This window comes from Dipteris shenzhenensis, chromosome 9 (genome assembly GCF_047967505.1).
Source record: "Dipteris shenzhenensis isolate YYH24624 ecotype China chromosome 9, Dip_SZ_1.0, whole genome shotgun sequence".
Taxonomy (NCBI): Eukaryota; Viridiplantae; Streptophyta; class Polypodiopsida; order Gleicheniales; family Dipteridaceae; genus Dipteris; species Dipteris shenzhenensis.
Window position 1 is genome coordinate 49,133,221 of NC_141604.1, and position 72,089 is coordinate 49,205,309.

The 72,089-nt window shown below is 45.1% G+C and overlaps 1 protein-coding gene across 1 annotated transcript; it reads left to right on the plus strand.

The window, feature by feature from the left end:
• The first annotated feature begins 15,099 nt into the window (after positions 1 to 15,099).
• On the plus strand, positions 15,100 to 43,393 carry LOC147898773 (uncharacterized). The gene is made up of 4 exons (XM_087379926.1): positions 15,100 to 15,185; positions 15,291 to 16,090; positions 16,191 to 16,313; positions 42,780 to 43,393. Exons 2-4 carry the CDS (start codon positions 15,332 to 15,334, stop codon positions 43,008 to 43,010), a joined length of 1,113 nt encoding a protein of 370 aa, XP_087236052.1. The 5' UTR covers positions 15,100 to 15,185; positions 15,291 to 15,331; the 3' UTR covers positions 43,011 to 43,393.
• Positions 43,394 to 72,089: the final 28,696 nt, after the last annotated feature.

Sequence of the window (72,089 nt, forward strand, 5' to 3'; positions counted from 1 at the left end):
GGATGTCTCACGCACAGAAGTGTGTTGCTTTGTCTACCACAGAGGCTGAGTATGTTGCAGCCACAGAGGGTTGCAAGGAGGCTATATGGCTTGATCGGCTAGTGGGAGATTTGGGGATTCATACAGGTGTACCGACATTGCATAGTGATTCCATGAGTGCTATTCAGCTAGCACGAAATCCGGTCTTTCATGCAAAGACCAAACACATTGAGGTCAGGTACCATTTTATCAGGGAGGTACTTGAGGACAAGCGCATAGAGCTTGTCAAGGTTCATACAGATGATTACCCTACAGATATGCTGACGAAGAGTCTACCTAGTCAGCGGTTTGAGTATTGTCATGTATTGATGGGCATTGGATAGTATGCTCACTGGTTGTTCTCCCTTAAAGGCACATTGTCCTTTAAGTGGGAGGTTGTGGGGGTTAAAGGTCATTGTGCCTTTACCCCAGTTATGTACAATACTCAAACACATATATAAATGAATGAAAAAGAAGATTAGGGTGGTTCTGCACCCACCAAAACTTGTGGCTCTCTGTCTCTCTCTCTCTCCTTCTTCCGTTCTTGCTTCTATTGAGAGCACTCTCAAACTCTCCACCTCTATCTGATCTCAACTTCTTCACCTTCCTCCCCGTTTCTTTCTCGACCATTACATGTCATTCCTTGAACCTACTAAAAGCCTCTTTAGTCTTCAGGAAGTATATCCATATCCTTCTACTATAGTCGTCGATCAGCGTCATGAAGTAGTAGGAACCACCCAAAGCTTTCGTCTCCATCTTTCCGCAGAGGTCCGTGTGAACGAGCTCTAGAGGAGCCTTTGCCCTGCTGGCCTCTTTAGGAAAGGGTTGCCGATGCTGCTTGCCCATCATGCAAGCTTCACATACATCGGGCAGATCTGAAATTTCTGGTAGGTCTGCAATCATTTCACTTTTATACATCTCCTTCAAAGAACTAAGGTTTAGATGACCAAACCTCTCATGCCACAGCTTAGTGTTCTTCACATCTGCTCGAGCACTGAAAGCTGAGAGTTCGTAAATGTTGTTGCGCCGTGTACCTTTACCAACGACCTTCCCTAGAAGATCCAGAATCTGTGCACCATTCTTATCGAATTGGACTTTGAGGTCCCAATCCGTGATCGCGGAAATGGACAACAAGTTCCTCTTGATATCTGGCACATAAAGAACATCGGACAACTGTTTTACAACTCCCTCTAACTTGAGAGCAATCGTACCTTTTCCTTTTGCTGGACATTTTGCATCATTGCCGACTGCTACCAGAATGTCATTCCCTACCGGCTGTAGAGAGGTATACCAATCCTTTCGACTGGTCATGTGGCGTGATGCACCACTGTCAATGATCCACGGTTCATCCGCAAGTACATGAACTGCCTCCGTGCAAATCTCCTCAATTGCGACGAACAGCTCTACTGGTACTGCCTGCGCGCTGTTGCTGGAGTCTTTCTTTACTCTGTTCTTCTCATCTGCAATCTTCTTTCGGCACTCATTCTGCTTGTGCCGTGCCTTGTTGCAATAGAAGCACTTGATCTTCTTCTTTCTCTTTTTATCATCAGAAGAAGATGGGTTACCAGAGTCCTTACCCTTACCTTTCTTTAATCCGGTCCAGAAAGCCGAATCTTCTCTAGTCCTCATCTTTTGACGCATCTCCTCCTCCAGAAGCATCGCGCTGAAATCCTCAAAGTTGAGGGGCGTATTCAGCGTCGTAACAAGACCGTCGTACTTTGGTGGGAGAATCCGTATGCACCTTCGTGCTAGATTCTCGCTGGTGATGGTGATGCCAATCGCAGTCATCTGATCGCGCAGATTCTTCACCCTGGTGATGAGCTTCTTTGCCGCTTCAGACTCAGACAACTTCTCGTTTGCGAGTTGAGTCTCCAGATTTTGAATCTGCATCTGATTCGTGGTCTCGTACTGATTTTTCAAGACCGTCCATCTCCTTCGCTGTGGTGACATGTTGAATTAATGCCATGACGGAATCACTAACACTACAAACAATAGAACACAGCGCATCTGCATTTCTTCTTGTCCACGCGAGAATCTCATCCACAGTTGGTACTATCTGTTGTCCTGCATTGGCTGGATCCGGTCTCGCAACCGGCCTCATGTCCACCCCAGTAGTAGTGTCCCAAAGCTCGTATGTGCTTAGGATGGTCTTCATCTTGAACTTCTAGAATGGATAGTTAGAGCCGTCCAACTTTCCACTTTCACCGAACGGTGGGATTCGCAGTCTTGCGGGCTGGGTCATCTCTCACAATCTGCTCGCAAACAGAAACACACTACCAAATCTTCTTGCTAGAGTCCAGGCTCTGATACCATGTAAGAAAATAATAATACGTCTATGCTCAACAGATAACAGGATCTCGTACGCAAGAGAGAAAACAAGATAGTATGGAGAATCAAAAATTTGATTACTATCAAATTGATACAATAGATGGTGCTGCCTCCCAATCGTGCGCTCCTATGAAAGAAGCTTCGATGGCATGCTGGAAATAGTAGAAGATGGAGGCTAGATGCTAAGGAATCAGGGTTGCTGTAGCCAGTGATGAAATGGGCTTCACGGGCTTGCTCTTATATAGCCACCAATCATAGTCGGTTAGGCTCAATTGGGTGACCGACCCAGTCCGCCCAAAACGGTCGACTCCGAAATAGGCCACCGACCATATGATAGAACCGATGCACAAAACAGAGCAACTCACCTACGATGTCCATTCGGCCCAGAGCCATCTGGGATCATCTGAAGCTCCAAACGGGCCCCGCAACCCAAGAGTTGTCTACCTCGAGAAATGCTCCATCTACCCTCAGTGCGGTCAGTCAAGGGATGCCTTCTCGCACTTGCATGTAGCCTAGTTGGGGGTGTGCCAACTCTATCTGAAGCCGTCTAGCCATCAGGCCACACATGGCCGCCATCTGGTGTCCAAACCAGGACCTACCGGATAACCGAGCTACTCAAATGCCTTCTCCTCATATGGGGGGCTTACAAGTAGAGTTATCTGGTTCCCGTGTAGTTACACGAGAGTGGAGCATTGATATCTAATAGTAATATCTTGGAGAGAACAAGACTCTATAGTTTCATCATATAATGAATGCTGAGTCTGAATCATGTCCCTTGAAAAACACATGAGGGCCAAACTAGCCAATAAGAGATAACTATGCCACTAATCCCCAAGTCATGAAGAAGGGTGCTCTATGAAAAATGCTAAAAATCCTAGCAACACCCTTCCAGATCGTCCTCTCCTTTCGCACTTCAAGAGGCTATGCTAAACGGACTCTACTATTGCATGGCATCAAGGACAAGCAGGGTTAGTAGGGTCAGCCCCGAACCTGGATCTCCACAAGTTCTCTAAAATCCCTCCGAATTTGACATCTATATTTAGGGGAGTGATTGGAAAGTTGCTTCATGGTTTGGTATTGTGGCACAATAATATTTATATAGGACAGATCTTGGCACTCATGATGGTTGTATTTGTGATAGGGGCAATGGTCCACCATTCAAAGTTTCCTGAAAGATACTTGGCCACTTTTTCCAATAGAAAGAAACATTAAAAGTGAAAGATACTTGTCATTGTTTTGAATGGGATTAGCTACATAGGCTTTACTACAAAAAGGTATTGATGTGATTATCATTGATGCACCAAATTGGATTGAGTACTTTGATATGTACTTTAGGTGCATACTTACATTCAAGGATGAAGACAAAGCGAGCTTAGATATGGACAAGAGTAAAACTTCAGATGGTAGCGCTACATTTAGCTATGTATCAGAGGACACACATATGGAACAATGGACAAAGAGGCTAATGGATGAAAGGTTGCAAAGAAGTTCCATTAAGGGTGCAATTCTCATAAGGGAAGGTGATAGCAAGGAAGCAACTAAAAGTGTTGCAGTAATTATAACCAATGAAGCAGCGTACTACCAGGCAGTGATGAGCCTACATCTAAACCTCACAGACTGTTCGAAAGGGCTTGTTAGTGGAGAAGGTAAGTTGTCATCGAAAGGGGCATTGTCATCTTTGCTCGCCTCACAAGCTAGCTTCTCTCTATTTTGGAGGGTCTATTATGGACTCATTGTCATCATGGCATCAATGGTAAGATGCAGCTCACCATGGCTTGCAAGAGAAGTAGACAGAGGTTGCGAGACAGGAAAGTTGAAAAGCTTGGTCAGTGCACAAGAAACAAATTTTGGGTCGAGGAAGGCAATGGCACAATATCAAAATGGCAACGGAAGACACTTTTACAATGTTTGCAAAGGTAGAAACAACAACAAGAAAGAAGACTCCTTGCAAAGTAGCACAGTAGGAAGCAATTGCAGATGCATGCATTCAATCATTGCCATCAGAGTGAGGAACACAAGATGTGGTGTCATGATTGGTGGGAGCATTCAAGGCAATAACATCAGACCATTCAGTTGAATACCAGTCTCAAGTCTTCACAAGCTTTAGCCTGCACACTAAAGTTCATAGAATAGCAACACCGCAGGAGATGCACGCCCAAGAGGCAATGCTCTCTAACCTCAGAAATGGCCTATAGAAAGTGAAAGGGATGCACAACTTAGATCAACTACCTGCAAAGAGGGTAACATTAGCTATGTTGGTGTCCCCTAAAACAAAGCAGAAATGGCTCGACGCACAATGTTGAAGATAGTGACAATCAGAAGGACCAGCGTGGCTCCAGTGGTTGAACGTTGTAGTTCACTTTGTTAGTTCCTTGGTAGTGACTAGTGTCAAAAGTCACAAAGGGGAGAGAGAGTCCTCTCGGTGACAGTATGTCAAGAGCCGAGTACACAATCAATGGGACATGAACACACAACCAATGTTATCTGATGGAGCACACATCAATGAACAACATCAACACACACAAGAATGATATCAATGTAACACCACACAACAATGCCATTAAATGCCACCTCCTACAAGGTCACATACATTTAGGAAAATCTCAACATTGGTCCAAAGAAAATGGTTCATCTCCTCTTCCCTCTGATAGATGTCCGCAGGTGTTCTCAATTTTATCCCGTGTTGCATTCCGTCTTCCACTTGCATTTTCTTTACACATTTTTGCCATTTCAATCTTTGATTATTCCTTCTCCCTACCATGCATGTTCTTGGAAGGAGAGCAGAAAGCTATCCAATAGGCTCCATTTGGAATTAGAGTACTGTCAAAACATAGACAATCTCTTGATTTTGGCTGTTGCGAATGCTATCGATTGCATTTCCTTTTCCATTCTCTTCTTTTTAGGGTAACAAAGGCAAGGGCACTATTGGAGAGAATCTGCGAAGGAAAAGCCCCCTATGAAACCCCTAAGCTCCAGTTTTGGCATCAATAATAACGAAGCTCTCTTTAGTCCCAGTGCCTCTTTCATATGTGCCTCTCTTTGCATGATGATATATCATCTAATTTAGGATGCGATGCATATTCAAGAGCATTTGGTTGTGTTTGCATATTGCCACAAAATTTGGGATGGTCTTGCATAGGGAGATCCTAGATATGTGCACTATGCCTACCAAGCAAGCTTGAAGCAGCTTGAATTGGACAACATAAGTCTCTACTATGAGAATCGCGTTGACACTATAGTCCCCATTGAACTAGTTCGTTGGGAGGAAAAGATGCTGAGATTGTTTGGAACCGTTTGTAATGTCTTGGAAGAGGGTAGCTCTTGCATCGTGGTTATTGAGGTGTTCTTGGCTAGCTTCCTTGGTTGCATTTGGTTGTTACTGCGGATTAACCATCGATGGAAGAGGGGTAGTTTAGCAATCATGAAGAATACATCGCTATGCCCATTGAGGAGCCATTTTACATGATGCCTTGGTTGGGGACTACATTGCAGATATGGATGAAGCCATGGCCGACTTTTGGCATGTAACCGTGCTGTCAAAAAGTTCTTTGGAATGTAACTAGACTATCTAATTGCTAGACACTATATCAGACGTTTTGTGGTATATTATCTTCAATGCTTATGTTATAGACTTTCTTGCAGTCATCTTGCATGCTTTCATTTGTATTGCATGAATGCAGGAGCCAAGTATAGAATAAGTTAATTTTGGTAGATTTGATGTTGTATTCTGTTCTGCACAAGTGTTATGCTAGTTTCATGTTGTCTTGGGTGCACAATGGGACCTCCCTTTCTCTATGGGTTAGATTTTTGTTGTAGGAGGGTTACAACACTAGAGCAACACCTGTTGGCTTGCAGAGGGATTCGAAGCCAGTGGAGCGATTTGGATCCGTGTTTCGCATTGAGTTTCCATAGCCATCAATCTCGTTGTAAATTCAAGCATATGAAAAGTGCCCTTCATTCGAGTTCCTCAGTACAAGCTGTCACTTGGATACCATGATTTGTCCACATTTAGCTACTTCAGCATGTTGATGCATGGGGACAACCTAGGATCAGCTAGCTGCTAAGGATCTAAGCATGGGTTTGTTGCCTCTACTTTCAGCCAAGGAGGCATTAAAACCAACATTGTCACCCAAAAATGCCTCCAAAAGTATGCATTTTGATCCTCACGACAACAAACCAGTGCATGATCACAATCTCCTTTAGCTACAAATGCTCATGCCTTCATTGATTCCTATCATGGTGTATCTTGCTCGGCCGCTTGCTTCATGCCCCATACTAGCATTAGCAATAATCACCATGGTGACGATGGCTTGAAGCAAATAGAAAGTGTTAATAGCTAGAGACATGGTGATGGTTTGTGCAACGTGGTTACGGGGACATAGAGGTAGCATATTGTTATCACGATGGATCTCATTCAAGCACAGGATAGGCAATCAGCAGCTTGAGAAATGGTTTGTCGATGACATGAGCATACTCAATGACCAATCTAGCTTTTTCTTTTTCATATTTTGCCTTCCCTTCTTACATTTTCCTTGCTCTACTTTCTCTAGGTCCTTGCATGTTGCTAGCTAAAATTCACCTTTAGTTGTTTCCTCCTCCTACACCCTCAAGGATGAGTCCGTCTATTTTTCTTTGTTCTTCCAGTGTAGTGCAACAAGTTGCGCATTCAAAAATTGCCAAGCTGAAGGCCCTTTGGCCTACAATGCACCTCCTGGATGTATGTCAGATGTGAGACCTTTCAAACATTTATTTTTGGCAGATGCATCTTCTCATGGCCATTAAGAGAAGTAATCAAAACATGCTCCAATCCTCTTGCTTATAGAGAATCATCACTCTCTAGCTCAAGATCTTGCAAATCTACCAAGCTTCTTTCATCTTTCACACGCAAAAGTTGTTGTAGCTCAATGATCCTCTTAATTGGCAGGACTACAATGTTCATACAAAAGTAAATATTTAGCTTTGGAAGTCAGACGCAAGTGACTGATTGAGATGCAAATACCTACCTACCTCACCCACATTGCCTCCATTTTGTGGGCTTACTTTTTTTAGGGTTGCATTGCAAATTCTGTCCAGGTTTGTGTCCATGCCCAAATCAAAGATTAGTGTTGAAGAAGGCCAATCCAAGAATGCAAAGGCATATTCTTTTTTTTACCGAAAAAACAGTGCTAATTATATTACTTCGAGAGCAAGATACAAAAGGTCAGCTTGTAGCTGACGGGTTGCGTTCACAAATCAGACACAGCCCTAAAAGGTAACAAAAATAAATCACTCTCTCACGGAGGGATAAGGCGAGTGTGGATGAACAGCCATCGGGGTGGTGAGTAGCGCCACCGAAAGCCCTGCGAAGTCTGCTCGAAAAAGAGGCCCTGTGTGTCCCAAGCCCGGAGGAAGCATCTCCGCTTCTCCCGATCGGCCCGGGAATCTCCCTGAATCTGGTCCCACTGGCCTCTGAGAGTATGAATAATCTCGCTCCAAATATCAGTCATGATCTGGGCAATCGATAAGGAGGTGCCACCGAGGATCTGCGCGCAACGCGAGGTCCAAATGTGCCACCCTGCGATGCTGCTAATAATCTCCCAGACTGGCTGCCTCTCCTGAACTCCTATATCAGCCTCTGCTAGGTGCTGCGGGATACCCTCGAGCGGCCCCCACGTCCCCTGTGTGATAAGGAAAGTGGGGTCCTGCTGGCATGCCTCGAATAAGTGATGAAGACCAGGTGCGGTGCTGCACCAACAGAACGCGCCCCAAGTGATCAAACCTAGCTCCGGTGCTGCGCGAGTAAGAATCCCGAAAGTCCACCTCCACACTTCCTAGGCGCGAGTGCAACTCCACAGGCAGTGTTTTGGTGACTCCTCATTCTCATGGCAGATCTGATAGCGTCCGTCCTGGCCTATCTGCCGCAACCAGCTCCCCACTGGAAGACCTTTGTAGGCAAGAAGCCACAGGAAGTAGATCTTCCGCGGCCGCCAACTCTCCCACAAGGCCTTCCAGAAGGCCTGCAAAAAGAACCTGGAAATACCCTGTGCATACCAGTTGGGCTGCTGGGTGGGGGGGCGGCTCTGCACATCTCTGGCCAACTCCACTCTCCTAGGTCCCAATCAAGCTCTGACAAGGCCCGCCCCTCCCAGAGCCAGAGTCGCCAAAGCTGCATCTGATCCTGCTCAATGCTAGGATCGGTACGCCAGACCTTCCCCAAAAGGCCTACGACCCGAACCCTCTGCCATGGGAGTAGGGGGTCGATGAGCGCATCCTCTCTCTTGAGTCGTCCATCCCCCATAACCGCGAAGAAGGAAATAGAGGAGTCATCCATACGTCCTGCGACCACCAGTGGGATGCCACGGGGGGTGAACTATCCCAGCCAACGGTCGTCACCAGGCATGAGGATCTGAGGCTCAGGTGGAACCAACCAATCAGCTAGGATCGCGCCATCGATCTCCGTGCGTCTCGCCTGGGCTCCACGTGCACCTCTAGCTGCGTCTGCGAGATCAGCCGTCTCCAAATGTCGGTACGTGTCCCTCCAAACTCGAAGGGACTGGGCTGGCCCCCTCATCCAGCCATCCCACCTGATATGTGATCTCTCCCCCAACTGAAGGCCCTCGGCATCTCTGACCTGATCATTCCAAATAAGCGGCTGGCGATCGATCTCCTCCTGACAGCTAGGAGGGGACTGAATGAGACTGAGGCAGAGCCGCCTCCAAACCATGAGGAGGCTATGAACGAGTGGGGAACGGGGCAGAGTGAGCGGGGCGGAAGTGAAGATCCACCTGAGGGACGGGAGCCACTCTCCACCTCAGCGCGGGACACAAGAACCGATCCCCTGCTGAAGTAGCATCTTCCACGTCTACCCCCCCGGGGTCGAACCGCGGATGACTAGCTTGTCTAACAAGGCCTGACTCTGAAACTCTGGATCGATGACCCCCAGGCCACCCTCAGCCTGCGGAAGAATGACTGTCTGCCAAGCAACCTTGGCTCTGGTATCTCTGAGGCCATCCTCCCCGGACCAAAGGAAGTTCCGAACCAGCCTCCTAAGCTATGCCACGCTGGATCTCGAGAAACACCAACAGGAAGCCACATACCAAGCCGTGGCTAGGAGGACCTGGTTGACTACCAGGGCACGACCTGCAAGGGAAAGCTTAGCAGTGCTCCAGAAAGCCAACTTCCGTCGGATGGAATCTAGCACCGGGAGAAACTGCTGAGCTGGCGTGATGTCCACGCCGACCTGAAAACCAAGGTATCTAGCTATCTGTCCCCGTGGGATCCACCTGAAACCCAAAAACCTCCCCCACTGAGAACACGCCCCGGGGTCTGTGAGAAAACCAACTGATTTGTTCCAGTTGATTTTCGCACCAGCAGCTGAACAGAAGACCTCCAGGGCCATCCTCACCCTCTCCAGCATCATCTCATCGTCCTGAACAAACAGGGCTGTGTCATCTGCGTACTCCGAGTCCAAGAGCTCCGTGTCCTCCCAGAGTGGAAGGCGAACACCCCTGATCCCTGTAGACCTCGCCCGAAGGTAGTAAGTCATAGCCTCGGCGAAGAAGAGAAATAGGTAAGGAGCAAGGGGGCATCCCTGACGCACTGATCTCTCCAAGCTAAAACGCTCGCCCATCCTGCCTCCAATGATGACTCTGCTAGAAGCTGTCCTGTACAAAGCTGAAATACCCTGAATCCAACCTGCTGGGAAACCTAGCCGCTCCAGAGTCCCCTCCAGAAAAGACCAGTCCACTCGATCGTAGGCCTTCTCAAAGTCGAGAAGTAGGATGGCAAGGTGTGATCCGCTGTGCTGAGCCCACTCCGCCGCCTCTGAAAAGGTGAAGACATTATCCAGGATACTGCGATCCTGGACAAAGCCTGTCTGAGTGTCATGAATGAGGTCTGGGAGTAGAGGCCGAACTCTGGCGCTGATCATCTTGGCGAGGATTTTGTAGGCAGTGGTAAGGAGAGTGATCGGGCGCCACTGACGGATCTCCTGTCTATCTCCTCCCTTCGGGATGAGGCAAATCAGTCCCGAGGAGAGGCTCTCTGGCATATAACCGCTGCTGAAAATCCTCTGAAGAGCTGCTAGGAGGGGCTGATGGATCTGGTCCCAGAAGGAGGTGAAGAATGCCTGGGATAGCCCATCCTCACCTGGGCATTTCTGTCCATCGATGGCCATCAAGGCCTCCAGCATCTCATCCGTGGTGAACGGTGCCAACAACGTCGCCTGCATGCTAGGCTGGACCAGGGGTAGAATGTGCCTCCACACCTCCTCACGGGCACGTCGAGTACGAGGGGCAAGCGGCTCCTGCTGGAAAAGGGTCCTGTAGAAGTCAGTGGCCAACCCCAAGACCTCCCCCGGATCCGTAACGATGTGTCCCTCCGCTGTCCTGAGACTCCGAAGCTGATCACCTGCAGCTCTCTGGCCATGCGTCCTGAAGAACTCCCTGCACATCCGGTCACCCTTCCGGGCCCAGAAGGAGAGAGAGGCGTGATAGGAAAACTCTGAGCGACGCTGGAGTGTCTCCTCAAGAAGGGCTCTGGCTCGAAGGGCCTAGATCCGAAGCTCCTCCGAGCCTGGGGATGCCTGCTGGAGTCGCTGAATGGAGGCGAGGTCCCTCTGAAGAGCTCTCTCTCTACCCCACCAATCCTGTCGAACCTGTAGGGCTGTGAGCTGGCAGATCTGGCTGGACTCCTGCAAAGCCTGTGCCACCGAATCAACCAGATCCACGCACTCGCCCCAGTCTCTGTCCCAAAGACTGCATATACTGCTGCGCACGTCCTCCCTCGAGAAAATGGAGTCGGGAATCCGGCATGAGCGGGGGGGAAGGGCCTGAGCTGCCGAGTCTAATGATAAGAGCACAGGCGCATGGTCGGAAAGTGTCGTCCCTGGAACTATACCCGCCTGACCGCCTCTACTGATGGCCCAATCACTAACATAAAATCTATCCAACCTCTCCAGGAGTCTGCCTCCTTCCCTGCGGAAGCCCCACGAGAAGTCCAAGCTCCCGTGCCAATGCCGGAAGGACGGGTCTCGCCAACTGTCCCTTCCTCCGGTCGCAAAGATAAAAGAGTCCCAAGCGGACTGCTCTGCCTGAGACATACCTGTAAACTCCGGTCCTCTGCCCTGCTGCTCCTCCAAGGTCTCCAGATTGTTGAAGTCACCTCCAACAATCCAGGAATCCATGTCTGGGAGAATCTCTGTAAGTGTCCTCCAGAAGGTGGCTCTACAACGGAGATCTGTGGGAGCATAAATGTTGAGGATTCCAACTCTGGAGCCCTCCAGTACCCAAAGGGCACGGCCTAGTATCAACGTGCCATGACCGAAAACTCCCTGGGCTAGCTGCTTGCCCACGGAAGTACAGACACCACCACTCCTCCCCAGTGCGTCGATCGAGGGCTCCCAATAAGTGTGAGAGCGTCCAGGGAGAATCTTCCCGCATCTACGAGAGTGAGCCGCAGAAAGCTTGTGCTCCTGGAGCAGAAGTACATCCAAACGACCAATCACTGCTGGCTGAAGTTCCTGTCTCAAAATGAGCTTCCTAGGACCACGGGTGCCAGAAGAGTGAAACCCGTTCACATTCCAGGATACGAGGTGTAGGCTCATGGTGAGGACTGGGAGGCTGCGAACAACTGTCTGCTCACGGTCGAAGTCGAAGAAGAAGCTGACATTTCGAAGTGGAGGCGCTGACGCTTATGGGAAGGTTTGGAGGGGGAAGTGGGGTCGTCCTGCCCGTCCTTCAACACCTTCAGCAAAGGCGAGAGGCCTTTCGTACCATGAACGAAAGCCTTCTCGAGCCAGCTCGAGATCTCTGAGGTGGACATCCCGTAGAAGGCACGGAGTTTCTGAGGAGTCCAGGCTCTGACATCTTGGGGGAGGGGCCAAGACAGGGGGGGCCTGAGAATCACAATCGTCTGAAGCGTTTGGCGGCGCAACGCCACCGCAGGCGCACGTCACCCTCGGACCACTGAGTCTCGAGAAGTTGCCCACCGGACGGGCCTATCCAGGAGCAAACCTGAGCATGCGTCTGCTCCCTGAGAGCCTCCCAGACCGAGTCGTTTGTCCAGGTCTCGGTGCCGTCGCTAAGGAACGTGAAAGCAAAGCTAGGGCCATCCCTAGGGGCCAAGGCGGCTATCTCAAGTAGTCCCAGGGGTCAGATCTGTAAAAGTCGCAGGGGAGCTCTCTCTCCTGAAGCTGAGGCCCGTCAGAGTCTGCCACTGAGGGGCTAGCGGACAGAGAAGCCTGCTCCGGTGGTGGTGTAGACTCAGGGTGTCCTGCCAGCGGAGGGGGAGGGGGAGGAGGCTGGGGAATAGGCAACTCAGACTCCTCAGGGGCGACTAGGAGGAGGGGGAGCGAGGGCTGCCCTCGGTTGAGGAACCGTCGGTGCAGCTAGCTCTGCGGGAGAGCTAAAAGAGGCGGGGGGGGGGGGAGGGATGGGGATGCATCTGGAACTGGGGCTGAGAAGGAGGGGGAGAAGATTGAGGAGGACGAGGAGGGGGCTGAAGCTGCGGGTCGGGAGATATGGGGTGCAGTTGGGGGATGGGCTGGGGCTGAAAGGGAAGAGGCTGGGGAGAGGAGGAGAGGGGGACCTGAGGCTGTGGAGGGCGGGCTATCGTCGAAGAAGATGCTCTCCCAGGTCCCTGGGGCGGCTGCCTGTCGGGTCTCTGAGGTGCAGCTGCAGGTTGGGTAACCTCTGCCTCCTTGCCTTTATCAGAAATCTTCTTGTTCTTTTCTCTTTTCCTTCTAACCTCAGTCCAGCCGCCAGCTAACTCTGGTCCGGGCTCCCCGGCTGTCTCTGCTCCTCCTGGCGTGGCTGCCCGGAGGGGGGGGGGCGGAGAGGGGGGGGGCGGGGGAGGCCGAGAAGAGCTGGCGAAGCGTGGACAAACAGCCGCCAGGTGCCCAAAGCCATGACACCTCAGACACTGTCCTGGCTGTCCCGGTGACTACCATGCTCTGGGTGATGCTGCCGGCATTTGTCACGATCTCGATCACTGCCGGGAGAGTCGCAGGATCCGCCACAACCACACGGACTCGGGGGGCTCCTGCCGTAGTCACCGCATTGGCGAAAGTATCGTGCATAACCCAACCAAAGTGGGAGCCCAGGTCCCTGACAAGCGGCTGCAGCTCAGCAGCAAGACCTGGAAAAACTAGCGTCACTGGATGGCGAGGTATACGAAACCGAGCATCAAAATCCGCTGCGCTGAATCCACGGTACCACGGGACTATCATGATAATCTTTCCATCCACTGACGTGGGGGAGCCAGCAATCAGGTTGCTCGCAGCTTTCGCATTGGAGAGTTTGAGCCAGAAGATGCCCCTTCCCATAAGGGCCACCTCCTCAATATGGCCGTCCTCTAGCATGAGAGTGGACTGGAGCCCAGTCCCTGATGGCTGATCTGGAGGGGGAATGTCCAATGACTCTGCCATAAACAGAGGTAAGGGCAAAGTCATTGGCAACCTCCTGAACCCGAGATGATTGTTGCTCTGTCAGGATGACGCGGTAGGCATCTGGAGAGGGAGGGTCCGTCTGGGCCTCCGGTTCCGGGCAAGGAGCCGCCATACCGCCAAGACAAACTGCGAGGCTTCCGATGAGGAAGAGGCTGCCACCCAAAAAAGGGGGGAGGTAGATGCGGGAGGGTGGAGCCTGGGTGTGGTGGGAAGGATGGAGGGCGGAGGGCGAAGGAAGCGGAATGGGAGGACAGGAAGCGGAGGTGGCGCGGGGTGGAGGAGTGGGGGCGGGGAGCGGGTGAGGTGGGGAGGCGGGAACGGAAGCGGGGGCGGCGGAGAGGCGGAGTGGGGCGAGAGGACGGACGGGGGGTGGGACGGAGGGGCGGGGTGGAGCGAAGGGGCGGGGGGGGCGGGAGCGGAGGGCGGGAGGGGAAGGCGGGGGTGGAGCGGAAGGGCGGAGAGGCGAGAGGGGGCGGGGGCGGAAGGCGAGGGGTGAGGGGGCGGAACGGGAGGCGGGGGGTGAGCGGAGTGGTAGCGGGGCGGGGTGGAACGGAAGGGCAAGGGGAGAGGGGACGGAGCGGCGAGGGGTGAGCGTAGCGAGGGGGGGCGGAGCGAGGCGGGGGTGAGGCGGGGTGTGAGGGGTGAGGGCGGAGGGGCTGCGGTGAGGGGGGGGTGAGACGGAGGTGCGAGGGGGTGAGCGGAGGTGCGAGGGGGGGGTGAGGTCGGAGGGCAGGGGTGAGGCGGAGGTGAGGCGGGGGTGGCGAGGGAGGGCGCGGCGGCAGCGGCGGGTGAGGGGAGGTGAGGGCGGAGAGGTAGGGGCGGGAGAGGTCGAGGCGAGGAGGAGGGGTTACGGGAGGTAGAGGTACGGAGGGGGAGGGGGAAGCTCGCATGAGCTAGATCCTCTGAATGAGCTTTGGCTACCTGCACTGCAAAGGCATATTCTAGGTTGTGGCTTCCTTTGTTTATGGCATATCTGGGATGTGTAGGCAATGCACAGGGACAAAGTTTGAAATGCCTCCTCAATCCCCTTTCGAATAACCCCAAAAAGTCAAAATCGACCTTGATAGATTTTGTCCACTATTGTTGGAAATGAGGTGAGCCCATCACATTGAAGGGAAGAATCCAATAAATTAGCAATGAGAGAGGGAGAAAGAGAGAGAGAGAGAGGATTTGAATCGTTGATGTAGCTCCAAGTGACTCCAATCTCTCAAAAAAATGAGCTTTCTCAAATGGCATCGCTTTACTTAGCAGGCCAAAAACCTCCAAGGCAGGCCAAAAAGAAGAAGAGAGGGTATATACGGGTATATACCGCATACACGGTAGGAGATAATGCGGGATCGGTGCTGATCTTGTTGCCATTCCATTCACGAACACTACAACGAGCTTCCATTGATTTCCGCACTCGCTTTCTCAAGTACGTTCTTCTTCCTCCTGCTTTTGGGTCGTCTTTTTTCTTCACCTCCTTTCGAAAACAGCTTTTGGGTTCTCGAGTTTTTCTCATATCATCATCTCATCGCAGCCTTACCCTTCCTCCGAGTACATCCTGTCGAACATCGGACCATGGATCCTTACCGTCACTTCAATCCACAAGAATATCACCGTAGCCAATCGGAGGACCATCACCACAGCCACCACCACCACCGCCATTCGGAAGAGGACAGTCATCATCACGGTTCACAGCATCCGCATCAATATCAGCAACAATTGTATCCTGACTCTGACTCTGCCCACAGCTATCATCATTCAAGTTCATACCACTATCCACCAGTGCCTCCACAATTCGACCCATTCGCACATCCGCACGATTCTAGCTCCAGTGTGCGTCCTGAACATCACTTTGGCTCCCTAAACGCTTCCGTATATCCTCCTCCTCATCCACCTCAAGACGTCCCTCCGCCGTATATGCACCCATCTTACCCTCCTGCATATCCTTCTCCCTATTCGGTTCCATATCCCCCTCAGGAATATCAATACCCTCCTCCATATGCAGCTCCGTATCCAAAATCTCAAGAATATGCCCACCCTTCAGGTCATTATCCTACGCTTTTGCCTCAGGAATATGCCCACCCTTCTGTCCCTGAACATAAGTCTAATTATCAGGAAGATACCCTCCCTTCTTCTGTCCCTGAACACCACGCTACCTCTCCTGCCCCTGTGCCTGAAGTTGAGCTTCCGAAAGGCGATGTTCGCCCTCCTGAAGTTGAGCTTCCAAAAGGCCAACTGGTGAGGATTTTTTCCAAGGCCAATAGGAACTTTAACTTAGCAGTTCAAGGTGATGCAGTCATGATGGTTCTGGCTAATACACAGGATGAGGCTCAGGTATTGTCTTTCTGGTTTGCTATGAAGGATTATTCATACAAGGTGTTGATGTGGTCTCCAATTATCAAGGTATACTAAGTAATCTGTCCCACCTATGCAGCAATGGATCAGAGATGACAAGTATGGTATTCGTATCAGAGACAACTTTGGTCAGCCAGCATTCATACTTGTCAATAAGGCTTGCAAAAAAGTCCTTAAGCATGCAAAGGATGAAGGAAAAAAGGTAAGCAAACAGCAATATGGCCGGACTACATTTTGATTAGCCTTCTCATTATCACGGCTGAGTTTGCTCTTGATTGCTGACAGAAACTCAGTACAAAGACCTTTGTATAAATGGATGCTCAAGTATGTGTGGCTATGTGGATTATATGTGTGAGGGCATATGTTTATATACTATGGTCTACACCCACTATTGGGTGCTGATGATGTTAGTGGGGATGTCATAGTAACTAGTCCCTGCTATGTTATGGTTTTCAACCTTGTGAGTGACTATCATGAGATTGAAACTGCACTATGTGTTGTGTTTTTCGAGGATGAGTTTGGGCATTTCTTGGATTCATCTAGATATATGCTTCTGCCGTATTAGCGGGACATGCAAATGTCACCTTGTGAAGTTCTCATCCATGTTGCGGCCTGCTGATATTGTGATAAATTCTCTCTCTCTTAGGTGGTGTGTTGCCCTATTAGCTAGATGGTCTAAGCATTTTTTTGCTTGGATGCTTTGTTTGGGAGAGACTAAAATGAAATCATATAGTCTTCACAAGCAATTTAGCTTGAATGAAGAGAATGTGGTCAGCATCTTGATTAGCCTTCTCCTTTAGTGCTAGCCTCTGTCTTGGCTGAGTTTGCTCCGTAGTGCCGAAAGAAACTTAGTTAAGAAGATCGTTGTATAAATGGATGCTCAAATATGTGGGTGGGCATATTTTATACCATGGTCTACACCCACTGTTGGGCGCTAATGACGTCAGTGGGGATATCACAGTAGCTAGTCCTTGCTATGAGTGATGGAGCTTATGGTTTTCAACCATGTGAGTGACTGTCATGAGATTGAAATTGCACTATGTGTTGTGTTTTTAGAGGATGAGTTTGGGCATTTCCTAGATTCATGTAGCGGGAGATAGACTATCCTCACTCTCTCTCCTGCTCAATACTAACTTCAACTACAAGATGATGCACTCAATACACAAAGTGATGTTGTGGATGTGAGTGAGAGAATCAGAGGGAGATAATATAGTGGTACAACTGAATAATGAATGCCCAAAGGGCTGAATACAACTGTATGAAGGGGCTGAAACCCTCACTGCATGAGTGGAAAGACTAGACTAACTAGAGAAGGTGAATGCTCTCTAGATTCTTGTAGAGGCTAAGGCTACCTTGTTGGTTTGCTGCTGTGATGCCCAACTGTGGGATAAAGAATGACGGCCAAAGGCTACTTTTTAATAGTCAACGTTGACCAAAAAGTCAACTTCGTGTTTTTTGACATGCAATGATGTGGCGTTGACTATGTGTTGATTGCTGATTGCGCAAGGCTGCCTGCATGGTTGTATGGATGCATGCGTGGCAGCTGACCTGGCTGTCTACGTTGGCACCGACTAGCATTGCCACGGGCTAGTGGATGCCCATGACATCCCCTTTTGTTGAAACTTGAACTAGGGTACGAAAGGGGCCTCCCATCGTGTTGACGGAGGTGACTATATGTGGTATACTTGGATGATAAATCCTGATTTGAATGCCTAGTTCATGATTTCGAAGGCCTTAGTTCATGAAGCCAATCTGTAGAAACTGAATTCCTAGGTCTGGTGTTAACTTTTGGTAACGATGTTGACTGTGGGTTAATGCTACAGGATGATGCTCGATGTGGTTTTCCTCAATGCATATGGGTGATAGAGACGGAGGAAGACTGGGTTTGAGAGAGGCATCCTGGTCTTGTTGGTAACCCTGTTGCCTACTGTAATATGTACAGTGTGTCTTGATGGTGCCGGTCTCGAACCCCTTGAATGACTGATATCAAAGGTTGAGGTGGAACACCCCTACTCCAATAGATGAACTTGGACCCTTGGCCTAGGATTTTGACATCCAAGCCTTGGTGCTGACAATCTGGTCAAACTTGGAATTGGTGCCACCATCGTGCTTCCAAGATGACGTCCGTTGCCTCAGTAAGTGCGACCCTGAGTGGTCGACTGTGTACCCACCCTGAGATCTTTAGAGTGGCTGAAGCTACCTGCATGTTGCTCTATATCTGATGCGCCGGAAATGCACCATTCAAGGTCATTGGTTCTGTTGGCGGAAGAGGCAACTGAGCCTTCTTAGTTGCTTTGGTGGAGATGATGTCCTCATAACTGTCTGAATGTGCCAAGATAAGGACCTTCTGACCACCAACCTATCCGTAAAACTGAAACATATTGGGAAACTGACGAGGCTCCCCCTTTTGCTTAGCTTTAAGCTCTTGTATGACTACTGAGGTTGTCCCTGTAGTCTGCTGGTCATCAAGATTCTCGATGACTATTGAGGTTTTTGAAGTTGTTGCTGAACCACTTGACTCAGCTCTTGCGGTTAGAAGCTTTTGGTAATGTTGGCAATCTTCCTTAATATGGCCCGGCACATGACAATGGAAGCATCGGTTCTCTTTGGCTTAGAGTGCTCGTGTTGCTTTATCCAAGTACGCGCCATAGCCATTGCTATCCTTCGCCATCCAACTCTTCTTTTGCTGCCCATTTCCACCATCACCTGGTGTGGACCCTTGGGACTTCTTACTGTTGACCTACTTGGATCCTTGACCCTTGTGCATGAGCTCAAAATTATGAGCAAGCTCATATGCACACTTGTAATCCCGTGGCCTGAAACTTCGGGCATACCACCTGATGTTTGTACGCAGCCCATGGAAAAATTTGCTCAGCTTTTGACTGTTCTCCAACTGCAACTGTATAAACACTTGAGTGAATTTATTGGCATAATGATTCACTGTCTCGGTGTCTCCCTGGCGTAGCTTGTAGACCTGACTCTAGAGACTGTTCAGGTACTGCGGTGGTAGGAATTATGATCGAAGATCTTTCACGAATTTCGTCCCGCTGTAGAAAGGTGTCTCATCGTCTGCATCATAGTGGTCCTTTTGCCACTTGAGCCTCTAGGTGATCACAAGAGTGCAGCGAGAAAAAAGACAAAAGCATGCGAAACAAAGTCACGGGCTGGAAGCGCAGCGTAGAAGGACCCGTACTGGCAGGCCACGTGCAAGCAGATCCGTGTGAGCGAAAACACAGGCAATGGGCGAAAGAGGCGTCACGCCCAGAAAATGACGCACGGAAGGGACGCCACGATGTGAAGGTGACGCAATGCGTTAAACAGAAGTGCACGGGGAGAGCAGTCTCAGTTTGAAATCCGACACGCAAGGTTGGCCCGAAGTTGCCATTCCGTATTTATCGGTGGAGCAGGAGCCAAGCTTTGTGGAATGCAACCTATGGATTTTGGAGTCTCAGAGGTAAGGGTTTTCTCTGATTTTTCTGGTCTTTGGACGGGGAACGGGGTGAACTCCCCCACCCCCCTGCAAATAGACCCTTAAAACCCTTAAACCGTGAGATAAACAGACCCCCCCCCCGTTCTCCCCAACGGAAAGTCGGATTGGAACAAGATTTTAAGGGGGTGATCTATCCATCAAGTACCCCCTAGAATGGTATCTATAGCACCATTCCGCTCAAAACAAGTAGCCCAAACGGAGTATACGAGTTTACAGCATAAAAACAAGGAAGAAAGGCTAAAAGAGAAGGAAGAAGAGGTCAAATGAAGTAGTTTTTTGACACAAGCGAAGCGGGAGTCGGATAAGTACCACCAACTCTACAACACTTGACTTTTGCTGTAAAATAAACCCCTTTTCTGAAATTACAGCAAGTCATTTTCTCTTGTATTACTAAAAGGAAAGAATGGAAGGAGGAGAGATATTTAATAATGAACTTGTCCTTTTTCTTCCACTACCAGAAGGACATAGGGAGAGAACACCATCACCTCCTCCTGAAGAGGATAATGTAGATGAGAGTTACACACATATTGAGTATGATACCCCACGTATAGAATTACCTTCATCTCTCCTTCAAGAATCTCTTGATAGGGAGTTTTCCTTTAGAAATGAAGGGAGAAACGAGTCCATCCAAGGCGCTGAGTTTACGCCTTTAACTCAAAATCCCATACACATGTATTATAATCCAAGTGCAAGAGGGAGAGAGGAGTCTCGTTGATAAGCTGGTTTCCCAGCTTAGCCATATGATTGAACAGTCCATTATGACAAAATTAGGGACTAAGAGAGTACTGAACTTTGGGGATGACGATTTAAGTACCCCCTCAAAGAGAGCTAAATTTCAACCCCGAGAGAGAATAGAATTCCCAAAGTATGATGGAGCAAGAGAGGTGGATAAAATCCTCAATTGGATTCGCCATTTTGAGCTATATTTTGCCCATCAAGATAGGACAGACCACGAGGAGCTTGCTCTTGCCACACTGCATCTACATAAGGGTGCTTTGATGTGGTGGTCTTTATCACAAACGGGAAAAGAGCCTATTCTTCAATGGTCCAAATTTGTAGAGCAGCTTAAGGCCACTTTCATGCCTCTGAGACATGAAGAAGAATTGACCTTCCGCTGGGAAAGGTTCAAGCAATTCGAAAACGAGAGTAACGCTACATTTACAGCTAGGTTCTGGAAACTCTCTTTAGAGTTACCTGAGAAGAGCGAGGATGATAGAAGGAAGAAGTATTTAGCAGCCCTAACCCCAAAAGTGAGGTATGAGGTTGAAATGTTCAACCCAACCACCTTGAAAGACCTCACTAAATTGGCTGAGATTGTTGAGAGAAAATTGAATCCTCGTAAACCCTTCAACAAAGGAAAGGAGAAAGCCATTGTACAAAATGTTAACAGCCAATCACGTCCTGGATGGATACCATTTCCTTCCATGACTGATGATGAGAAGAAAAAGCTAATTATGGAGGGTAAATGTTTCGGATGTAAGAAACATAAGCCAGGGCATCCATGGCATAAATGTCCTACTCTATTAGCCAAAATTGTCAAAACCAATTTTGTAAAAGGGAAAGGCAAAGCATCCAATTAGGAGGGTGAGGCTTCTACCTCCTCATTCCAGGACTCTACGATGAACATAGAACCAAGAGTAAATGCTATCCATTCAGCCAACACTGGTGTATGGATGTGTGAACTGAATAGAGAGTAGACATATTCATTGTGGAGTATAGACGGAGAAAAATCCGTGTAGAGCATTTGATAGGATGAATAGGGCTGAAATAGAAGAGTTGAAAAAAGAGATTGAAGGTCTATAGTTTCTATAGACTAAGTAGCTCTCCATCGCAAAATCATCCATAGCCAAGGTCTACCTAGTTCAATGAAACATTTGGGTGAGAGAATCGTTTTAATACTGACCAGTTTGTTGAGAATGTGTTTGAGCTTATTGAGCAGGTTACTGTAAAGAGATTTCAGCAGCTAAGTATTCAGAAGAGGATTCTGAGCATGAAGACATACTGAAGAGGCACTGCAGTGGTGCTTCTGCATTTTGAATATTCAGCATCAAGAGGAATCAGAACTGAAGAGGCACTGCAGTGGTGCTTCCGCATTTTGAATATTCAGCATCAATAGGAATCAGAACTTGATGATGGGATTTAAGTTCTGATGCAGAAGAGATAGTGTACTACCAAGAGAAGATTATTTGCAGATTATGAAGAGGAGATGCAAATGCAGAAGTAAAAGAGAAAAGCGTACGCAAGAGAAAGAGACAAGAGAGGATCTAGAAGAGGACTTTTGCCCATTCAAGCAGGAGGGAGTGTCATGAGAAGAGAAATCACTAATCTGTGATTAGTAGACATTAAAACATCATTATATATTATACGCCAATGGTGTAACATGTATTATGATGGACACCAACCGATTTGTTGTGGCGGTGGATCATCTGAGTAGATAGGACTAGTCGAGCTGGAGCCACTGCTTCAGACAGCATCAAATTTGGACATGTGATACTTATTCTATTAATAAAAATGTGCACACACGTGTCTAGGTCCTAGGGGCAATAGGAAGGGAAGGGTGCATTAAGGTGCATTGAATGGTGGGTGCATGGGTCATAGGCTAAGGGTAGGTGTAAATGGGAAGATGAAACTTGCGTGATCTCAAGGGACATTAATGAAAGGGTATCACCCTTTCATTGTGAATCTCACGTAGCATTCTTCATGGATTGCACACATTTGCATTCTTGAGAAAGCTGGTTCTTCATAGTGGCCATTGAGGCATTGAACTCTCATCCCCCCCTTGTGTTGGACTACTCACGTGTTCATGGTGTCTTGGCCGGATCTTGTCTAGACCATAAAACAATAGAGCTTCCCCTAAACTGACCCTCCCTATCTTAGGAAAGAAAACTGAAGCTTTGATACCAATGTAGTGGGAGATAGACTATCCTCACTCTCTCTCTTGTTCAATACTAACTGCAACTGCAAGATGAGGCACTCAATTCACAAAGTGATGTTGTGGATGTGAGTGAGAGAATCAGAGGGAGAGAATGTAGTGGTACAACTGAATAATGAATGCCCAAAGGGCTGAATACAACTCTATGAAGGGGCTGAAACCCTCACTGCAAAATTGGAAAGACTAGACTAACGAGAGGAGGTGAATCCTCACTAGATCCTTGTAGACGCTGAGGCTGCCCTGCTGGTTTGTTGCGGGGAGGCCTTGCTGCTGCTATTCTGAGGTTGTGATGCACGACTGTGGGATAAAGAATGAGGGCCAAAGGCTGCCCTTTTATAGGCTGTTAGGTCAGCCTGGCCGACCTGGTCAATGCCGACCAATGACTAGGTCAGTCAAAAAGTCAGCTCAGACAAAAAGTCAATGCGGTGACTTTTGATCAAAAAGTCAGCTCTGCGTTTTTTGACTTGCGGTGATGTGGCATTGACTGTGTGGTGATTGCTGACTGCGCAAGGCTGCATGCATGGTTGCATGGATGCCTGCGTGGCAATTGACTTGGCTGCCTGTGTCGGCACCGGCTAGCATGGCCATGGGCTTGTGGATGCCTGTGACAATTCATCTAGATATATATTTACTCGCAAGGACCACCCTTAGTTATATACTCTAGGTATCCCTACTATGAAGGACAACGAGCGGTGCATCCTAGCATTCAGGAACCTCACAAGCAAGGCAGTCACTTGTTGGCTCAAGCGGCAAAAGGACCACTATGATATAGACTAGGAGACACATTTTTACAGCTGGACGGAGTTCGTGAAAGATCTCAAATCACGAATCCTGCCACCTTAGTACTTGGACAGGTTCTAGAGTCAGTTTTACGATCTATGCCAGGGAGACACCGAGACAGTGAATCATTATGCCAATAAATTCACTCAGGTGTTTATTTGGTTGTAGTTGGAGGACAGTTAGAAGCTGAGCAAATTTCTCCATGGGCTGCGTACACACATCCAGTGGTATGTCAGAAGTTTTAGGCCAACGGGATTATGAGTGTGCATACGAGCTTACTGAGAATTTTGAGCTCATGCACAAGGGTCAAGGATCCAAGCAGGTCAACAGTAAGAAGTTCTAGGATTCCACGCCAAGTGATGGTGGGAATGGGCAGTAGAATAAGAGATAGATGGCGAAGGACAACAACAGCTATGGGGGGTACTTGGATAAAGCAACACGAGCACTCTATGCCAAGGAGAACCGTTGCTTCCATTGTCATGTGCCGAGCTATATTAAGGAAGATTGCCCGCATTAACACAAGCTTCTTACAGCAGGAGCCGCATCAAGTGGTTCAGCAATAGCCTCAAAAACCTCAGTAGTCATCGAGGAGCCTGATCACTAGTAGACTACAGGGACAACCTCTGTAGTCATCCAGGAGCCTGAAGCTCAGCAGAAGGGGGAGCCTCGTCAGTTTTAGGTTTGTGGACAGGCTGGTGGCCGGAAGGTCCTTATCCTGGCAGATTCAGGTAGTTCCGAGGACATCATCTCCATCAAAGCAGCTCAGAAGGATCAGTTGCCTCTTACACCAACGGAACCAATGACCTTGAATGGTGCATTTCGAGGGCAGCAGTTAGAGAGCAACATGCAGGTAGCTTCAGCTACTCTAACGAGCTCAAGAATGGTGCATTTCCAGGGCAGCAGGTAGAGAGCAACATGCAAGTAGCTTCAGCCACTCTAAAGATCTTAGGGTGGGTACACTGTCGGCTAACTTAGGGTCGCACCTACTCAGGCAGTAGACGTCATCTTGGGAGCACGATGGTGGCACCAGTTCGAAGTCCGACCAGATTATCAGCACCGAGGCTTGAATGTCAAAATCCCAGGCCATGGGTCCAAGCTCATCTGTTTGGATTAAGGGTGTTCTGCCTCGACCTTTGATATCAGTTATTCAAGGGTTTCGAGACCCGCGTCAGCAAGACACAGTATTACAGCAGGATACAGTATTACAGTAGGCAACAGGGTTATACCAAGACCAGGATGCCTCTCTCAAACGCAGTCTTCCTCCGTCCCTATCACCTATATGCACTGAGGAAGGCCGCATGGAGCATCATCTTGGAGCATTAACCCACAGCACATATCCTTAGCACAAGATCTAGGAATTCAGTACATGAAGATTAGGATTCACGAGCTTAGCAACCATTTCCGTTTCATGAACTAGGTATCCAGATCAGGAGTTATCAGCCAGGTATACCATAGCCATTTACCTCCATCAGCACGACGGCAGGCCAGTTTCATATACTGGTTCGAGTTTTAGTAGAAGGGGATGTCACGGGCATCCTTAGCCCGTGGCATGTTGGGCTGCCATGTGGGCTGTCCAGTCAGCAAGCAACCACATCAGCAGCCACGTGGATTGCCACGCAAGCAGCAGCCAGCACAGAGCAGGCGATATCTCAGCAAGAGCACCACGTCAGCAACAGACAGGCAGTGCCACATCAGCAACCATGTGGCAGCTGGCATAGGTTGGCCTGCGGTTTGCCAGGTCGGTGGGCAGGAGGAAGGTGGTCAGTCCACTTCTAGGCCCAAGGGGGCCTATAAAAGGCAGCCCCCTTGGCCTTCATTCAGCATCCCACGGTTGGGCACTTCAGCCCTCAGCATAGCAGCAGCAAGGCCTCCCCGCAGCAGACCAGCAGGGTAGCCTCAGTCTCTACATGTATCTAGTGAGGATTCACCTCCTCCAGGTAGTCTAGCTCTGTCCAGTTTTTCAGTGAGGGTTTCAGCCCCTCCATACAGTTGTATTCAGCCCATCGGGCATTCATACCTTTCAGTTATATATTCCTCTTCGGAGGCCCACTATATTATCTCCCTCTGATTCTCACTCACATCGATCACTTGTGTATTGAGTGCATCATCTATCAGTTTCAGTTAGTGTAGAGCATCAGTCAGTCTATCTCCCGCTACACTCGGGTGGTGATGTGTTGTCTGCATATCATCCACTGTGAAGGTGTGGTACCGAGGGATGAAAAAGTCCAAAAATGAGTTCCGAGGTGAATTGGGCTTTGCTCCATTAGGGCTTGAGTTGTGTCCAAGGAGCTAAGCTGGAGTAGGAAAACACCCTCCATAGATGGCGAAGTCTTGGATTTGGTCACCTTTGAGGGATAAACTCGGTCAACTCAATCTCAGGCCTATCGTTGCGTGGGGTAAGGCCAACACCACTGCTTTATCCTAAAGGGAGAGTAGCTTTTTGCACGTGTTATTTGTCCTCTAGTGAAAGGGAGATCTGGTGGCTGAGGGTGCTTCCATGGCTTCATAAAACCAGACGGAATTCTACTCTCCAAAGCTCTCCCTCACTCCCTCTCTCTGAAGATACACTAGGGCCCAGGACAAATTGTCGGGCTGGACCCCCCCGAAGGTCTTTATTAATTGCAGAAATTCTGTTACAGAAGTTCAGCATAGAGCTGTCTCGTAAGTCTCTCCCTTTTTCAAAACGTGAAAAATCCACTTTTACAAGAGCTTCAAGCTCCATTCAAATTGGCAACATGCCACTTGTCTAAAATCTAGACTAAATCCTATTACAAGCCACTAAGGGCTATTCTGGAGTCTTCAAAGCTCTCGGTCACACGAACCGCCTACTAAATGCTTGTCAGGCTCCATTTCGCTTAGGAAAAATAATCCTTGCTAGTACCTGCAACAATTAATTAAAGCGCACCACCATGGTACCCATTAATTGTTAGCGCTTTGCATGCAAATAACACACTGTGGACTAATCCTAGTCACGGTGGGCGTCCCCACTGAACACGTGCACATTTAAACAAATATATATATACAAATAAATATATATTTTTTCTCTGGTTGACCGGAGTCAACACTCTTGATTATAATTAAAGAGCTTTGACCAAAGGTCAAGGCGCCTTAATTATAGCCAGGTCTCTCCAACCGAAGTTGGCACATCTTGGTTAACCCGGGGTTAACCCTCTTGGCGCATGCCAAGTCTTGTTGACCGAAGTCAACACTCTCTGACCGCAGTCAGGTTTACTTGACTGGAGTCAAGTATCTTTGACCGTAGTCAATCCTTTGACCATTAAAATAACTCTTTGACCGTAATTAACACATATAAAACTCTTTAATTATGATCAAATAAATGGTCAACTATACTTTGACTTAGGATATTTACATTGTGGTGACATCCCCTCGGCTTCTATTCAGTTGACCTCAACTGAAAAGCTTCTTTGTAAACATCCAAAAGCTGTGGATGATCGGATAACATGTCTTCGTCCATCCACTTGGCATCTAATGCCGTATAATTCTTGAATTTTACAAGATACCTGTAAAATTCCTTCCCCTGAGGGCCTTTACGTACAATATGGTACACAATTTGCTCTGGCTGAAGGACTTCCTCCAGCTCATCCACTTCTGGTGGATCTTCTGATACTGGTTCTGTAGGCTCTGGTCCCTGAAATTTCTTTAGAAGACTCACATGGAATGCATTGTGAATCCTCCAATGCTCTGGCAATGCTAATCTGTATGCAACCTCATTTATTCTTTCTGTAACCCTAAAAGGGCCATAATATCTGGGAGATAACTTTGCATACACTTTCTGTTTGCCTTTAAACTTGCGGAGCCTAGCTTTTTCAAACCTCAAAAGTACCCAGTCCCCTTCCTTGAGATCTAGTACAACCGGTCTTGAGGGGAATAAAACAACTATGGCTTCATAAAACCGAGCTTGAGGGGAATAAAACAACTATGGCTTCACGTCAACGACGGAATTCAAACTGTCCACAGCTCATACCCTTCTCCAAAGCTCTCTCTCTCTCCAACCGTGAAAAGAAATCTTTTTTTTACAAGGGCTTCAAACCCCATTCAAATTGGCAACATGCCACTTGTCTACAATCTAGACTAACTCTTATTACAAGCCACTTAGGGCCATTCTGGAGTCTTCAAAGCTCTCGGTCACACGAACCGCTTCCTAGGTGCTTGTCAGGCTCCCATTTCGCTTAGGAAAAATAATCCTTCTAGTACCTGCAACAATTAATTAAAGCGCACCACCATGGTACCCATTAATTGTTAGCGCTTTGCATGCAAAATAACACACTGTGGACTAATCCTAGTCACGGTGGGCGTCCCCACTGAACACATGTGCACATCTAAACAAATATATATATATATATATATATTCTCTGGTTGACCGAGGTCAACACTCTTGATTATAATTAAAGAGCTTCGACCAAAGGTCAAGGCGCCTTAATTATAGCCAAGTCTCTCCAACCGGAGTTGGCACATCTTGGTTAACTGGGGTTAACCCTCTTGGCGCAGGCCAAGTCTTGTTGACCGAAGTCAACATTCTCTGACCGTAGTCAGGTTTACTTGACTGGAGTCAAGTATCTTTGACCGTAGTCAATCCTTTGACCATTAAAATGACTCTTCGACCGTAATTAACACATATAACATTCTTTAATTAAGATCAAATAAATGGTCAACTGTACTTTGACTTAGGATATTTACATTGTGGTGACATCCCCTCGGCTTCTATTCAGTTGACCTCAACTGAAAAGCTTCCTTGTAAACATCCAAAAGCTGTGGATGATCGGATAACATGTCTTCGTCCATCCACTTGGCATCTAATGCCGTATAATTCTTGAATTTTACAAGATACCTGTAAAATTCCTTACCCTGAGGGCCTTTACGTACAGTATGGTACACAATTTGCTCTGGCTGAAGGACTTCCTCCAGCTCATCCACTTCTGGTGGATCCTCTGATACTGGTTCTGTAGGCTCTGGTCCTTGAAATTTCTTGAGAAGACTCACATGAAATGCATTGTGAATCCTCCAATGCTCTGGCAATGCTAATCTGTATGCAACCTCATTTATTCTTTCTGTAACCCTGAAAGGGCCATAGTATCTGGGAGATAACTTTGCATACACTTTCTGTTTGCCTTTAAACTTGCGGAGCCTAGCTTTTTCAAACTTTAAAAGTATCCAGTCCCCTTCCTTGAGATCTAGCTGTCCCCTATGTTTATCTGCAGCCCTTTTATGTTTCTCTTGAGACCTTTCAATTGCTGTCCGGACTTGGCTGTAAGCTGTCTGGAGGTCTCTTACAAACTGATCAGCTGCAAATATTTCATCTTTAGTCCTTAATATAGGTGGCAAAATCACCCTTCCATATATGACTTCAAAAGGGGCTTTCCCTGTAGAGCTATGTACTGTATTATTGTAAGCAAACTCTACTAAGGGTAGGTACTTTTCCCAGTCTGAACTCTGGTCACCCACGTAGCATTTCAGCATATTTAAAATGGTAGAATTTGCTACTTCACTTTGACCATCTGTCTGGGGATGGAAAGAAGAAGAAAAATTCAGATTCGTCCCCATGTTATCAAATAAAGCTCTCCAGAATAGACTGGTCATTCTGGGGTCTCGATCACTAACAATGGACTTAGGCATACCATGATGTTTAAAGATCTGTGCCATGAACAGCTTAGCCATATGATCTACCTTTATGGTTTTGCGAACCGGAATGAAATGAGCTTGCTTGCTGAATCTATCAATGATAGTCCAGATCCCATCATTCCCTGACTTTGATCTCGGCAAATCAAAAATAAAGTCCATTGTAATATTTTCCCATGGTGCCTGAGGCACGGGAAGAGGCATAAGTAGGCCAGGTGCCTTCTGTCTATCATACTTGATTTTCTGACACGTAAGGCATTCAGTAACAAACTGATGTATATCTTTCCGCATTCCTGGCCAAAAGAAATACCTCTCTAGTGCTAGAGTTGTTGCTGTAATTCCTCTGTGTCCAGCATAGGGAGGTGCATGGCATTCCTCCAAAATCTTTTTCCTCATCTCCTGGGTGATGCATAGGCAATCATCTTTCATTAAATACCCATCTTTCAGGGAATAGTGACTGGTGGATTGCCCTTCTTGCATCTGCTGTAAAATTTCACCAAAATCAGAATCATGAGCATATTGTTCCCTCATGTCTTCCAGGTCCTGATGATAAGCAATAGTTACATTATTGACCTGGGGTCTTCGGGACAAGGCATCTGCCACTCTGTTCCGAATTCCTGGAGTATGGACAATCTGAAAATGGTACATTGACAGCATGTTTGCCCATTTCATATGCTTCTCTGAAAGCTTGGTCTGAGTTAAAAAGTATTTCAGACTTTGGTGATCTGTTTTGACAGTAAAATCTGCACCCAAAAGATAGTGTTTCCATGTATGGATAGCATGAATTACAGCCAATAACTCTTTCTCATAGATTCCTAAATATCTTTCCGCATCCCGAAGTCGTCTGCTTTCATAGGCTACTACATGACCATTCTGATGCAATGCAGCCCCAACACATTCTCCACAAGCATCACAATCCACATCAAAAGACTGATACAGATCGGGAACTACCAGAATAGGCTCTGTAGTCAACTTTTCCTTGAGTGTATTGAATGCTTTCTTCTGTGATAATCCCCATGTGAAAGCTGCATTTTTCTTAGTGAGGTCATGTAACGGAGCTGCGATATCAGCAAAATGTCTGATAAATCTTCTGTAGTAAGAACACAAGCCTAAAAAGCTTCGAACTTCATGCACAGTTTTCAGCTCTGGCCATTCTTGAATGGCACGGATCTTCGCTGGATCCATTTGTATCCCATTCTTGGATATTATATGCCCCAGATAATGGATTTCTTCCAAGAAGAACTCACTTTTCTTGCTGTTTGCATAGAGCTGATGATTTCTCAGCTCTTGAAACACTATAGCAAGATGTTCTCTGTGGTCTTCCTCTGTCTTAGAGAAAACTAAGATATCATCAAAGAAAGTACCAGTAAAATGCCTGTACTTCCGGAAGATGCGATCCATCATTCTGTTAAATGTGGCTGGAGCATTTGTCAATCCAAAAGGCATCACTAAGTATTCATACAACCCGAATGTTGTGCGGAATGCTGTCTTATGCACATCCTGAGGCTGTATCCTCACTTGGTGGTAGCCACTCTTCAAGTCTATCCTGCTGAAAACTGAAGCTCCATTTAACTGATCCAATACATCATCAATACGCGGAATAGGGAATCTATTCTTGATGGTCATTTTATTCAGTGCGCGATAATCAACGCACATACGGAATGAACCATCTTTCTTCTGTACTAACAGTACAGGGGAACAAAAAGGAGACGAGCTGGGCTGAATCAAGCCTTTGGACAACAAGTCCTGTACTTGAGCCATAATCTCCTCTCTCTGAGTCGCACTGACTCTATAAGGGGGTCTGTTTGGTGGCTCACTACCAGGCATTAACTCTATCTGATGATCTTCTGGTCTCTCTGGGGGTAACTCCCCTGGCAAAACATCAGAAAAGCAATCTTTAAAGTTTACCAAAAACTGAAACTTATCTTTGTCTGCATCATTCATTTCAGCATGCATATCAGTCTCTTTTTCTTTTACAAAAACCATGTACGCAGAAATTGCAGACTTTATTGCTTTACCGCATGAAACATCAGATACAATGGGGATAGTGTCCCCTTTATTCCTGGCAATTACACGCTGATTTTTCCCCCTATGTACAAATTCCAGCACTCTTTCAGGAAGAGTCAACTTCACTGCCTTGCGGTGAAACCAAGGCATCCCCAAAACTACATCATAATGTTTCAGTGGAGAAATGAAGAAGTCTTCCTGATCCACATAACTTTGAACATGTAGACGGAGTTTCCCTATCAAGGGAGTAACTGGCACAGGATTCCCACAAAACATTTGATCGGCATCCAAAGCCCTGCCTAACTCTTCCGTCTTTATTCCCAGCCTCAGGGCTAGATCCTCTGATATGAAATTATCAGTAGCCCCTGGATCAAATAAAATTAGCGCTTGCTGGTCTCTAACTTTGCCCCATGATAGCAGCAATTCTCGTTCTTCTGGGTTCAAAGCATGACCCAGTATATCAGGAATACCCCCCGCCATTGGCTTTTGCGGTCCTCGTGGCTTCTCTGCCTCTTTTCCCTTCGATGATGAAGGCTTTTCTGGGCACTGGGCAGCCACATGCCCCTCTTTACCGCACCTGAAGCATTTCCCATCTCTACGGAATTCCGCTATCTGTTCAGGGGTAAAAATAGATTTGTCTTTATAGGTCTTTGAGAACTGAGTACCCCTCGGCTTCTGAGGCTGAAACCCTTTCTTTTCAGCCTTAGGGGACTCTTTCTTTTCTGATTTTATGAAATCAGATTTCTTTTTATCAGCACGTCCTGCATGCAAGGATGGCACTGTAGATGGATCTTGTAGCGGTACAAGACTCGCTACTGAGGCTGAATGCATAAGATCTTGAATATTCTTTGCCCCCAAAGCATTCACTACTGCCTGAATTCTTGGAGTGAGACCTGCTCTGTACTTCCTCATCTGGGTACCTTTGGAGATCTTTTTGAACGGTGCAACCTGCAAATAAGCATCCCAGAACTTTTGGTTGTACCCATCCACTGTATCTCCTGCATCCATGTGCAAGCTGTCCCAGTCTTGAAGAACATGGTCTCTGAACTGTTTAGGCATGAACTGCTGGTAGAAGGCTTTCTTGAAGCCCTTCCACTTTCTTGGGGCTGACCCATCTGTAGTCAGTGCACTCCACCATGCACTAGCCGTTGCTGTTAAGTGTAAGCTGACCATTCTTAATTTGGAGGATTCTGAAAATTTCTCTGTACCAAATGCAGCATCAAACTGTCTGATAAACTGCAATGCTTTGTCTGTATGACCATACTGTCCATTGTAGGTCATAAACTTGACAGATTTTCCTCCCTCTTTAAATTCCCTGGTCGCTTTGGAAGACTTTCTCTTCCCAGACTTCTCGTGTTTCCTTCTTTTCCTGGATGGTTTATCTGATAAGGAAGAAGAAGACACAGAAGTCGAACTCGAGGTAGACGGTGATGGACTAGGAGATCGGTGACGATGCCTCGATCTCTTTTTACTATGGGACCGTCTCCTATGAGATCTATGAGATCTCTCTCTCTCAGACTGTACACGGGAGTGTGCCTCTGGCATTGGCACGTCATATACTGGATTAGGCATAGCCTCTGCTGGAAACAAATGCTGAGCCCTGGGATCCCTTTTAAAATTTTCCAGCTCTTGTATACGAGTGCGTACCATTTGTTCAAATTCCTGTTGAGTTTGTGGCACATTCCTCTGTCTTGGATGCACATCCCTATCTTGAGAATCCCACTGGATAGGTGATTGATCCATATTCTGAGATCTGCAGATTTTCTCACACAGTGCAAGTAACTAAGGCACACTACCTTTGCTTTTCCAACAGAAAAGGGTACCTCAACAAGAGGTGTTTTGCATTCACAATCTATTGCAGTACTGGCTGTCAGTTCAAGGCATGTACCCACACAGTTGCCAAAGCATCATCAACTATGTTGCCCTTTTCTGGCTGCTGCAGATGGCTTCAAAAGGCATCTTTTTTTTTTCCCTCTTTTTACTGTTCAAAGGCATGCATTCTCCTTTTTCTGCAAATCTCTGTTTTCTCTGCTTTTCTCTGGTTTTCTGCTACTTTTCTGACAGTAAAAGTCTGACAGGCAGGTGAAAATTAATAACCAAAACTGTCTCTGCAACTGTCTCTCTTTTTTTTTTTTTTTTTTTTTTTGAAAACAGTAACCAGATAAGTAACTACTGGTTACTCTAACCGACTGTCTGGTTCTGGTCTGGTTAGTCTGCAACTAGACTAACTGGACTGGTTACACCAACCAAACTGGTCTGGTTAGGCCAGCTTAACTGAACCAAAGTTGAACTAACTGGATACTGGTTCAACTAACCAGAGTTAACTGACTGCGGTTGACTTAACCAGGGTTTCACTAACCACGGGTCTGCCAGCCTGGCTGCCACGTGTCAGAGTGCCACGTCATCAGCATCTGAGCTGTCTGCCACCTGTACTGCGCCACGTCAGCGCCACGTGTCCTGTGCCACGTGTCACTGCCACGTCATCTGGTGCACTGTGTACCTGCTGGCTGCCACGTCAGCATCGCGTCAGCGCCACGTGTCAGATCTGCCACGTCATCTTTCTGCAACTTTAGGAAACGGGATCTCCTTGACGGGCGACGGCGAGGTCGGCGTACAGCGTTGACGACTCGCGTAAATATGACTATGGCTCGGAACTTTGACGAGGGCTGCTCAACGGAATAGATTGCGAAACTGCAATTCAGCGCAGGCGCCTATCAAGCATAGCCTTGAGTATCGATCGACGATGCAAAACCTTCACGCAGTATGCAATTGTGACACAAGAAGTCAAGTATCGCCTCGCACGTTCACGCGATACCCAGGCAAACTACGTCACTCATTGCGTTCGTCGATGATGACCTTCGCTTCAGGCTTACTTTCCGTCAGATGTTCTAGGCCAAAGACTGCACTCTTCAGTCCTGGATCGTCACTTTCTAGGAAGAAAATGAAATCGTACGCTCTGATACCAATACAACCGGTCTTGAGGGGAATAAAACAACTATGGCTTCATAAAACCGAGCTTGAGGGGAATAAAACAACTATGGCTTCACGTCAACGACGGAACTCAAACTGTCCACAGCTCATACCCTTCTCCAAAGCTCTCTCTCTCTCCAACCGTGAAAAGAAATCTTTTTTTTACAAGGGCTTCAAACCCCATTCAAATTGGCAACATGCCACTTGTCTACAATCTAGACTAACTCTTATTACAAGCCACTTAGGGCCATTCTGGAGTCTTCAAAGCTCTCGGTCACACGAACCGCTTCCTAGGTGCTTGTCAGGCTCCCATTTCGCTTAGGAAAAATAATCCTTCTAGTACTTGCAACAATTAATTAAAGCGCACCACCATGGTACCCATTAATTGTTAGCGCTTTGCATGCAAAATAACACACTGTGGACTAATCCTAGTCACGGTGGGCGTCCCCACTGAACACATGTGCACATCTAAACAAATATATATATATATATATATATATATATATTTTCTCTGGTTGACCGAGGTCAACACTCTTGATTATAATTAAAGAGCTTCGACCAAAGGTCAAGGCGCCTTAATTATAGCCAAGTCTCTCCAACCGGAGTTGGCACATCTTGGTTAACCGGGGTTAACCCTCTTGGCGCAGGCCAAGTCTTGTTGACCGAAGTCAACATTCTCTGACCGTAGTCAGGTTTACTTGACTGGAGTCAAGTATCTTTGACCGTAGTCAATCCTTTGACCATTAAAATGACTCTTCGACCGTAATTAACACATATAACATTCTTTAATTAAGATCAAATAAATGGTCAACTGTACTTTGACTTAGGATATTTACATTGTGGTGACATCTAGCTGTCTCCTATGTTTATCTGCAGCTCTTTTATGTTTCTCTTGAGACCTTTCAATTGCTGTCCGAACTTGGCTATAAGCTGTCTGGAGGTCTCTCACAAACTGATCAGTTGCAAATATTTCATCTTTGGTCCTTAATATAGGTGGCAAAATCACTTTCCCATATATGATTTCAAAAGGGGCTTTCCCTGTAGAGCTATGTACTGTATTATTGTAAGCAAACTCTACTAATGGTAGGTACTTTTCCCAGTCTGAACTTTGGTCACCCACGTAGCATTTCAGCATATCCAAAATGGTAGAATTTGCTACTTCACTTTGACCATCTGTCTGGGGATGGAAAGAAGAAGAAAAATTCAAGAAAAATTCAGATTCGTCCCCATGTTATCAAATAAAGCTCTCCAGAATAGACTGGTCATTCTGGGATCTCGATCACTAACAATGGACTTAGGCATACCATGATGTTTAAAGATTTGTGCCATGAACAGCTTAGCCATATGATCTGCCTTTATGGTTTCGCGAACCGGAAGGAAATGAGCTTGCTTGCTGAATCTATCTATGATAGTCCAAATCCCATCATTCCCTGACTTTGATCTCGGCAAATCAAAAATAAAGTCCATTGTAATACTTTCCCATGGTGCCTGAGGCACGGGAAGAGGCATAAGTAGGCCAGGTGCCTTCCGTCTATCGTACTTTATTTTCTGACACGTAAGGCATTCAGTAACAAACTGATGTATATCTTTCCGCATTCCTGGCCAAAAGAAATACCTCTCTAGGGCTAGAGTTGTTGCTGTAATTCCTCTATGTCCAGCATAGGGAGGTGCATGGCATTCCCCCAAAATCTTTTTCCTCATCTCCTGGGTGATGCATAGGCAATCATCTTTCATTAAATACCCATCCTTCAGGGAATAGTGACTGGTGGATTGCCCTTCTTGCATCTGCTGTAAAATTTCACCAAAATCAGAATCATGAGCATATTGTTCCCTCATGCCTTCCAGGTCCTGATGATAAGCAATAGTTACATTATTGACTTGGGGTCTTCGGGACAAGGCATCTGCCACTCTGTTCCGAATTCCTGGAGTATGGACAATCTGAAAATGATACATTGACAGCATGTTTGCCCATTTCATATGCTTCTCTGAAAGCTTGGTCTGAGTCAAAAAGTATTTCAGACTTTGGTGATCTGTTTTGACAGTAAAATCTGCACCCAAAAGATAATGTTTCCATGTATGGATGGCATGAATTACAGCCAATAACTCTTTCTCATAGATTCCTAAATATCTTTCCGCATCCCGAAGTCGTCTGCTTTCATAGGCTACTACATGACCATTCTGATGCAATGCAGCACCAACACATTCTCCACAAGCATCGCAATCCACATCAAAAGACTGATACAGATCCGGAACTACCAGAATAGGCTCTGTAGTCAATTTTTCCTTGAGTGTATTGAATGCTTTCTTCTGTGATAATCCCCATGTGAAGGCTGCATTTTTCTTAGTGAGGTCATGTAATGGAGCGGCGATATCAGCAAAATGTCTGATAAACCTTCTGTAGTAAGAACACAAGCCCAAAAAGCTTCGAACTTCATGCACAGTTTTCAGCTCTGGCCATTCTTGAATGGCACGGATCTTCGCTGGATCCATTTGTATCCCATTCTTGGATATTATATGCCCCAGATAGTGGATTTCTTCCAGGAAGAATTCACTTTTCTTGCTGTTGGCATAGAGCTGATGATTTCTCAGCTCTTGAAACACTATAGCAAGATGTTCTCTGTGGTCCTCCTCTGTCTTAGAAAAAACTAAGATATCATCAAAGAAAGTACCCGTAAAATGCCTGTACTTCCGGAAGATGCGATCCATCATTCTATTGAATGTGGCTGGAGCATTTGTCAACCCAAAAGGCATCACTAAGTATTCATACAACCCGAATGTTGTGCGGAATGCTGTCTTATGCACATCCTGAGGCTGTATCCTTACTTGGTGGTAGCCACTCTTTAAGTCTATCCTGCTGAAAACTGAAGCTCCATTTAATTGATCCAGGACATCATCAATACGCGGAATAGGGAATCTATTCTTGATGGTCATTTTATTCAGTGCGCGATAGTCGACGCACATACGGAATGAACCATCTTTCTTCTGTACTAATAGTACAGGGGAACAAAAAGGAGACGAGCTGGGCTGAATCAACCCTTTGGACAGCAAGTCCTGTACCTGAGCCATAATCTCCTCTCTCTGAGTCGCACTGACTCTATAAGGGGGTCTGTTTGGTGGCTCACTACCAGGCATTAACTCTATCTGATGATCTTCTGGTCTCTCGGGGGGTAACTCCCCTGGCAAAACATCAGAAAAACAATCTTTAAAGTTTACAAGAAACTGAAGCTTATCTTTGTCTGCATCATTCATTTCAGCAAGCATATCATTCTCTTTTTCTTTTACAAAAACCATGTACGCAGAAATTGCAGACTTTATTGCTTTACCGCATGAAACATCAGATACAATGGGGATAGTGTCCCCTTTATTCCTGGCAATTAAACGCTGATTTTTCCCCCTATGCACAAATTCCAGCACTCTTTCAGGAAGAGTCAACTTCACTGCCTTGCGGTGAAACCAAGGCATCCCCAAAACTACATCATAATGTTTCAGTGGAGAAATGAAGAAGTCTTCCTGATCCACATAACTCTGAACATGAAGACGGAGCTTCCCTATCAAGGGAGTAACTGGCACAGGATTCCCACAAAACATTTGATCGGCATCCAAAGCCCTGCCTAACTCTTCCGTCTTTATTCCCAGCCTCAGGGCTAGATCCTCTGATATGAAATTATCAGTAGCCCCTGGATCAAATAAAATTAGCGCTTGCTGGTCTCTAACTTTGCCCCATGATAGCAGTAATTCTCGTTCTTCTGGGTTCAAAGCATGACCCAGTATATCAGGAATACCCCCTGCCATTGGCTTTTGCGGTCCTCGTGGCTTCTCTGCCTCTTTTCCCTTCGATGTTGAAGGCTTTTCTGGGCACTGGGCAGCCACATGCCCCTCTTTACCGCACCTGAAGCATTTCCCATCTCTACGAAATTCCGCTATCTGTTCAGGGGTAAATAGAGATTTGCCCTTATAAGTCTTTGAAAACAGGCTGAAACCCTTTCTTTTCAGCCTTGGGGACTCTTTCTTTTCTGATTTTAGAAAATCAGTTTTCTTTTTACCAGCACGTCCTGCATGCAAGGATGGCACTGTAGATGGATCTTGTAGCGGCACAAGACTCGCTACTGAAGCTGAATGCATAAGATCTTGAATATTCTTTGCCCCCAAAGCATTCACTACTGCCTGAATTCTTGGAGTGAGACCTGCTCTGTACTTCCTCATCTGGGTGCCTTTGGAGATCTTTTTGAACGGTGCAACCTGCAAATAAGCATCCCAGAACTTTTGGTTGTACCCATCCACTGTATCTCCTACATCCATGTGCAAGCTGTCCCAATCTTGAAGAACATGGTCTTTAAACTGTTTAGGCATGAACTGCTGGTAGAAGGCTTTCTTGAAGCCCTTCCACTTCCTTGGGGCTGACCCATCTGTGGTCAGTGCACTCCACCATGCACTAGCCGTTGCTGTTAAGTGTAGACTGACCATTCTTAACTTGGAGGATTCTGAAAATTTCTCTGTACCGAAAGCAGCATCAAACTGTCTGATAAACTGCAATGCTTTATCTGTATGACCATACTGTCCATTGTAGGTCATAAACTTGACAGATTTTCCTCCCTCTTTAAATTCCCTGGTCGCTTTGGAAGACTTTCTCTTCCCAGACCTCTCGTGTTTCCTTCTTTTCCTGGATGGTTTATCTGATAAGGAAGAAGAAGACACAGAAGTCGAACTCGAGGTAGATGGTAATGGACTAGGAGATCGGTGATGATGCCTCGATCTCTTTTTACTATGGGACCGTCTCCTATGAGATCTATGAGATCTCTCTCTCTCAGGCTGTACACGAGAGTGTGCCTCTAGCATTGGCACGTCATATACTGGATTAGGCATAGCTTCTGCTGGAAACAAATGCTGAGCCCTGGGATCCCTTTTTAGATTTTCCAGCTCTTGTATACGAGTGCGTACCATCTGTTCAAATTCTTGTTGAGTTTGCGGCACATTTCTTTGTCTTGGATGTACATCCCTATCTTGTGAATCCCATTGGATAGGTGATTGATCCATATTCTGAGATCTGCAGATTTCTCAGACAGTGCGGGTAACTGATGCACTCTACTTTTGCTTTTTCAACAGAAAAAGTACCTCAACAAGAGGTGTTTTGCATTTACAATCTATGCCCGTATTGGCTGTCAGTTCAAGGCATATACCCACACAATTGCCAAAGCATCAACAATTTATAATGCCCTTTTCTGGCTGCTGCAGATGGCTTCAAAAGGCATCTGTTTCCCCTTCTCTGTGCACAAAGGCATGCATCTCTTTTATTTCTGCAAAACTCTGATTTTCTCTGTTTTCTGCTGATTTTCTGACAGTAAAATGATTACCAGATAGGTGGGTATTGATGGCAAAAACTGTCTCTGCAAATCTCTCTTTTTGTTTTTTAATAAAATAATAAAGGGTACTGCTGGTTACATTAACCAGATCAGTCCTGTTCTGGTCTGGTTAGATGTCTGTAACTTGGCCACTAACTGAACCAAACTGGTTAACTGCACCAGTCTAGTCTGGTTAGGCTGTCCTCTGACCAGATCCCTAACCAGGGTCAGCTAACTGCAGTTAACTTGAACAAGGTCACACTAACCGCAGGTCTGCCAGCCTGGCTGCCACGTGTCAGTGTGCCACGTCAGCTCTGAGCTGGATGCCACGTGTACTGCCACGTCATCACCCTGCATATGCTGCCACGTCAGCATCCACACGTGTCTGCCACGTCAGCTCTGTGCATGCCACATGTACACCTGTGCCACATCATCTGCCCTGCTGGTTGCCACGTAAGCCTAAGGTTAAACCTTGGTTGGCAAAATCCAAGTTCGTCGCGCACGTCCGTCAGCGTCGCACGAATACGAAATCCGGCCAAAAGTCTCCGTCTTCAGGATCTGCTCCTTCGCACCTTCTCCACGCCTGACCATATGTGGCGAAACTACATCTCTTGATAGTCTATACTTGCAACTTGACGCATAGCATCGGAAGCTCCAGGCGATGGATTAAATCTTCTGCTCACGACGAGACCTCAGAATAAAATCCCGTGACTAGTGCTTGCGTCGATTGCTTGTACTACTGAAACCAGATTCGCTCAGGCTTTCCGGTTCTCGTCAATTTTGGCGACTACCTCCTTTGCTCAGGTATACTTGCGCCTGCACGTCACACTTACCCTGTACCAATACAAGGTCACGGTGGGTCTATGCTTTCTTTCTCTCCTTGTCTCTTGGATCGTCACAGTTTAAAGAAACTGTGAAGCCATGCTCTGATACCAATACAACCAGACGGTGGGAACAGCTATGGCTTCATAAAACCAGACGAAATTCTACTCTCCAAAGCTCTCCCTCACTCCCTCTCTCTGAAGATACACTAGGGCCCAGGACAAATTGTCGGGCTGGACCCCCCCGAAGGTCTTTATTAATTGCAGAAATTCTGTTACAGAAGTTCAGCATAGAGCTGTCTCGTAAGTCTCTCCCTTTTTCAAAACGTGAAAAATCCACTTTTACAAGAGCTTCAAGCTCCATTCAAATTGGCAACATGCCACTTGTCTAAAATCTAGACTAAATCCTATTACAAGCCACTAAGGGCTATTTTGGAGTCTTCAAAGCTCTCGGTCACACGAACCGCCTCCTAAATGCTTGTCAGGCTCCATTTCGCTTAGGAAAAATAATCCTTGCTAGTACCTACAACAATTAATTAAAGCGCACCACCATGGTACCCATTAATTGTTAGCGCTTTGCATGCAAATAACACACTGTGTACTAATCCTAGTCACGGTGGGCGTCCCCACTGAACACATGTGCACATTTAAACAAATATATATATACAAATAAATATATATATTTTCTCTGGTTGACCGGAGTCAACACTCTTGTTTATAATTAAAGAGCTTTGACCAAAGGTCAAGGCGCCTTAATTATAGCCAGGTCTCTCCAACCGAAGTTGGCACATCTTGGTTAACCGGGGTTAACCCTCTTGGCGCATGCCAAGTCTTGTTGACCGAAGTCAACACTCTCTGACCGCAGTCAGGTTTACTTGACTGGAGTCAAGTATCTTTGACCGTAGTCAATCCTTTGACCATTAAAATAACTCTTTGACCGTAATTAACACATATAAAACTCTTTAATTATGATCAAATAAATGGTCAACTGTACTTTGACTTAGGATATTTACATTGTGGTGACATGAGCCCCTCTGGCCAGACCAACAGGTCCTCTTTTGGATCACCACCCTTTTGTCAGTAAAACCACCGCCTCCTAGCAAGAGAAAGAAGTGGAAAACGGAGAAAGGAAGTGGGGGCTGGAGGGAGGCCGATAATAGTTATTATTTTATTTCTTTTGTCGCCAGGTGCAGAGGTGGGGCAAAAAACTAGGCTGGTGGCAACCCTGAAAACAGGCATCAAAAGCCCTTACCTGGCTGCCAAAAAACCCTTGGAGGGGCAAGGGATGCAAGACTAGGGGCGAAGGGGGCAATAGCCCCTTGGTGAGCTTCTCAGGGGACCAATGGAGGAAGACAGGGCCAAAACAGGCTGGTGCAGGTCCAAAACCGGGCTGTGAAACAGCCCCAAGCGGGCTCGGAAAGAGGTTGACGGAAAAGGAAGGGGGGCAAACAGGAAGAAAGGGAGGTAGGAGGGGAAGAGAGGCCGTATTGTGTGTGTAGGGGGGGGGGTAGCAGGGAGAGTCAGGGCAGGCAAAAGTGATGATCCTAGGAGGGAGCTATCTTATTAGGAGGAATGAAGATTGCAAGGTGATAAAAAAGAAACATCAAAATCATTGCACAAAGTGCAGTGGAAAAAGTATGTAAAAGGAAGAGTACAACTTAGTGGAGATGTCAACAATTATATATGAAGCATGAATGAAATAGCACAATATTCCTCATGCTTGAAAACTCATGAAGCTGAGAATTATTCAAGCTAAACCAGTTTGTATCTCGATTTTCAACTGTTGATTGATGTTGTGCTCTTGGATCTACTATCTTTGGTGAATTAAGAAGCATTGGTTGACTTCTCTTGACTGGGAGTTGGAATATCTCTGGGACTTGAAGATGAAAGCGCATCCATGAATATTCTTTTGACTTTACCGAGCTAATGTCATATGGGACTACTATGAGTTGATCATATATAAGTGTACCAGCATAAAAGTAGAGTAACGATCTAGAGAATTGTTTCTTAAAGAGTGCTTGATTTAAAAAGTTGCTAAGTCTGATGTGGGGATATAAACACTGTTGATGTGTCTAGGGGACTATTATTGACTGTAGTTGCTGATTTGCTTTGTCACATTGGATCTGCGTTGAAATTGCATATCTGACAGTAGGTACCACTTGTGTTGTAATACTTGATGTGAATCATTCTGATGTAGCAAGCTTTCTAATGTTGTTTGTAGTATTCAATAAACTTTTGTAAAGCATGCTTTGCTTATCGAGAACACTAAGAGGGGGTGTTGAGGATAATGTAAATTGCACCTATCTCTAACCCTAACCCTAAGGGGTAAGTTGTATATATTCCTCATTTTCATCATTACAAGAGTAGTGCACAGTTAGCCACCTTGTGTGTGCACTCCTCTCTCTCTCTCTCTCTCTCTCACCCCATGCTCTTCAACAGGGGCTTCTTATAGGCCCTGCATGACTGGCATCATTGCTAGCCGATCATTTTCATTTATCAATAGGTTTTCTCAAAGTGCTGCTTACCTCTCCTTTTTTGCTGTGTTGGGCTACTCTTTGCTGAGGAGTCTTTTTGCTCTGTTGGGTGGTCTGGTGTTTGTGTCAGGAGTTTTTAGTGTGTTATGACATGAGGTTTATCAAATATATTGAGAGGATAAAAATGAGTAGTGTCTGATATTCTTCTTTTATTCCAGGTAGTGCCAGTAAATTACGACCCAGACTTGCAGGATGATGATGTTCTATGGACAGAGAGCCAGGACTTTGGAGAGGGGTTTAAGACTCTAAGGATGGCAAGTGATACCCTTCTTAATATGACAGTGCTTCATGGTGACAGCAAGAGGGGTAGTGTTATGCATGGCTCTTCTTTGGGACTTGACACTTGGCACAAGAAAGACAACCAGCTGTGGAAGATCTTTCCGTTGTAAGCAACCTATTCGTTGGATATACCAAAAAGATTCTGGAGGCTGCTTTGCAACATACTTGTTTTCTTGTGATGACATTTGGGGCATCATTATCGTTAAATTCAGAGGTGCAGGCAGCAGTATGAAGAGCCTACATTGGCAGTTTTTGCCAGGTAACATTATGAAGAGCTTCATAAGCGCTGAAATTTCATGTGGCAAACAGAATGACCCATTTTTGTATTGTCTCCATGGCCACCATTCTTATTAGTTAATGCTAATCTTAAATGTGCCGAGGGCTTTTATGTTAAAGATAATAATTTAATTATTAAAGCATGATGGTAACCATTAATCTTTTAACTTCCAATGACAAAACTGATTCCCTCTCTAATGATTATCTCTAAGCATCAGGTAAACTGTATGAAAGGCTTTATAAGAAACGATCTTTTGTCAACTTAATGACAGATTTTAGTATAAGTTTCAACCAATACCATTCATAAAGTTCATTATTAAATCTTGCATGTGTGTTGTGAGTTTCCATGCTTAAGAGAATCATGTAATGTTTAAAGCATGACGGCTACCAATATTAACTTGGAAAGATAAGAGTCATTGTCGTAGCATGCGCACTCAAGCGTAGGTTTGGGTTGTAGGTTTTAGAGTAATGCAAATACATGCAAGCACTTTGTGTGTGGACTCATTCTGGAGGAGATTGTAGCCCTTCTGTTTTACCCCCCGAACATTGCCTTGAGTTGACTGATGGCCTTTTTCAAATCTTTATCTGATGTACATTAAGTTGTGCTCAGGTAGCTTTTGCAATATCGGTGTTTTTTAAAGTGGATGCCGGCTGAGTTCATAAATTTGTGTGTGTGTGTGTGTGAAAGAGAGAGAGAGAGAGAGAGAGAGGGGGGGGGGGCGGGGGGCAGGGTATATCTGTCTGATCATGTGTACTTGCGTAGCTAGTGTCTCAAGCAGTTGCCTAGTCATGCTAGTTGAAGACTTTCTCAATGTGGTCATACTTGCTGTTGCATATAAAAAGGGTATGTCTGGTCATTTTCCCGTAGTTGCATCTTTTGTTGATAAGACTCGTACTTACTTAGCGAGTATCTCAAACACTTGCTTAGCCATGCTAATTGTTAGAAATCACAGCAGAGAGTATACACACATCGGAAGACTGATAGAATAGCCTAGGAGCTCACACAGTGGGGTTGGCAGTGAGTCACAAACTTCTTTACTTTGTGTACTCATCAAACATGTGCAAGCCAGTAAATAGACAATGTAGGCTAGGGCAAGCAATGGAGGCTCAATAAAAGAGGAAATGGAAGCAAAAACGAAATGCTGAAGTGTATTGCTGCAATCAATGAATGAGTACAAGGTACACTGTAACAAGGGCAACTACTAGACTACTAAACTGTCACCTAAACTAACAGAAAGAACAGAAATATAGAGAGGTAGGTTAAGAAACATTCTCACAAGAGAGGGCATGGACTTGCAGCTCCATGGGCTGGTCAGCCATTGCTAGGGAAAATCCTTCTTGGGATTGGATCAATCACCAAAGGGAGTAAAATCCAATTTGCATTATGATCAAAAGGTACTTTGGAAGTACAGCTGAAGCCCCTTTTATATTATTGGAAAGTGGGCCAGCACATCGAATGCTTATGGGATAATTCCCAAGGGGTGCCCCGTGGCAGTGCCTGATTTGAGGTAGCATTTACAAAGGAAAGTAGTAGTTTCCTACTAAAATGGATTATGGAGCTAACTACTAAGCTGGAAGTAACTACTGTTACAATCCCCTCCTGCTTACAGAAATTTTGCCTTCAAAATGAAGACAAATAGTACAACTGAAATGGAAAGGAGGGTAGGAATATTCCAGCCTGGTATGAGCAAGTAGGCCCATGAGATGTGGGTGCTCCTGCAAAATGCTCTGTGGCTGCCATGTAGCCTCCTTCTCAGGCAAATCTTTGCATTTGATGAGATACTCATGAGGGCGCAGCCTGAGATAAACCCAATCTCCCTCCTCAAATTCCACATGCCTCCTCTTCTTATCTGCATTTTCCTTCATCCTAGCTTGTGCTTTGAGAAGGTTATCCTTGGCCAGCTGTAGGATGGCTTGCATTCTATCCACTTCATCCTTTGCATGCTGATTTAACAAAATCTGATCCCCCTTCCACGTCTTGTAGGTAGTGCCTCCACCATGTGTGGGCATAGTCCTCTAAATGTAGGACTGCAAATTGGAGTTTGGCAGCATCAGTTCTGTCAGGGGAATTGCAGACCGTATCAAGAGACCGGCTCAACTTGAAGTAATCTTCCAACTTGCATAGCCACTCATAAAGCTCATTTGGTGAGGTGGACTCTCCCTTGAATTTCTGCAGCACTATTTTGTCCTCGTAGTCCTTGCCCATACTAGAACCTTGTTCCATTTCTTTTTGAATATCAACCTGAGTGGTCTTCACAATCTGGGTGAAAGACATAGCCTCTTTAACATTTGAATCTAACTGATTATAAGCCATCAACTGTTGTGTCAAAATTTCACCTCTTTTGGGGAGAGGCTGTGATCAAAGTGTATGTTGTGGTAGGTGTCATGCTTCCTATGTGGTGTGTGTGGTGTGGCTAAGCGTGGGGTGGCGATAGTGAAGAATAGATATGTGTGATCAGCTCGTGGAGGGAGTGGTGCTACAGTGAAGTCAGTGATACATGAAGTGAAGGTAGGGGATCCCATGATGTAATCTACTACACTAGTGCCCCCCCCGTGTGGGAAGCAAGTAAAACCACCTGAGGAGGGCCATAGGTCAAGCCCGTTGTAGATGATGAGATCATGCATCCTACCCAGATCAAGGAGCGCATGTCCATATGGTGTAACAGGCCCGTGTCGGTCGGATGAGGTCCTGGTGATACGTGCTCCGTCTAGGTCCATGTCTGGTAGCATGATAGAGTTGTCTCAGAAGTTTAGGAGTGGTGCCTGGCGTATGCTCATCCTGGCATTGAAGTCCCCAACAAGGAGAACTTCCCCGCGGGCTGAAAGGTCTGGGATATCCTGATGTAAGGGTGCATATGGCGATGTCTCACCCTCCTCTCGTGCCACTCTGGTGAAGTTGGATGTGTCTGGCGGGAAGTAGCATATTGCTATGAAAAGGTCACAGGTGTCTGTGCGTCGGATCCGGATCCACATGAATCGGGAGTGTGCGTCCTTCCTCTCAATGGAGATGGCTCCAGCGGGGGAAGACCTGTACAATACTACGACCCCACCTGATCCTCGGACTCCTCCTGTATCCCTTGTCTCATCCCTGAAGGCTGACTCCCATGTGTAGCCACTGACCATTGGTAGTGGACGCTCTAGGCTCTGGTGTGTCTCCATAAAAAAAGACACAATGCAAAAGAGTCCAGAGTCCCACCAAATCGTGGCCCTTTGGAGTCTGTCCTTATCAAAAGGATGCTGTCCTACTACGTCTGTAGCACTTGTAGATCCCTAAGCCTGCATGCTCATCTCCTAGCTTCAGTAGACTTTGAGTCTGTCTTTGATTCCTGCTCCAGAAGACAGCTAAGCGTGCAGCTCTTTAGCCCCACTCGATCCCCTGGATGGTGGCCAGATTTTGCTGCTCTGCTGCTCCAAAATGCTGCTGGAGTTTCCACCTCAGTGGATGGTGAATGAGGCCTAAAGGGCCTCCTTTTATAGGGACTGGATGCCCCCAAAATGGGCCGACCCAGCAGCCCTAAACAGGCGACCCAGTGGGTCTGTTTGGCTGACCCCTGGTCTGTTTGTCCCCTATATTTGGGGCTGTGGGGACCGTCCTGGGTCTGTGTGCTGGCCGACCTGGTTGGCCTGCCAACGAGCCAGTCCAGGCCCTATATAAGGGCAAGGGGAATGCCCTTTGCAGCCCTTTTCCCTGCTCCTTCTGGCCTGCAGAATTCTGTCCTCTGTCTCATCCTGGCCGACCTGATCAAGAGCCATTTCTCTTGCCCTGATCTGCCCCGAACGGTCTGCCACCTGTGCGTGCCTGTCTTGGGACAACCTTCAGCCTCCATGGGGCATCCCCCTCTTCTTGGTTTTCCATGTGAGTTTGCCACCCACATGGTAGCCAATAAGCTGCCCATGTGGTAGCCCTAAACCTAAGTCTACCTCTCACATGCTCTCCTCATATGGGGGCTTATAGATGGGGAGGTGACTCTTCCCAACACCCCCTCTCATCGACACATCTTGGCCCGATGCGAACTCGTTGATGAAATGCTCCAGTAGCTCCCGTGTGGTAGCCCCCTAGAACCGTTCAGTGTCGATGTCCATTCCTGGCTTTTCAACCAGCAGCTCCTGCTCCACTAGGTCTTGCGCACAGGCAAACCATCCTTGTACACAGGTCCATCCAAGGTAGCATCAGATCGCACCACCATCTTCAGTCAGGTTCCAAACTGCGAACTTGTGCAATCCAGATAACACCATCTTCCAGCTGCCCCCCTCATAATGAGTGAACAACCTGGAATCTTCTAGGCACCACGCTCTCAGGGTCTGTTTCAACCCGTCCTCCGTCTAGCAAGTGCAACAAAAGAACCATCTTGAAATGATAGCCCGATAATAACTCCATATGACCTAGACCATGAGCTCCCACTGTACTTTCAAGAAGTACTCTTCTTGCTACAGTATACCTTGTCCACGATCACTTTCCAGGAATTTGCTTTTGAGATTTAAAGAAGCACCCACACTTCCACTTTTGCCTTGCAGCAAGGCATATTCCTTCCAATCTTGTATTTCTTGAGACATATGAAGAGCAGATTCCCATAGTATGCTATAAAGGCTCAAATCAATGACACAAAGTACATACCAGAACATCGTCCTACCTGTGTGCTTGCTCTGAAAGCAAACCATGCACCTCATAGAGGCACATTCAACTACCCTATGTACTTTTATAATGCCCCCTTCTAAACCCCAACATCAATCTGACTTTGAAACCCTAGGCCATTCCATGGAATCTTCCTTGTGTCAGTAGTATGAGTAAAGATGGATGACTCCAAGCACTAACCTTCGTCCTTCGCCTTGACAAAAGTTTGTAGTTCCTCATCTGCCCACATCTCAATATCAGACACCCTCACTGTGACTTCTGGGTTTGCATGCCTGATCTTGGAGATGTCATCAAGAATAATTCTCCACTTTGTACCACATTGGTAGTATCCTGAGCTAGACCCCTTCTTGTTCTTTTGATCTGCCTTCTTCTTTCTACAATCCTTCGCAAAATGGTCTGGCTGGTCATAATAATAGCACTTCTTGTGCTTCCTCTTTTCTTGTTTTCTTAAGTGTCCTCAGAGTCGTTCTTCTTGGGCTTGCAACTGCTAGGCTTGCCCTTCTTCTTACCGACTTTATATTTCACCAGCAACGCCTTGTCATCACTTTGGTCATAGAGCTTCTCCCGAGCTTCCTCTGTAGCAATAGTGGACCTAGCTCCTCAAAAGTTAGAGGTCTATTCGTCACTCCTGGTGACACAGTCGTAATGAAACACTTGAAACTCCGAGGTAGCATCCCAAGACCCAGCAAGGCCAACTGGCTTGAGTCCACCCGCCGCCACTGACCAACTGAGGCAAGCTGATTTCTTACCACCTTCATTGTAGTGAGATGGTCATGGACCATATCCCCTGCATCCATGCTCATATTGAACAACTGATGATCTAGAGCTAAGATTTGAGATGTATTGTCCGTCTCATATAAATCCTTTAGAGTGGCCCACACCTCGACCGACATGTCTGCCGTCTAGATGTGAGGAATCATCTCATCTGCTGTCGTCCCTATCATCAATGTATAGGCATGGGCATCCTTGTCCTCGCACGGTTCGAGCTCATCTGAATTTTCAGCAAGGATAACATTACTCTCTGCATCCTTGACATCCCCAAGCTTTGGATCCACTCCTGTTGTGATCTTCCCCATCTTCCTAGCGACAAGATGGCTCCGGCCCTTTAGCTTCCAGATAGGATAATTTGTTTTCTCCAGCTTCTTGGTCTCTCCGAAATTCGAAATTATCGAAGAGGGCGTGGTTGTCGTATGAACAGTGATCGTAGGTGCTAGAGCACCTCCACCAGTCCCACTGCCTCCGCCAAAATTCTTGGAATCACCTATCCTAGAACCTCCTCCACAAGAACGTTTCTTTGTTGACATAGCTCTTGGAAACCACGTGAGCAAACAATCAACCCTTTTGTAGCAACCAAATAGACTCTGTACACACCTGATTGAACCCGGGTCACCCTCCTTTTCACAAGGGCCCAATCCTCGAGTGTGAAAGTCGATTCCCTAGAGCCTTGAATCAAGGTCGTCCTTCAGCAAGGTCCTTACCTTCAAGCTCTCCCACTTGTGAAGCTCCTTCAGGGATCTAATACCATGCTAGAAATCACAAGAGAGGGTGTACACACAGTGGAAGACTATTGAATAGCCCAGGAGCTCACACAATGGGGGAATAAAAAACTTCTTTACTTTGTGTGCTTATCAAACATGTGCAAGCCAGTAAATAGACAATGCTCCAAGATAGATAAACCAACAATATATTTCGTTCCGAAAGGACACAATACAAAAGAGTCCACAGTCCCACCAAATCGTGGTCATCTGTCCTTACCAAAAAAATGCTGTCCTGCTACCTCCATATCACTTCTAGATCCCTAAGCATGCATGCTCCTCTCCAAGCTTCAGTAGACTTCGACTCCGTGCTTTGATCCCTGCTCCTTGCTGCCTTGGAAGACAGCACAGTTTTCTGCTTGTCCAGCCAAGGGGGACAGTCCCTTGCTGAGATTACTATGCAGCTCTTCAGCCCAACTGATCCCCTGGATGGTGGTCCAGATCTTGCTGCTTTGCTGCTCCAAACTGCTGCTGAAGTGCTGCCTCAGTTGATGGTGAATGAGCCCTACTTTTATAGAGGCTGGATGCCCCCAAAATGGGCCAACCCAGCAGCACAGCTGACCCGTAGTCTGTAATAAACTTGACCTACAGCCCTATATTTGGGGCTGTGATGCACACATGACAGCCGTCTACCTGTGTTGTCGTACAAGAGTTGTACCTGCGTTGTATCTTTCGTACCTGCATTTCGTACTGCGTCGTACATCTTTCGTACAGCAAGTCTCGTAACTGCTCTGTACAGATTTCGTATAGCATACTTGCACCCGTACAGTCAAGTACATGCATCCGTACATTGCATCTCGTACACTGCACGTACTTGTTTCGTACAGGTGCATGTACGTTGTACGAAATCTGTACGGAGCAGTTACGAGACTTGTACGAAAGATGTACGGCACATGTACAACTGTTGTACGGCGACGTAGGTAGACAAGTGTCCTGCGTTGTATCTTCCATACCCGCATTTCGTACTGCGTCGTACATCTTCCATATAGTTGTACAGCAGATATCGTAACTGCTCCGTACAGATTTCGTACAGCGTACTTGCACCCGTACAGTCAAGTATCTGCATCTGTACACTGCACGTACTTGTTTTGTACATTGCAGTCCGTACATCCGTTGTACTTTGTACTTGCATCAGATCTGCTCAGCATGTTGTACTTGCTTTGTCCTTACAGCTTGTACCTTACAGGACATTATCAAAATTTGGGGCTTTTGAGGATTTTTGTTATCCTTATCTTCCTTCTACTGTTTAAAATCATCTCAAGCCATTTCAACAGTTTGGAAAGCTTACATCTTGAGGTCTATATTTTGGGACAGGTGCATTTTTGCAGTCAATTTGTGGACCGCAAGTCCTAATTTTACAGTTGTAAGCCTTAAGGCTATTTTCTTTTTGGGATTTGGTCTGCAATTTCTCGTTTGACTGCAATACATTGGGTCAGATTGGAGAACATTTGAGTCACATTTACAGGACATTGAGTCAAATTTTCAGACGTTGAGTCTTTTTTGCAGGACATTGAGTCAGATTATCATACATTGGGTCACATTTGCAAAAATTTCAGCAAAGTTTGGGGCTTTTCTGTATTTGCTCTCTACTTGGCCTATTTCCCCTCATTAAATTTGGGGCTTTTGCCAGATTTGCTGTTTTTGTAGTGAACATTGCTTGCCATAGTTACATTTGGGTCAGATCTGCATTTGTCCTTTGATTTGGGTTGGAAATATACAGATATTTGCCGTCATTTTTAGATAGCTAGCTCTTGCAGTGATAGCCTTCAGGTCTCTTTCAGGGTATTACATTTGCTATGGCTGGGTTTTCAGGTCTCTTTCAAGGTATCACATTTGCTATGGCTGGGTTTTCAGGTCTCTTTCAAGGTATCACATTTACTATGGCTGGAAACAATTAAGATCTATTTGGCATTCTTTGTGAAGATGATAAGTTGGATGGCACCAACTATCCAATGTGGTCTTATCCCATGAAACATATTCTTGTTGAAAAGCATTTGTGGAATATTATTTTTGGGGTTGATCTGAGGCCAGCCAATGCTACAGTGGTTGCCTCTACTGCTGGTCCCTCTACAGGGGGTACTCCTCTTGATGCCTCATCTTTTAGCACTCTGCTGTTGCTCTTCCAACTCAGGAACAGTCTAAGATGGGATGCAAGAGATGCAAATGCACATTCATGTATTGCTTTATCATGCAAGAGAATCATTACTCTCCACACATCCAATCTTATAGAACAGCAAAGCATGCTTGGGACAAATTGTCTTCTCTCTATCAGATTCACAATGAGGCACATGTTGCATATTTGAGAAGGCAATTAGAGGAAGTCAGCATGAATGAAGACTTGCTAACATTGATGAGGTGGTGCTAAATTTACCGCTTGTCAGTACCACACTAAATGGACTGTCAGATACATATCAAGGGTTTGCTACAACCGTTCGATTAGTGGCCATGGGTAATCTAGACCACTATTCTTTTGATTAGCTAGTTACTTTGCTTTTGCAGGAAGAGCACAATCGAGCTCATAGACGAGCCATTATTCCTGATCATGCATTTGCTTCATAGTAGACAGGAAGAGGCAAGGCTTCCAAGCCTATGGGCAAGCCTAAATCTGCGCATAGTAGTTGTAATTCCTCCCATGCATCTAAAACTACAGTAGATAAGTCAAAGAAGAAAAGATGCAACTATTGTCACAAGCTTGGACATGACATTTCAGAATGTAGGAAGTGCATTGCTTCGGAGAAAAAGAAAGCAAGATTGACAGTCAATGCCTCACATGCTATTGAATCCCATGAGCTAGCAGATGCTTCACATGCACATGCTCTTCAAGATGATTGGGCATGGGCTGTCCATTGCTCATTTGATTCCTCCAAAGCTGATGCAATCTTTACTGCTAATGACGCTCAGTCTTGGTATTTTGATAGTGGTGCCTCCAAGCACGTCACATCTTGCAGACAGTTGTTTCATTCTTTAGCAGATGCACCTCGAGGGGAGACTGTCACATGTGGTAATAATGCTTCCTATGCTGTAAAAGGAATTGGAGATGTGCAGCTCACATCCATTACAAGCCATCATGTCACTTTGACTAATGTTCTTTTTGTGCCTGGAATTGAAGTCAACTTCATTTCAATTTTAGCAATTGCCACCTCAGGTTTCAGAGTGATTTTTTATGGCTATAGATGCCTAGTTTATGATCTTCGTGATAACAATGCCTTAGTTCTCACTGGCACTTTGAAAAGGGGCTTTATCACCTTGATCATCACTCAGTTGCACTTTCTATTGAAGCATTTGCTATTTCAGATTCACAGCTTGCCGAAACTCATCTTTGGCATGAGAGAATGGATCATCTCGATTATAGATTTCTTGCAAAGCTACACTCACAGCAGATGGCAAATAATGTACCTCAAACTCACATACTTTTCAAACATGTGTGTGAGGTTTGTCTTTTGGGTAAGATGCATTGGTTTTCTTTTCAAAAGAATTGTCCAAAACTCTCACAAAGGAAATTGCAGCTAGTACACAGTGATGTCTGTGGCCCAATGGGGACAAATGCCATTGGGGGGTACAAATATTTCATGACTCTCATTGATGATTTCACAAGATATTGTTGGGTATATCCTTTAAAAGCCAAATCTGAAGTTTTCTCATGCTTTTAGAGGTGGCTGAATATGGTTGAGAATGAATCAGGATGCAAGCTTGTCACCCTCAACATAGATAGGGGGGGAGAGTATATGTCAAAGGAGTTTGATGCATTTCTGTCTTCACGGGGCATTGTTCACTCATGCACTACTCCTTACACTCTTGAGCAGAATCATGTTTCTGAAAGGAAAAACAGGTCCACAATGGAGATGGTCAGATGTATGCTTAAGGCTAAGTCTTTGCCCAATAAATTTTGGTTTGATGCAGTGATGTGTGTCAACTATGTGTTGAATAGATCACCTACAAGGGCATTGAAGACTGGAAAGACAGGAAGCTTTCACTTTCACACATGAGAGTTTTTGGGTCTTTTGCCTATGTTCATGTACCATCTCAGCTGAGACATAAGCTTGATGACAAGGCAATCAAATGCATATTTATTAGTTACAGCCAGGAGAGCAGAGGGTATCGGTTATACCAACCAAATATTGGGAAGATTATTGTCAGTAGAGATGTAATCTTTGATGAACATTCAGCTTCTTCTCTTGTGGACTGCAAAGTTAAGCCAGATGTTGACATGTTTGATGCAAGTATATTGGACAGCTCCTTGATCATTTTCAGTTCGAGGATTGCAAGCCAATTTCTACTTTAGTGAACCCTGGCTTCAAATTCTCATCTCATGATGGGAGCCCACCATGTGATATCACTCTTTATCAGCAGGCTGTTGGATGCCTTATTTATTTATGTCACACCAGACCTGACTTACAGTGTATGCAGTATCTCAGCTTAGCAGATTCATGCACATGCCGAGTTCACAGCATTGGTAGGTAGTGAAGAGAGTCTTCAGATTTCTCAAAGGCACTCATGATTTAGCCCTCTTATATGGTGATCAGGGTTCACTTACCATGCATGCTTACACGGATAGTGACTGGGCAGGATGTTCCGACACCAGAGTGTCACATACCGGCAATTGTTTTTTGCTTGGCAATTCACGTATCTCTTGGCTTAGAAAGAAGCAACTAACAGTTGCCACATCTAGCTGACTCTATCGACTCTTTGCACCTTGCTCTCTCTCTATCATCTAACGATCCTACACTGAGGTGTGCTACCCTCTTCTAGGTTGTAATATTTTGTTCTCATGTAGTGAGCATCATAATATCTTTTTGCACCTATTTTACTCATTTTACCGCACCTATTTTACTCATTTTACCATGATTCTACTTGCAAAAGACCAACTTTTGGTGATTGCCATAATTGCTGTAGATTTTATGAAAGCACTTCTTCATTTCTTTTCAGTAACCTACTTGCATCATACTTTTAAGCCATCTTTCCAATCTTCCAGTAAGGGATTGGAGATTTTTAGGGTTCAAATGCTCCAACTTCCATTGGAGTTGGCACCTTTTACTAGGTCTTATTAATAATATATTCTGAGCGCATAGCAGTTACTAGTTCCAGCCTTAGACATCCCCACATAACTAAAGGCTCAATAATGTTTTTTTGTGACAACTCTCATCCTCCAACTCTAGATATGATATGTGTGTGTGTGTGTGTGTGTGTATGTGAGTGTGTGTGTGTGTGTGTGAGAGAGAGAGAGAGAGTGTGTGTGTGTGTGTGTGTGTGTGTGTGTGAGAGAGAGAGAGAGAGAGAGACAATGTCGTGAAGAGTATGTAGGATTTTAAGTCATGTTGGACATTGACTTGTTACGTATGTAGACTACAAACAATATGCTATCCACAACCTAGAAGGATGCTTTTCTTTGTTGAAATGTGATGAGCAATACATGAAAGAATAGGGAGGAGAGGGGATCTAGAACTTTGGTGGTTACACACTGTGTACATCTTTGTTATTGGTGATGAAGAAAATAGCACTGTGTACACATGATCTAATAGGGTTTCCATAAGAGTGTAAGGTCTATTGACACCCTACTTCAAGCCTAATATGATCATAGTTATTGTTGCTAACTGTTTGCCCGTGTATATAGCTAGTTGTACACACCATAACTTGATCAAAGGTGTGCCTATACATCAACACTAGTCCGTCATTGGGTTGTTACTACATTAGAAAGAGAGATGTTGTTTGAATCTCATAAGCTTATCATAAGGTAGGGCTTTTGTGAATATTTATGTTGCATAATTTTTGGAGAAATAGTGGGCCGATTGCATAGTTCCTATGTATCAAATTAAGTGGTATTGTATATCTATGAGTGGGTGTATGATTGGTGTAATGAATTTGTAGCCTTGGAGAACAAGTTAGGAGAGCTAATACATAGTCCCATATCTAGTTCGGTTAAAGTTGATTAGAGAGATCGCCCAAACGAGAAGTCGCTATCCAAATAGATATGCCAAATTTAGCTTTATTCTTAGCAGCACAATCAACATTGTAGAATATGAGGAAAAACAAGATATCTTTTGTTTAGCTATTGCAATAGTTGGTCAATAAAGCATGCATTTCTTTATTGTGGATGAGAATGCAAATGGGCAAAAAAAGAACTAAAACTATTTAATTTTTCATGTCTAAAAACCATGAATTAAAATCGAGACTTTCACAAGTCTCAAAATAACTAAACATGTGTTAGTGGATTGAAGCGAATATTAAGATAGTCTTATTGAGGCAAAAAAACACAAGGTAAGGGAGCAAATACATAGACCCATTACTTAGAAATGTTAAACTAGACTAGAGAGGGCCCAAAGAGGAAGTTGAAAGCCAAATACACATACATGTGGACTCCACATTGTGTATCCTCGTCTACCAAAAAGCAAGCCACCATGGCACTATCTATAGCAATGGTTGAATAAATTTCGCTTGCTCGACGTGCATCTTAAACTATATGGTTTAGTTGGCTCTTAGAGGAATTCGGACTAGTCCACGATGGTGCTATACTGGTCTTTTGAGACAACCAAAGTAAAAAGCCTAAAACATCATGAGAGCTTGAAGCACATTGACATTTAGTACCACAATGTGAAGCTAGGAACTGTCCAACCAATACAGTATTTCTCCTAGAATAGGTAAGATTTATTGTCTCAATAAGGGTATTTTAGTATTTGCTTCAATCCATTAACACATGTTTAGTTATTTTGAGACTTGTTCGGTTCTCTATTTTAATTCATGGTTTTCAAAACATGAAAAATTAAACAGTTTTTACTTTCTTTCATTTGCGTTATCCACAACAAAAAATGCATGGTTCGTTGGCTAGTTATTACAAGAGCTAAACAAATAATGCCTTGTTTTTCCTCATATTCTACACAGTTGATCGTGCTACTAAGAATAAAAAGCTAAAATTGGCATTATTTGAAGGTATCTCTAAATGTCTCTATTAAGTAATATAAGGCTTTTTGCATAGCTTGAAGAATGTGTACTTTTGCATTAGTTTTCCCTTGGATGTGGCTCCTTTTTGCATAATTGAAGAATGCGTGCTTTCACTATTTCGCCTTTATTTTTTCTCTTTATATAACTTGAGGTAATTGTAATGAGTTGGCTTTTATAAAGGTCAAACTTTATACACTATTTTGATTTGTACAACTATATGCAAGAGCACAAAATGATGTATTAGATTATTCATGAAGTTTGATTAATCAAGGTTGAAGGAAATTGCAACTAAATTTCTTATGACGCTCTTGTCCTCAACCCCCTCTCTCTTTCCATTCTTGCAATGAGGAATTTAACATGATCGCTTGCTTGATTTTCACTAATGTTGTCTTTAATCCCACATACATTGAGGCACGTGCAAAGTATTGTTCCCACCAGATATGCTTTGCATGGTCGATGACACATTAAACACTGCTTTTCCCCGAGTGTGATGCATAACCGTAAAAAAATGCACTCCTAGGTGTGTTATCCGAACAAATACGTGTCCGATGGACATGCCAAATTATGCATGCATCAAGCTTGCCTATGTTGAGTCATGTGCAAAGTATTGTGCCCATCATATATGCTTTGGATGGTCAATCACACATTAAACACCATTTTTTCTTGAGTCTAATACATAGCCATCAAAAAACACGCTCCTAGGTACACATTCATCGATCCAACCTACATTGAACCGTGTGGAAAGTATAATGCCCATCGGATATGCTTGGCATGGTCGATCATGCATTAAACACTGTTTTTTCCCAAGTGTTATGTGCAACTGTAAAAAAACATGCTCCTAGGTGTGTTATCAAAAAAAGTACTTATTTGATGGGCACACAACTTTGCACGCGCATCAATCCCAGTTACGTTGAGGCGTGTGCAGAGTATCATGCACATCGGATATGCATTGCATGGTCGATCACTCATTAAACACCATTTTGCCTTGAGTGTTATGCACAACCGTATAAAACCACGCTCCTAGGTGTGTTATCTCAAAAAGTAATACGAATTGGCATGCCACTTTATACACACATCGATCCCACCTACATTGGGTGCGTGAAAAGTATTGTGCCCATCGGATATGCTTTATCGGAATAAGTACTTATCAGATGGACGCACTGAGAGTGCTCTCAACAGAAGCAAGAACGGAAGAGGGAGAGAGAGCGAGAGAGAGAGACAGAGAGCCACACAAGTTTTGGTGGGTGCAGAACCACCCTAATCTTCTTTTTCATTCATTTATATATGTGTTTGAGTATTGTACATAACCGGGGTTAAGGCACAGTGACCTTTAACCCCCACAACCTCCCACTTAAAGGACAATGTGCCTTTAAGGGAGAACAACCAGTGAGCATACTATCCAATGCCCATCAATACACGACAATACTCAAACCACTGACTAGGTAGACTCTTCGTCAGCATATCTGCAGGGTTATCATCTGTATGAACCTTGACAAGCTCTATGCGCTTCTCCTCAAGTACCTCCCTGATGAAATGGTACCTGACCTCAATGTGTTTGGTCTTTGCATGAAAGACCGGATTCCGTGCTAGCTGAATAGCACTCATGGAATCACTATGCAATGTCGGTACACCTGTATGAATCCCCAAATCTCCCACTAGCCGATCAAGCCATATAGCCTCCTTGCAACCCTCTGTGGCTGCAACATACTCAGCCTCTGTGGTAGACAAAGCCACGCACTTCTGTGCACGAGACATCCACGACACTGCACCACCTGCAAAGGTGAACACATAACCAAAAGTGGATCTCCTACTATCCACATGCCCTGCATAGTCTGAATCTGTGTACCCAAGTACACGCATGTCTCCTTTACCAAAGCAAATGCACATCTCCTTGGTACCCTTCATGTACCTCATGATGCACTTAACTGCCTCCCAATGCCTCTTTCCTGGATTAGCCATATACCGGCTAAGAACTCCCACTGCAAATGCAATGTCTGGTCTAGTAGCTATCATAGCATACATAAGACTCCCAACTGCTGATGCATAAGGAACCTTAGCCATCATGGCCCTTTCCTCATCTGATTTGGGACTATCTGTATGACTCAGTTTCACATATGGAAGCAATGGAGTACTCACTGCCTTCCCCCCCTCCATATTGAAACGCTGCAATACTTTTGTAACATATTCTTTTTGTGAAAGCCAAAGGAGTTTCCTACTCTGATCACGCGTGATGCGCATACCAAGAATATGACCTGCAAGTCCCAAATCCTTCATATCAAAGGCCTCATGCAACTTGGCCTTTAATGCATCTAGCTCATAAGTATTCTTGCTAGCCAATAGCATATCATCCACATATCTTTCTTTCCATGTGGCAAAGAAACCAAGTCCCAAGTCTTATTCTTCATAAGTGAACTCATCTCTGATTGCATAGCATACTACCACTTGCGTTGATCCTCACGCATCATAGCCTCTTTGTAGCAAGAAGGCTCCCCGCAATCAGTAAGCATCACATAGTCTACCCCTGGAACAAACCTATCAGGCGGTCTAGACACTCTAGATGATCTTCTCAAGGGCATTTTAACTTGCTGTCCCACTTGCATATCAGCCACATTTGGCTCATCATTTCCACCGATAGATGATCCATCATCTACCCTTGATTGTATACCTGTGGGAGTACTTGGTTGTACCATTTCTTGCACATTTGGTGCATGGACAGCTTGCTGTCTATCAACATATGCAGGTGGATTCACATCTTGGAAAGTGATTCTCCTCATTTCCACATCCCTCATGGGTGCCTTATGCATCTTCTTCTCATTGAAGACCACATCATGGCTGCGTATGATCTTCTTTGCTTCTGGATCCCAGAGACGATAGCCCATCTCTCCACTTTCACCATAACCCAGAAAGATGCATTTCCTAGACTTAGGATCTAGCTTCTTTCGAAGCTCTTTTGGCACATGTGCATATGCCTCACACCCAAATATACGCAAATGAGAGTAAGAGGGCTTCTTGCCACTCCATGCCTCTTCAGGAATACCACCATCCAAACTCTTACTAGGTGATCTATTGATCACATGCACTGCAGTCTTCATTGCCTCAGCCCAAAAACCACCAGAAAGACTTGCATTGGAAAGCATGCATTGCAACCTTTCTTGAATGGTACGGTTCATCTTTTCTGCAACTGGATTTTGCTCTGGAGTACGAGGGGATGTGAGCTCCCTCTTAATCCCACGTGTATCACAGAAATGCTGAAAGTCATGAGAGAGAGACTCTCCACCATTGTCAGTCCGTAGGCATTTAAGCATTCTACCTGACTGATTCTCAACCAAGGCCAGCCATTTTTGAAATACCTGGAACACATCACTCTTTCGAGCTATAGCATAAGCCCACACTTTCCTAGTTGCATCATCAATGAATGTCACATAGTATTCAGCCCCGCCTAATGACTGTGTAGGCATGGGACCACATACGTCTGAATGCACCAAATCAAGCATTTCAAACTCTTTCTTTCCCCTTATTTTATGGGCTGATTTAGTCTGCTTCCCATAGAGACAATGCTCACAAAATTCAAAATCAAAGAAACTCAAATGCGGTACATAACCCAAACGGCATAAGAGTTTCATTCCATTCTCGCTCATGTGCCCCAACCTGCAATGCCACAAAGAAGTGCTTGGCTACTCGGTTATTGCAACAACATGATCAAATACCCCTGATACATGTAAGGGATACAAAGTCCCACACTTGGCACCCCTGGCCAAAAGCATAGAGCCCTTCTGAATTTTCCAACTCTGAAAGCCAAAAGTGGTGTGAAAACTAGCATCATCTAGCTGACCCACTGAAATAAGACTCTTGGTCAACTTAGGCACATGTCTCACATGTTTCAAAACAAATGCAGACCCATTTGCAAAAGAAAACTTTATGTCACCTGCTCCCACTATGTCACATGCATAGTCATTTCCAAGATGCACACAACCTGTCTTTCCACTATCATAAGTGGAGAACCATTCCCTATGGAGAGTAACATGGAATGAAGCACCAGAATCCAAAATCCAATCCTGGCAATATGCATCATCTGAAGTGGTAAGCAACTCTGCAAATAAAGTAGACATGAAGAGAACATCATTGTCACTATCATGTGTGACTGCATTGATCTCCTCGATCTTCACTTTTCCTTTGTCCTCCCTTAGACTCTCTTCCTTTTGATTTGCACCCCAATTTGCATTCTTTTTCTTATCCTTTTGCTCTCTTTTCAGCTTGTAGCAATCCTTTTTCATATGGCCCTTCTTGCCACAGTGGTAACACTCAATGTTTCATGCCCTGGATTTGCTACGAGACTTCCCTCTTTCTTGGGACTTCCCCCTGAATTGTGATCTACCCCTTTGCACATTTAAGGTTGCATCCTACTTGTTGCCATCCATAGACTTCCATCTAATCTCCTCGGCCAACAAGCTACCCACAACATCATCAAATTTCAGTACTCCACCAGGTGCAGAGTTACTGACAGTTGTACGAAAGGTATCCCATGAGGATGGCAATGAACATAAGAGAAATATTGCCTTAGTCTCCGCATCAAAATTCATTTTCTGAGCCTGAAGCTGGCTGAAAATAATATTGAATTCATTCAAGTGAGAAGCAATGGAGACCCCTTCCTTCATCTGCAGCTCAAACAACCTCTTCATGAGGTAAATTTTATTAGAGGCAGTTTCCTTCTCATAAGTGGCACACAGTTTCTTCCACAAATCTTCCATAGTCTGCTCATTTACTACTGTGAAATAAACTGACTCTGCAAGATGAAGTCTAATAGTAGACTTTGCTAATGCATCCAACTCATTCCAATCATCCTCAGACATATTTGCAGGCTTAGCTTCAATCCCTGCCAAGGGTTTAATCTGCTTCTTTTGAATAAGCACATCCCTTATTTATTCTTTCCACAAAGAAAAGTTTGTCCCATCAAACTTTTTAATGCTGAAAAACTCCTTTTCAGGCATGGAAGAGGATGCCATGATGCAAATGAAACAAAATCCCAAATGCTAGTGCATACAAGAGAGAATCACACCAAATACCAGGTGCACCCAAATGTGTATGCCACAATAGACTGAAATCTCACAAATAACTCAAAGCTCAAAGCATCAAAAGATGCATCTGACTCATGTGCATATACTATGCATCCATATGAGCAAATCTGGCCCAAAAGAAAATGCCAATAAGTGCCAAATGACTCAAGCATAAACACTGTCCACTGGCATATGCATCAATTATATCTCATCCAAGAGAGCATAGCACTATCAGTGCATTACCAACAATGTATCAAAGCTGTCCCTCAGCATAAAATAGCATCCATGTGCAAAGCGTCCATAAAAAATAGCATCCCACAAGGCAATTTGGGCCTATCAGTGCATCCAATAAGGACCGCAATGCATCCAAATGGCCTATAAATCATCCACTGCAAGCCAATGCACACCACGAATGAGCGCACACTGCTCAAACTGCAACCAGAGTGATCTGCATAAGGTATGCTCAAGAAATCATAGTCCCACGGTAATGAGTGCTACTGAAAATAGAACCTGAGATGCCTCAAAACATGGGCGCCATTGCATAATCGGAATCAGCAAGAAAATCTGCAAATATCTCTCTCCTGCCAGAACTTCAAAATCCCAACCGATGAGTGAGAAATGGGAGTCAACACTTATCCACTGCCATGTGGCATAAATCTAAGGTTTCAAAACCTTAGAATGAAAAATGCATAACAGAGAGACGAAATCGAATACACAGAGATCTATAACTCTGAAAATCCTCCACCAAATCACGTAAGAACTGATAGGTAGGGGTTTTTGGGCGTCCGAAACGCAATGGGACACACGGTTTTGGAAATCGTGGTCTCAATCACTGGGTCCAACACACGGACTGAAAAACGTTTTTGGAAACAGAGCTATTTGTAAACTCCACCGAAGTGTGAATGATGAGCAACATAGAAGTTTTAGGACCTCCTGAGTCCACCGGAACTGACAGATCTGCAAATGGTTGCTCCAAAGTTGAGTTCCAACACCCGGGCAAAAAACGCAGGAACTGACACAGTGAGTCAGAAATCCACTAAAATGATCCCAGATTCAAGAATGAAGGTGTTTCCAAGCTCCTGAAGTAATGTGGACACAAAAAGCAAGCAATAGTTGCCTCTATAAGTCAATACGGAGTCTCTGTCATCGAACGGAACAAGGAAAAGCTCAAAAAACGACTTTTTTTTTTTTAAAACCACTTAACAGGCTCTCAAAACCACTTCGCAAAGCCAAAGTGACTTTTCCAAATGTTCCTCCAAGGTCTCTGCACACTCTGATGCAAGTAAAGTCGCCCACAAAGCTTCCCACAGAGCTTCTCCTTCCTCTCACAGAGCTGCTGAGCTTCAAGCATTCACGCACGCTCAGCTAAATCACTCGGGCTCTGATACCAGTTGAGAGTGCTCTCAACGAAAGCAAGAACGGAAGAGGGAGAGAGAGCGAGAGAGAGAGATAGAGAGCCACACAAGTTTTGGTGGGTGCAGAACCACCCTAATCTTCTTTTTCATTCATTTATATATGTGTTTGAGTATTGTACATAACCGGGGTTAAGGCACAGTGACCTTTAACCCCCACACGCACCACTTCGCCCAAGCGTCAATCCCACTTACATTGAGGTGTCTGCAAAGTATCGTGCCCATTGCGTATGCATTGGATGGTTGATCACGCATAAAACACTGTTTTGCATCAAGTATATGCACAACCGTTAAAAAACACACTTCTAGGTATGTTATCCGAATAAGCACTTATTGGATGGGCACGCCTTTTTGCACACACATCAATACCACCTACATTGAGGCATGTGAAAATTACCATGTTTATTGGATATGCTTTGCATGGTGGATCACGCGGTAAACACCGTTGTTCTCTAAGTGTGATGCATAACTGTCAAAAAACACGCTCCTAGGTGTGTTATCCCAACAAGTTCTTATCGGATGATCATGCCACTTTGCACATGCATTAATCCCACCTATGTTGAGGTGCGTGAAAAATATCATGCCCATTAAATATGATTTGCATGGTGGATCACACATTAAAGACCGTTTTCCCTAAGCGTTATGCACAACCATAAAAAACCATGCTCCTAAGTGTGTTATTCGAACAAGTACTTATCGGATGGACGCTCCACTTAGCACAGGCATTAATCCAAGCTACTTTGAGATGTGTGCAAAGTATCGTATCCATTGGATACACTTTACATGGTTGATCACGCATTAAATACTATTTTCCCCCCAGTCTTATGCACAACCGCATCAAAAAACATGCTCCTAGGTGTGTTATCCAAACACGTAGTTATCGAATGGGTGCCCCACTTTGCATGTGCATAAATACCACCTATGTTGTAGCATTTGTATAGTATAATGTCCATCGGAAATTATTTGGATGTTTGATCATGCATTAAACATCCTTTTTCCCCGAGTGTTATGCACAATCGTCAGAAAACACGCTGCTTATCAAATGGGTGCACCACCTTGCATGTGCATCAATACCATATTTTTTTCAGCACATAAAAAGGATAGTGTCCATCGTATATGCTTTGCATGTTTGATCACATATTAAACACCGTTTTTCCTCGAGTGTTATGCACAACCGTAAAAAAACACTCTCCTATGTGTGTTATCCGAACAAGTACGTGTCGGATGTGTGCAACACTTTTCACACACATCGATACCATGTACATTGAGGCACGTGTAAAGTATCGTGCCCATCGCATATGATTTTCATGGTCGATCCTGCATTAAATAATGTTTTTCCTCGAGTGTTATGCACAACCGTCACAAAAGACACTCCTAGGTGTGTTATGCAAGCAAAAACTTATCAGATGGGTGAACCACTTTGCATATGCATCAATCCCATGTATATTGATGTGTGTGCAAAGTATTGTATCTATCTAATATGCTTTGCATGGTCAATCATGCATGAAACATTGTTGCTCCACTGTGGGAGCACACAAGTGGACGGAGCCCTCATCTATACTACATCAGTATTGAAAGAAAATTTTGTTAGTCTCCACTTTGCTGTGTATCCTCTATTCTTTGTTCAGTTTCTGTTCCGCTGCACCATATAATTTAACATGTACCAGATCAGATCTTTTAGCAGAGATCTTCTAGCTAGTAGCTCTTCACCTAGTATCTATCTAGATCGCCATCTAAGCTCCACTATGGGAGTGCATGGGTGGATGAGCCATCATCTGTACTACATCAGTATTAGGAAAAAAAATTTTGTCTCCAGTTTGCTGTGTACTCTCTATTCTTTATTCAGTTTCCGTTTCGCTACGCCGTGTAATTTAACACATGTGTGTCTTATAGATTAAGGATGTGCTTCCAAGTTGGAGCACTTTCTAGAGGTAGTGTATATTTCTTCTTTGTAGGCTGAACTCCTTCTATGGAAGAGTTGCAACAATTGTTTGTCTTTGAATGCAATGTTCCTATGTCAACTTATGTTGGTGAATCTCATCAAACAAAGCTTTCCCTTGGTGTTGGAAGGTTAGGGTGGTGGAAGCTGATAGTGAATCATGTTTGAGGACCTCGAGTAAAAGCAGGTGTTTGGGCCAAAGAGTGCCAAAGGTGGTAGAAAGTGGTAAAACTCCCCAAAAAGATGAGCAAGCTCCTATTGTCATATCATATGGTGACTGCCAAAGAAGAGGAGCTCCCCAATGCCAACCATAGAAAGAGAGTGCTCGAGGGCAAGAATTTGGAGGAGAGCACAAATCTGGAAATTCCTAGCACGTCAAACAAGTTCATGCAAAGTGAATTTCTTAAAAGGATCAAGGAGGCTGCAAGGATTGCAGGGTCGGGTAGAGAGAAGAGGTTCAACCTTTATTTTGATACATACAAGTTTTGTCCCAGTAATAACAGTGCTAGGCTAGGGGGTGGGGGTCAAAGTATCATGTTCTTTCTTGGAATATAGGGGGGTTATGTGGTAGACTAAAATAGAAAGCATGCATGAGGGTGATCCTGAGGAGGAATAAAAAAAGTGGTCAAGATGAGAGCTTGTGGTTTGAGCATAGGAAATCTGGATTTGATGTCTTTGCCAATTTCCTGCAGAAAGGCAAATGAGGGTCAACAATTCTAACTCATAAATCTTTGAAGGACAAGGAGCTTGCTCGTGACACAGAAGGATGGTTGTTGATAGCATGAATTTGATAGAGGGCGCATGCAATTTTGCCTCTCTTTGGGGCAGAGAAGGAAAATTGGGATGAGTAGAGGGGTAGGGAGGTGGGTTGGGCATTCATGGTATCATCACCTCTTTTCAAGCTTCTTGGCCTTAATGTATGGTTCCGATTTGGCAACTGGTCTAGTTTTAGCTAGAAAGAGAGAACTAGTTGTCTAGAGTGGAAAGGGTGTCATGGATTGAGGGGTGGCGCGATTCTTAAGAAGAGCATCCAGTGAAGTAACCGCCTTCAAAGAAGAACCATTTGGCTTGCATGATATAGTGATGCAGCATGGTCGACTAGATGGAGGACTGGTAGGGCTGGTCAGAGCTAGCCTACTAGGTTTGAATTAGGCCAGGACGAAGGGGGCTGGGCCCTACAATGATTAAATGTCCTTGTGCCCTGGTTTTATAGCCCCACAAGACTAGTGGGGGATGGAGCTGGTTAGCCACATAAACCAGCCCATAGCCCCAGACATGGGGTGAGTGGAGGGAGCTCTCACACACTACAAGAGGGGCTGGGCCCCTAGTTAAATTCAGAGGGAACACAACCCAAGAACAGCTGCCCACAACCCAAGATAAAGGGCTGGTGGGGTGGGTTTTATGGAGGCTAAGTTGGCCATAAGGAGGCATGCCAGTTGGCTATTTTGAGGGGCCTTGAGCCCTATTTAAGGGATCCAGTTGAGCCTCAATTTTGCATCCAACAAGTCAGCACACAAGGGAGAAGAAGTCACAGCAATCAGAGCCCCGTGACTTTGCTTCAAGGTTCTTGATGTGAGAGTGCATAGTGGAATGGACACACAATATGGGTGAGAGATCATAGGGTAGGGTCATTGCCGTACCAGCCTGGCATCATTGAGCATGGGGATTGTGTGCTGCACTACTGCAGCAGGCACCCCTTTCATGTCACTTTACTTCTAGGCCATGCAGTCCTGTACTCTTGGAGGAGAGCTATTAAGGCATTCTCCTCGTTGGGAGTGAGGTCATCGGTAATGAATACAGATTGTGGGTCTTGCCCTTTCGGGGCTAGGATTACCTCCTTGATCGAGGCTGGCCCATCATACCCTTGAGAGCAACCGTCCTCCTGAGACCTTTTGGCCTGTTGGTATAAGATCTTACGATCCTGAATTGTATAGGCCTTGTAGTGGGCTAGTACTTGCCATAGGTCCTCTTTATCTTCGGTTTCATCATCTTTTTCTATCAGAGAAGTGGTCTGTTAGCTCTTTCCCATGACTTCCACAGGAAGAGCAGGGTGGAAAGTGGCACGACCATCATCCGATAAGTACTTGTTCAGATAACACACCTAGGATCGTGTTTTTTGCTGGTTGTGCATGACATTAGGGAAGAAACGGGGTTTAATGTGTAATCCACCATGCAAAGCATATCCAATGATACTTTGCAGGTGCCTCAACATATAGGTGGTATTGATGCGTGAGCAAAGTGGCGTGCCCATCCGATAAGTATTTCTTCAGCTAACGCACCTAGGAGCTTGTTTTTAGACAATTGTGGATCACTATCGAGGGAAAATGGTGTTTTATGCATGATCGACCGTGCAAAGCATATCCAATGGACACGATACTTTGCATGTATCTCAAGGCAGGCGGGATTAATGCCTCTGGAAATTTGTGCACCCAGCCGATAAGTACTTGTTTGTATAACATATCTAGTAGCATGTTTTTTTATGGTTGTGCATAACAATCGTGATCTACACAGATACTAAGTGAAGAGCTACTAGCTACAAGATATGATCTGATCTGATGAAATGGACTGGGAAGGTCGCCTCTTTATAGCTATGACGGCAGTAATCGGATAAATGTAGTCAATGGAACCGACCAGTCAACCTAGTTGATGGAGCCGACCAGTCAACCTAGTCGGTGGAACCAACTAGTCGTCCATGGAATATTCAAGGAATATTCCCTATACCTTCGCCTCGCGGGCTCTCGCCCCTGAACCCCCACTAGGGGGGCTAGCTGGCCCCTAGACCCCAACTAAAGCAAGGGGTACCCACACAATCAAGGCAATGTGACTAGTTGTGCTACCAGCTTACATACCCTGCCTAGCCCTTAGGCTAGACTCACATAGATCACCTTTCTACCATCAACGGTCTCATTGATAGACCTCATCTGACATGAAAACAGGATCCATTCAGTGTCCTAGGTGCACACATGGCTTCTCCTCATATGGGGGCCTTACAACCTGAGCACCTTGGACCACTCGTGGTTACTAGGAGGGTGGGGCATTGAGCATATCTAACAGCCCCCCTCAATGTCCACCCATAGGTGAACTACCTTCTCAGCCCAACGCCGAGTCTCTGAAGATGAGCCTAAAGTTCATCCTTCTTGATTGCCTTGGTGAAGATATCTGCTCCATTTTGCTCTATTGGACAGTAGACCAATTCCACTATCCCACCGTCCTCAAATCACACACATAGTAATATTGAATCTCTATATGTTTTGTGTGCACATGACACTGGATTGATAGCAATGGCCATTCAACTTTGATTGTCGCACCTCAGCAGAGTTGCCTTATCCTCTTGCACTTCCATGTGCCATAACTGGAGTCTGATGCGGGTCCTTCAAAAAACATGCCAGGTGTGTTATCAGAACAAGTACTTATCGGATGGGCGTGCCACTTTGCACACGTGGTAATATAACTTAAATTAAATTATCGTGCCCATAGGATATGCAATACATGGTCGATCATGCATAAAAAACCGTTTTGTCTCAAGTGTTATACGCAATCGTCAAAAAATGCGTGCTCTTATTAGTGTTATTTGATTCGGTACTTATCAAATGGGCATGCCACTTTGCACATGCATGAATCCCAACTACATCAAGTCACGTGTAGAGGATTATGTCCATTGGATATGCTTTGCATGGTCGATGATGCATTAAACACCGTTTTTCCCGAAGTGTTATGCATAGCTGTAAAAAAACACACTCTTGGGTGTGTTAACTGAATAAGTACGTGTTGGATTGGCATGCCACTTTGCAAACCCATAAATAATACCTTAATTGAGGCATGTTAAATGTATTGTGCCCATCGGATATGCTTTGAATGGTCAATCACACATTAAACACCATCAAAAAACACACTCCTAGGTGTGTTATCCAAATAAGTACCTATTGGATGGGCATGCCACTTTGCACACCCATTTATTTAACCTACATTGATGCACATAAAAAGTATCATGTTTCTTTTATATGGTTTGCCTGGTGGATCACACATTAAATACCATTTTTCTCGAGTGTGATGCACAACCATAAAAAAACACGCTCCTAGGTGTGTTATCCTAACAAGTACTTATTAGATGGATGCACCACTTTGCACGTGCATTAATCCCACCTATGTTGAGGTGTGTGAAAAGTATTGTGCCCATCAGAAATGCTTTGCATGGTGGAACACACATTAAACACCATTTTCCCCCTAGTGTTATGCACAACCATCAAAAAACACACTCCTAGGTGTATTATCCAAATAAGTAGCTATTGGATGGGTGTGCCAGTTTGTACACCCATCTATATGACCTACATTGATGCACATAAAAAGTATCGTGTCCCTCTTATATGGTTTTCATGGTGGATTACGCATTAAACACCATTTTTTCCCGAGTGTGATGCACAATCGTAAAAAAACACGCTCCTAGGTGTTTTATCACAACAAGTACTTGTTGGATGGATGCACCACTTTGCACGTGCATTAATGCCACCTATGTTGAGGTGCATGAAAAGTATCATACCCATTGGATATGCTTTGCATGGTGGAACACACATTAAACACCGTTTTTTCCATAGTGTTATGCACAACCGTCAAAAAACATTTTCCTAAGTGTGGTATCCAAACAAGTACTTATTTGATGGGAAAGCCACTTAGCACAGGAACTAATACAACCATGTTGAGGTGTGTTCAAAGTATTGAGTCCATCAAATATCCTTTTCATGGTCGATCATGCATTAAACACTGTTTTTTTCCCAATCTTATGCACAACCGTCAATAAACACACTCCTAGGTGTGTTATCCAAACAAGTACTTATCGGATGGGCATGCCACTTTGCATGTGCATCAATACCACCTATGTTGTAGCATGTGGATAGTATCATGTCCATCGGATATGCTTTTCATGTTTGATCATGCATTAAACATCATTTTTCACCAAGTATTATGCACAACCATAAAGACATGCTCCTATGTGTGTTATCCTAACACTTTGCACCACTTTTCAAACACATTGATACCACCCATGTTAGGCCTGTGCAAAGTATCGTGCCCATTAGATATGCTTTGCATGGTCGATCACGTATTAAACAATGTTTTTCCCTGAGTGTTATGCACAATAGTAAAAAAATACGCTCCTAGAAGTATTATCCGAACAAGTACTTATCGGCTGGGCATGCCACTTTCCACAAGCATTAATACCACCTACCCTAAGGCACGTGAAAAGTATGGTATCCATTGGATATGATTTTGCATGGTCGATCATGCATTAAACACCATTTTTTCCCGAGATGCACAACCATCAAAAAATAAGCTCCTAGGCGTGTTATCTGAACAAGTACTTATTGTATGGGTGCACCAATTTGCACACATGTTAATCCCACCTATGTTGAGGCACGTGAAAATTATCTTATCCATCATATATGCTTTGCATGGTGGATCATGCATTAAACATTGTTTTTTCCCCAGTTTTAGGCACAACCTTTAAAAACCATGCTCCCAAGTGTGTTGTCCAAACAAGTATGTGTTGGATGGGTATGCCACATTGCACACACATCAATCCCACCTATGTTGAGACATGCAAATTATCGTGCCTATAGGATATGCTTTGGATGGTCGATCACCGTTTTTCCCCAAGTGTGATGCACAACCATAAAAAAACATGCTTCTAAGTTTGTTATCCAAAGAAGTATGTGTTGGATGGTTGCGCTAGTTTGCACATGTAGTGTCCCACCTACTTTGAGGCATATCCAAAGTATTATTTCCATCGGATATGATTTGCATGGTTGATCTTTCCTTTAACACTATTTTTTCCCGAGTGTTATGCACAATTGTAAAAAAACATGCTCCTAGGTACATTATCCAAAAAAGTACTTATAGGATGGGCACACCACTTTTCACACATGTCAATACCACCTAATTTTAGGTGCGTGCAAAGTATCGTGTCCATCAGATATGCTTTGCATTGTGGATCACAAATTAAACACCGTTTTTCCCTCAGTGTGATGCACAATCATAAAAAAACACGCTCCTAGGTGTGCTATTTGAACAAGTACTTATCGGATGGGCATGCCAAATTCTATGTGCATCAATCTTACCTATGTTTCAACACGTGAAAAGTATTGTTTCCATCCAATATGCTTTTCATGTTTGATCACACATTAAACAAGTTTTTCCCTGAGTGGTATGCACATCAAAAAACATGCTCTTATGTGTGTTATCCAAACAAGTATGTGTCAGATGTGTGCACCACTTTTCACATGCATCGATACCATGTACATTGAGATGTGTGCAATGTATCATAACCATCAGATATGCTTTACATGGTCGATCATGCATTAAGCAATGTTTTTCCCTGAGAGTGATGCATAATCGTCAAAAAACACGCTCCTAGGTGTGTTATCGAAACAAAAAGTTATCGGATGGGTGCACCGCTTTGCAAGTGCATCAATCCCACATATATTGAAGCATATGCATAAAATCTTATCCATGTAATATGATTTGCATGGTCGATTATGTATAAAACACCGTTTTTCATCGAGTGTGATCCACAACTGTCAAAAACAAGCTCCTAGTAGGTATGTTATCCACAGAAATACTTATTGGATGGGAGTGCCACTTTGCACACGTGTCAATCCCACCTATGTTGAGGCAATGCAAAGTATCATGTCCATCGGATATGCTTTGCATGTTGGATCACATACTAAACACCATTTCTCCCCTAGAGTCATGCACAATCATCAAAAAACATGCTCCTATGTGTGTTATCCGAACAAGTACGTACCACTTTGTACGTGCATCAATCCCACCTATGTTATAGCATGTGCAAAGTATCGTGTCCATAAAATATTCTTTGCATGTTTGATCACATATTAAACACTGTTTTTCCCCGAGTGTTATGCACAACCGTCAAAAACCATGCTCCTATGTGTGTTATCCGAACAAGTACGTGTCCGATGGGTGCACGTGCACTACTTTGTAGACGCATCAATACCACCTATTTTGAGTCATGGAAAAATTATCATGTCCATCGAATATGCTTTGCAAGGTGGATCATGCATTAAACACCGTTTTTTCTCGATTGTTATGCACAACAGTGAACACACATGCTCCTAGGTGTGTCATCATAACAAGTACTTATCGGATGGGTGCACCACTTCGCACACACATCAATCCCACCTACATTACAGAATGTGCAAAGTATCATGCCTATCGGATATGTTTTGCATGGTCAATCACACATTATTAACCGTTTTTCCTCGAGTGTTATGCATAACCTTAAAAAAGCATGCTCCTAGGTGTGTTATCCGAACAAGTACTTATCGGATGGGCACATCACTTTGTGCCCCCCTCAATACCACCTACTTTGTGGCATGTTTTGTAACCATCGGC

What these genes read in the sequence shown, in the direction of transcription:
- LOC147898773 (XM_087379926.1), top strand. Translation starts at nt 15,332, where the DNA reads ATGGATCCTTACCGTCACTTCAATCCACAAGAATATCACCGTAGCCAA. An exon ending in ATACACAGGATGAGGCTCAG is followed by an intron (nt 16,091 to 16,190) that starts GTATTGTCTTTC and finishes CCACCTATGCAG; the next exon opens with CAATGGATCAGAGATGACAA. An exon ending in CAAAGGATGAAGGAAAAAAG is followed by an intron (nt 16,314 to 42,779) that starts GTAAGCAAACAG and finishes CTTTTATTCCAG; the next exon opens with GTAGTGCCAGTAAATTACGA.